General features: G+C 36.3%; 6 protein-coding genes and 1 pseudogene across 6 annotated transcripts; 4 read left to right on the top strand and 3 right to left on the bottom strand.

Annotated features, from left to right (window-relative positions):
- The first annotated feature begins 6,075 nt into the window (after positions 1-6,075).
- LOC148046158 (olfactory receptor 14C36-like) lies at positions 6,076-7,002 on the top strand. Its single transcript, XM_087714557.1, has one exon. It carries the CDS (start codon positions 6,076-6,078, stop codon positions 7,000-7,002), a length of 927 nt encoding a protein of 308 aa, XP_087570683.1.
- A 7,110-nt stretch (positions 7,003-14,112) lies between these two features.
- On the top strand, positions 14,113-15,087 carry LOC148046157 (olfactory receptor 14I1-like). The gene has a single exon (XM_087714556.1). It carries the CDS (start codon positions 14,113-14,115, stop codon positions 15,085-15,087), a length of 975 nt encoding a protein of 324 aa, XP_087570682.1.
- An 11,943-nt stretch (positions 15,088-27,030) lies between these two features.
- On the bottom strand, positions 27,031-28,016 carry LOC148046156 (olfactory receptor 14A16-like; annotated as a pseudogene).
- Positions 28,017-38,416: 10,400 nt separating this feature from the next.
- On the top strand, positions 38,417-39,382 carry LOC148046155 (olfactory receptor 14C36-like). Its single transcript, XM_087714555.1, has one exon. It carries the CDS (start codon positions 38,417-38,419, stop codon positions 39,380-39,382), a length of 966 nt encoding a protein of 321 aa, XP_087570681.1.
- Positions 39,383-47,649: 8,267 nt separating this feature from the next.
- LOC148046154 (olfactory receptor 14A16-like) lies at positions 47,650-48,615 on the top strand. Its single transcript, XM_087714554.1, has one exon. It carries the CDS (start codon positions 47,650-47,652, stop codon positions 48,613-48,615), a length of 966 nt encoding a protein of 321 aa, XP_087570680.1.
- Positions 48,616-56,588: 7,973 nt separating this feature from the next.
- LOC148046153 (olfactory receptor 14I1-like) lies at positions 56,589-57,557 on the bottom strand. Its single transcript, XM_087714553.1, has one exon. It carries the CDS (start codon positions 57,555-57,557, stop codon positions 56,589-56,591), a length of 969 nt encoding a protein of 322 aa, XP_087570679.1.
- Positions 57,558-64,069: 6,512 nt separating this feature from the next.
- On the bottom strand, positions 64,070-65,038 carry LOC148046152 (olfactory receptor 14A16-like). Its single transcript, XM_087714552.1, has one exon. It carries the CDS (start codon positions 65,036-65,038, stop codon positions 64,070-64,072), a length of 969 nt encoding a protein of 322 aa, XP_087570678.1.
- Between the last annotated feature and the right edge of the window lie 7,051 nt (positions 65,039-72,089).

Genomic DNA, 72,089 nt, shown 5'->3' with positions numbered 1-72,089 from the left:
CATATATTACGCTCCTACCCAAAGAGGAGGCTGATCTATCACAAATTAAGAACTATAGATCCATCTCCTTGCTGAATTCAGACTATAAATTATTTGCTTCAATATTAGCAGAAAGACTTTAAAAATATTTAAATGTTTTTATTAATCCTGACCAAAATGGGTTTTTATCAAAAAGACAAATTAAAGATAATATGAGAATAATTTTGAATACATTGGAGTATTATGAGGCGCACCCTAAAAAACAAATGGCTTCGATCTTCTTAGATGCTTAGAAAGCATTTGATAACAGGAATTGGCGATTTATGTTCTTACAATTGGAACAGATGAATTTTGGCAAGAAATTCACACAAGCCATTCAAACCATATAGTATAAACAAACAGCAAAGATAATGATAAATGGAGAATTGATGGATTCCATTGAAATAAAGAAAGGTACAAGACAAGGCTGTCCATTATCACCTTTACTTTTTGTCTTAACATTAGACGTATTAAATAGAAAGATCAGAGAAGAAAAAGAAATAAAAAGAATGAAAATCAAAAGAGAAGAATATAAATTACAAGCATTTGCAGACAATTTGGTTTTTATTCTCAAGGATCCATTTGAAATGGCACCTAAATTGATTGAATAGAGGAGTATGGGAAAGTAGCTGGTTTGAAAATAAATAAAGATAAAATGAAAATTTTGACAAAGAATATAACATCGAGACAAAAGGAAGAATTGGGAGAAGCATTGGAGATCCAAGTTACAAACAAGGTTAAATATTTGGGGATATATTTAACTGCAAGATGTAGTACCCTTAAAAAGAACAATTATCATAAACTTAAGCAACAGATTGCATCTGATTTAACAAAATGGGAAAATCTACAATTATCAATGACAGGGAGAATTTCTACAATTAAAATGAACATTTTACCTAGAATTTTATATCTGTCCAGACAATTTCAATTAGACTAGGGAAAAATTACTTTGATGAATTAAATAAAATAGTATTGAAGTTCATTTGGTGGGGGGAGGGGGAAGCAAGATTAAAATTAATGTTGTTTCAAGATGCAAGAATAAGAGTAGGCATGGGCCTACCCAATTGGGAATTGTATTACCAGCAACTAGTTTGATGTTGGTTAAGGAGTGGATAACACTAAGGAATTCCAGACTATTGACTTTAGAAGGACACAACCTATTGTTGGGATGGTAAAGGAACCAAAACACAGGGTTATTTTAGAAGACATTACTTAAGGGAGACTTTGTTATTGAATAGGGAGAAGATTAAAAATCAATGCTACTTAAAATACCAGTCTGGCTATCAACTACTGAAGCTTTTTCATATCAAACAATATACAAAAAGGAACAGTTAGATATGGTGAAATATTGAATGCAAAGGGTAAACTCAAATCCATGCAAGAGCTGAAACAGGAAGGAATAGAAATGAATTGGTTTTCATATGTGAAAATACAATTTAGATATGACAAAGACTGTAAAATGGAAGATTTTTATGATAAAAAAACTGAATTAGATAAAAAATTGACAGGTACTGATGAAAAAGTAATTAAAAAACTATATGGACATTTACTAGAGGTTAAGATAAAAGAAGGACAAGTTAAAGAACCTATGATACCTTGGGCGGGAAATTTTGGATATGGGATTGAACTAGAGAAATGGGAGAAATTGTGGTCTGAAAATTATAAAATGACAATGTCAACAGCTTATAAGGAAAATTTGTATAAGATGTTTTACAGGTGGCACCTTGCCCCCAATGAGAATAGCAAGAATGTCCAAGAATAAATCGGAAAAGTGTTGGAAATGTCATCAAACACTGGGATCATACTACCACATGTGGTGGACTTGCATAGAAGCTAAAAGGTATTGGATTAAAATCCACATGTGTTTGGAGAAAATGACACAGCAATGCATAGACTTTAAACCAGAGACTTTTTTATTGGTTATTATACCATATACATACAATAAAAACTTGAAATATTTGATTGTAAATACTTTAAAGGCAGCCAGAATTGTATTTGCAAAAAATTGGAAAAATGAGAAAATATCAACACAGGAGGAAGTTATTCGAAAAACAATGTGCTGAAATGAGTAAATTGACCTTTGAAATTAGAGAACAAGAAGATGAACAATTTTATAAGATTTGGGACTTGTTTTATCAATGGATACAATTATAATAATCTTGAATTGTAATAATAGAATGTGATATGAGATACCAGTATTATATAGATTTTATAGATTTATAACAATGTAATGGAACATTGGTGTGTGTATGTATGTATGCATTATATATATATATATATATATATATATATATATATATATATATATATATATATATATATATATATATATATATATATATATATATATATATATATATATATATATATATATATATATATATATATATATATATATATATATATATATATATATACTTAAAGTCACAACCCCTGGTATGCCCAAATGTGGGAGGAAGGTCACACTTCCACTCTCTGTCATTAGGCTCGTCACAAGAGTCCATCCAGACAGAAACCCAATATTTTTACTGTTGCCTTTTGTTGCCTTTTACTGTTGCCACATATATATATATATATATGTGTGTTTTTATTTGTGCTGATAAATAAATAAAGGAAGACTAGTATAGATCTATTTCAAGCTATTTAGCTCTCATCAGCTAGCCATATCCTTACTGGGATTCGAACCTGTGCTCTATTGCCTCCCAGGCAGTGAGTTAACCATTTGAGCTACAGAGAACGACTCCTTTTATCAGCCAGCCAGGGTGGGAGGTATATACTTAAAGTCACAACCCCTGGTATGCCCAAGTGTGGGAGGAAGGTCACACTTCCACTCTCTGTCATTAGGCTCGTCACAAGAGTCCATCCAGACAGAAACCCAATATTTTTACTGTTGCCTTTGTTATATTTGTGTTTTTATTTGTGCTGATAAATAAATAAAGGAAGACTAGTATAGATCTATTTCAAGCTATTTAGCTCTCATCAGCTAGCCATATCCTTACTGGGATTCGAACCTGTGCTCTATTGCCTCCCAGGCAGGGAGTTAACCATTTGAGCTACAGAGAACGAAAAAAAATATAGGGTTTCTGTCTGGATGGACTCTTGTGACGAGCCTAATGACAGAGAGTGGAAGTGTGACCTTCCTCCCACACTTGGGCATACCAGGGGTTGTGACTTTAAGTATATACCTCCCACCCTGGCTGGCTGATAAAAGGAGTCGTTCTCTGTAGCTCAAATGGTTAACTCCCTGCCTGGGAGGCAATAGAGCACAGGTTCGAATCCCAGTAAGGATATGGCTAGCTGATGAGAGCTAAATAGCTTGAAATAGGTCTATACTAGTCTTCCTTTATTTATTTATCAGCACAAATAAAAACACAAATATAACAAAGGCAACAGTAAAAATATTGGGTTTCTGTCTGGATGGACTCTTGTGACGAGCCTAATGACAGAGAGTGGAAGTGTGACCTTCCTCCCACACTTGGGCATACCAGGGGTTGTGACTTTAAATATATATATATATATATATATATATATATATATATATATATATATATATATATATATATATATATATATATATATATATATATATATATATATATATATATATATATATATATATATATATATATATATATATATATATATATACACACATATATATATATATATACATACATACATACATACATACACACACACACACACACACACACACACACACACACACATATATATATATATGGGTCTCTAGTTGTTCGGGTTTTCTCCCGCGTAGAATTGGAGATGTCTTGGCGACGTGGAAACACCAAACTTGGAACTACTCCTGGAAACACCAAACCTGAAGTAGTCTGAAGCCGCCTGAAGATGACGAATGAGACTTCGTCGAAACGTCGCCAAGACATCTCCAATTCTACGCGGGAGAAAACCCGAACAACTAGAGACCTACATACTAACACCCGCGAAAACCTCAGAATATATATATATTCTATGGCTAGCTGATGAGAGCTAAATAGCTTGAAATAGATCTATACTAGTCTCCCTTTATTTATTTATCAGCATAAATAAAAAAAACATATATATATATATATATATATATATATATATATATATATATATATATATATATATATATATATATATATATATATATATATATATATATATATATATATATATATATATATATATATATAAAATTGAATATTTAGAATATTTTGTTTAAAATGAAGAAATGATAATTGTAATTGAATATATGAGATACAATGATAAAGATGTATTTATAGACTTTTTTTTAGATAATTTATGATTTTACATACAATTGAAAGTAATGATACACAATATAAAATGTTGGTGAACCTTTTTTTTATATACTGCAAGAAATACCAGACTAAGATAGATGATACTATAAAGATATATAATTATTAAATAGATTTACAATGATGTAACAGATCTTTAGCATCTATATGAATTTAATTCTTAGAATACATGTCTAAAAGGAAGGAATTATAAGAGTAAACTGAATATATGTTTTGCAATGATAACAATGTATTCATATATATTGGGTTGATAACTACTAATTTTACATGCAATTGAAAGTGGTGATGCACAAATGTTTGTGACCAAATGACATGCTATATACATATGTAATTGATGATATTTTTATGTTATGTATGTTTATTTTTGTTTGTTTAAAAATAAAAAAACTTTATATAAAAAAAGAAATACCAATGCTCTGATGGTCATTTCAAAAATTCCTTTCCTAGAAGCCAAGAGGAACATAAGTGCCAAATTTCAAGTTTGTAGGCTTTTGGAGATTTTGTGATTATTGTTTGATTGTTTTTGCATTTATATATATAGAGGTGTCTGTGTGTGTGTGTGTGTGTGTTTGTGTGTGTGTGTATATATATATATACAAGCTAAAATAACCTAAAACACTTTCAAATGGCAGAATTTTAGATTTCTATTATACAAAAACTAGCAGAGAAAGAGGTAATGTTTAGCTTTTTGATGCAGCTCTCCAGTTATCAGTTTTGCAAATTAGAATATCACTAATTTTGTCCCCTGCAGATTTATTCAGCTAGAATAATATAGACTCCTGGGACAGATCCCAAAGAATACAGTACAACCTGTGCTCTACTGTGGCCATACTGTGCTGTTAGTGGATACCAATGTTTAATAAAAGAAATGTCAAGAGAAATTGCAAAATGGATATATTCTCATTGATAGCCTGACAGCATAAAATTTTACTGAGAGCATCAAAACAAAGACAATAGGAAAAAAAAATCTTTTTGAAGGGTGAGCCATTCATTTTATTTTACCTCATTGATGAGTAATTTCTTTCTTCCTGAAAATATTCAGGAAGATTGCTGTTTAAGTCAAATTGCTAAATTGCTGTTTAAGTCAAATCAGAACTAATCTATATATACTAAAATTCGTTTAAATTTCATTAAAAGCTTACCAAGGTTTAGAAATGAAGGCAGTGTTTAAAATTTCCTTTCTATATTTCATATGGTAGGGCTAAGAAGCACCAATATATTTTGCTTTGTAGAATTGTTAAATGCTAAAGATCATCCTTTAAATAGCAACTTCTACAGCCACCATAAGATAATATATGTGAATGTTGCAAAACTATATTAACTTACCTAGTTATAATACTAGTGGAAGAGACAAGCAAATAATTGTTTGCTTGCCTCTTCCACTAGTTCAGACGTTCTAGGTTTTTGTGTTAATGATATAAAAATAGTCACTTTGTCTGCATTTGCCAAATGTATCTGATATGTCTATATTCAACATGGACAAAAGACTGTGTGTGTGTGTGTGTGTGTGTGTGTGTGTGTGAGAGAGAGAGAGAGAGAGAGAGAGAGAGGGAGGGAGGGAGGGAGGGAGGGAGGGAGGGAGAGAGAGAGGGGGAGAGGGAGAGGGGGAGGGGTACCATAACTACCAAAGACAGTAATCTGACAAAAGAATAGAGGTAATCCATTGAAAGTGAATTGAACAGAAAATATTTAACTTCACTACTTTATTTTTCCCTAGAGATATCATGATTTATGAACAAGAATGGAAAACAACACATCTGTCTTTTTTCTTTTGCAATTTTCAAATATTTGGGAGCTACAGATTATATTCATAACTGTATTACTCATATTATATTTCATGACAGTAATGGGGAACCTTGTCATCATTTCTGCTGTTGCTTTTGATCACCATCTTCATACTCCTATGTACTTTTTTCTAATGAATTTAGCCATGCAAGACATTGGTTCTGTTTCAGTCATCATCCCCAAAGCTGTTTTTAATTCTGTTACAAACACAAGGCATATTTCTTACTCAGGGTGTGTGACTCAAGTCCTCATGTTTGTCTTCTTCCTGGGCTCTGATATTGCCTTGCTCACTGTCATGGCATATGATAGGTATGTTGCCATTTGCAATCCTTTACAATATGAAATGATAATGAATAGAAAGGCCTGCTTCAAAATGATTGGCAGTGTGTGGATTTCCACTTTCCTCAATGCTATGTTGCACACTATTGAAACGTTTACTATTCCTTTCTGCTCTAATATTGTCAATCAATTTTATTGTGAAATTCCTCATTTACTTAAGATTGCCTGCTCTGATTTATATGTAACTGAAATTGGAGTTGTAGTATTTAGTGCTGTTTTATCAGCTGGTTGTTTTGCTTTTGTAGTAGTTACTTATGTAGAAATATTTTCTGCTGTTCTGAGAATTCCTTCTGTTCAAGGAAGGAAAAAGGCCTTCTCCACTTGTGTACCACATCTTAGTGTTTTCTCTATATTTTTGTTTACTGTTTCCTTTGCTTATCTAAGACCAACTTCTAACAGACCATCAAACCTTGATTTCATAATTACATTAATTTATTCCATACTTCCCCCCATATTGAATCCATTAATTTATAGCATGAGAAACAAAGACATCAAAGCTACTCTTTCAAAACTTCTTAGGCTGTGGTCATTTGGTCATTTGTGAACTTGGATGTACTTCTTTATCTGTGTTAATGGGAAAAAAGAAACAGAGGGACAAAAGTAAGCTTTACATCCCATACATATCTTAAATATCTTACATTACCTTGAAAAGGTGATGATGACATCCCTTTATACATTTTCCGTAGTCTACCTGGAGTTAAGTACTAATACATCAGTTTATAAAAGTTTTCTTTCCAACTATAATTTAATGTAAATTATAGTCCTTTTGTCGATACATTCTCACTTTTATCTAGCATTATATTATACACAAATTTGTTTGCTCATTTTATCATACAATGTTTAACATATTCATTTTCCAGATTCATCTTGAGTAGCATTTTATGTATGTTAGAAATCAAATAGTCATCTCCAGAACATAAATTAATGTTCAATTCAGATTTAGTTCCTGTGAAAACAGAACTTTTCTTAGCAAGTTTAAACCTTTCAAAAATTCTACAATAATAAAACCAATCAAAAGCAAATCCTTCACTTACTAGTTGTTCTCTTGTCTTTATCTTAAATCCTCAAATTTCAATAAGTCTCAAAATGTCATTCATTTACTGCACATTCTGTAATCATCTCTGTTCTTTGTAGTATTTCATGAGGTGATAGCCAAAGTGACACTTTATCAACAAATCTTCTTTTTTTTACTTCAACCATACATGTGAAATCAATTGCCTAATATCATGGATTTTAAAGCCAGAATTAACTTTTACTTTATCATACCACAGGTAGGCATGCCACCCAAATCCCAAATCAAAACTTCAGGATCTAACAACCTTGATTTTTTTTAAAGTTCTCCAATCTTTTAACCATACCAGGCAACAAACATCATAATATAATCTAAAATCTTGCAAACCCAGACTTCCTTTATCTTTAATCTAATAACAGCTTATATTTAATTCTTGGGTTTTAATTATGCCAAATAAATATCTTTCTATTTAGTGCTGGAAATGTAATCACAATCTAGGTTCATTTTATCATATGTGGTGGTCCTGTAAATACATAAAAACATACTGGATAAACATAATAATGATAATGCAAAAATAATAATAATTAAGAAACAAACATTAATGAAACCTGAAGATTTTCTTTTAAGTATGATGGACAAGCCAATTGAAAAACAATTTGGGGTTCTATTTCTTCACATGATAATGGCTGTGAGGATTGTATTTACCAAACACTGGAAAGAAAAGGAGATGCTAGCTATTGAAGAATGGATTTTGAAATTGACTGAATTAGTAGAGATGGCAAAATTAACTGCTTTGATTAGATAGATATATATATTGTATGTGTGTAAAATAGGAGAATTTTTTTTTCCTTTTAGCATTCAGCCATGGTGGATCGCATATGTTAAATGTTGAATTTAATTTACTACTTTTTTCCTCCTTTATTGTACACTATTTTTTTCTTTTTATTGTTAGAGTTGAATGTATGTTTTTCCTTGCTTCATTTTGTTTGTTTGTTTTACAGTTGTGTTTTTTATTCTCTATGATAAAACAATAATTTTAAATTAAAAAGGTGATGATAACAAGAATAATGATATAGATTATGAGGTGAAACAGACTTCTTTCCATGAAGATAATTAATTAGTTGTTCTTTGACTGACACTTCAATGTCAGAGATAATTAAAAAAACCACCAATTTTAAAATGAAACTAGAATAAAGGACATTAGAAAAGAAACTATGTAAATATTACATGAATGCAGAAATAATATGTATTTAAAATAATGTAATCTGATCTCTTCATTTTTTTAATATTCATTTTTAATATAAATTTCTAAGGTTAATTGGAAATCCAAAACTAGTTTAGACAAAATACTTTTAAATTATGGTCTGTATATCTAAAGGAAAATATTTTGGAGTATGGAAAATAACAATAAAGAAATGTAAATTATCTTTTGGAATATGAAAAATAACAATAAAGAAATTTAAATTAGCTATGTTTGTTTGTGTGTAGTTGTTGAGGAGTACCTTCAAACTATTTTTCCAGTATCAGTTATTAAGGACCATATAGAGAATTAATAAAATAATTTAATTGAGTCCAGATTTAATTAACAACATGGTTCTATCCTATATTTTTCCTGGCCATATGCACTTTTTGGAACGTCTTTCCTTAATGCAGCTGAAAAGCTATAAGCCTTAAAGGTTTTACTTTTTAGATTGTTTGTATGATGTTCATAGTAGTACATGCAAAGACAATAAAGATGTTCTCTGTCATTGTAAAAGAGCAGATTATATGCAAGAAAACCACAATAATACATCAATATATGTATCATACATTCTAATTTGGGAAAGTGACCAGTTAGCATTTTAAAAGACCATAATGAGCTGTGTGTGTCTTTGTATGTACAAAAATGTAACAATTAAGTACCTAAGCAAAAGCATATATACTGTGCAGGGAATGGTTTTCCTTGTGATGCTATATGGAAGTAAAATCTTGACTTTGAAGAAACTGAATAGAAGTAGTACTTTTGCTTCTTAAATTTGGTGTTGAAAATACTTTGAAAATATTATGGAAAAGCAAGAAAACAAAAACATTATAGAACAAACCATTTAGCCTTTGGACTGTAATCATATTACATCTCTCTCTCTTTCCCTTCTTCCTTCCCTCCCTCCCTCCCTCCCTCACTCACTCACTCACTCTCTCCCTCCCTCCCTACCAACCTACCTACTATGTTTTTTCCAAAAATAAGACCCACTGAGAAAATAAGCCCTAGCATGCTTTTAGTGTGCAAAAATCTTATCCCCAAAATAACCCCTAGTTAAGAGCTGTGCTGCATGTCCAGCAGGCCAGATCATGTGCCTGCCCCCATGTCTCTGCCTCTGTCTGCTGCTGGTGCACCTGCCATGAGGAGGCCTAAATGTCAAGATTTGATTTTGATTTTGATTTTATTGAAATTTGTAGGCCGCCCTTTTCCCTGAGGGGACTCAGGGCGGCTCACATAAAATCAGGGAAGGGGAAATGCAAACAGTAACATAGACACATATAATAAAAACAATAGGCAACATGCATTCATCATTCGGGAGGGGCAACTATCTTTATCCCCAGGCCTGACGGGCTAGCCAGTTCTTCAAGGCTGTGCGGAAAGCCTGGACGGTGGTGAGGGTACGAATCTCAATAGTTTTAAAATATGTTTCTAACTTCATATAAACAGTAATAGATATGTAGAAACATTTTTCCCATAGGCAAAATATCATTATTATTTATTATTTATTTATTTGTTTGTTAAATTTCTAGGCCCCCCAATCCCGGAGGACTCCAGACGGCTTACAAAGAAAGAAAAAAAGAAAAGCAGAATAAAAGAATAATTTTAAAATTCCCAACACACATACATTTCTAATCGGGGCTGGACCTTAACAATAAGGTCAACAGCCCCAGGCCTGCCAGAACAGCCAGGTTTTAACAGCTATTCTGAAGGCCATGAGAGTGGGTAAGTTCCGGACCTCTGGGGATAGCTGGTTCCACAGGGTGAGAGCAGCCACAGAGAAGGCTCTCCTCCGGGGGCCCGCCAGCCGACATTGTCTGGCTGACGGCATCCGAAAGAGGCCCACCCTGTGGGATCTTATTGGTCATTGGGAGGTATGTGGCAGTAGGCGGTCTCGCAGATACGCTGGTCCTGAGCCATGTAGGGCTTTAAAGGTGATAACCAACACCTTGAATTGTGTCCGGAGACCAATTGGCAGCCAGTGCAGCTCTCCGAGGACAGGTGTAATATGGGTGTATCTCGGTACACCCAAAATCGCTCGCGCGGCTGCATTCTGGACTAGCTGTAGTCTCCGAACGCTTTTCAATGTTAGCCCCATGTAGAGTGCATTGCAATAATCCAGCCTTGAGGTGACAAGGGTGACTCTTTGAAGTGCCCCCCGGTCCAAGTAGGGCTGCAATTGGTGTACCAGGCAAACCTGAGCAAAGGCCCCCCTGGTCACAGCCGACAGATGGTGTTCCAGTGTCAGCTGTGAATCCAGAAGGACTCCCAAATTTCGAGCCCTCTCTGAGGGGTGTAAGTCTTCACCCCTCAGGATCAAGGATGGACTGTCAGAACTGTCCTTCGGCGGTAACATCCAAAGCCACTCGGTCTTATCGGGATTGAGCACCAATTTGTTCATCCCCATCCAGATCCTGACTGCTTCCAGGCATCGGCACATCACGTCCGCCGCTACACTGAGCTGGCACGGGGCAGATAGATACAATTGTGTATCATCTGCATATTGATGGTACTTTATCCCGTGCCGTCGTATGATCTCACCCAGCGGTTTCATGTAGATGTTAAATAGGAGGGGGGACAGGACTGAACCCTGCGGCACCCCACACTTGAGGGGCCTAGAGGTCGACCTCTGTTCCCCAACCAACACCGACTGTGACCTACTGGAGAGGTAAGAGGAGAACCACTGTAAAACGATGCCTCCAACTCCCACCACCTCCAGACGTCGCAGAAGGATTCCATGGTCGATGGTATCGAAAGCCGCTGAGAGGTCAAGAAGCACCAGGATAGAGGAATACCCTCTATCCCTGACCTGCCAGAGATCATCGATCAGTGCGACCAAAGTGGTGAATGAATACCACCTATTTGTGTTATAACTCTATAAACATCTAGTGAAGATACAGTGTGAGTCATGAAATCACACTTCAATTTTTGAACAACTATAATGATATTTAATCACCCACCTATACTGGTTCACACAATGTGCATGCTGGATGTGTGCTGCACAAGCATGTATAATTCAATAGAAATTGTTCTGCGCATCCACAGAACTCAGAAACAAATGGCGGTGGCAACTGCAGCAACTAGAAAACCAGTTAGGAGGTGTGGCCCGCCTGGGTCACTGCCAGTTCTGCAACCTAGGCTGGCATGCCACTACCAGTTTGGTTAAACTGGGCCGAGCCACTAGGAAACCACCATTAGTCTGCAACCTTAAGCACTCAAAGAGCCATTTGGACCCATGACCCACAGAAAACATAACACCTGGAACTTCAAAACCAGGGTGAGCATGGTCATCTCAATGTCATTCACTCCCACCCTGTCACATGACCACCCCAGCCATGCCTACCCAGGTTTTGTGGCTTCTGGTGTTTTCCTTTCTAAGGGAAACAGGTCTCTCTCCCTCCCTCCCTCCCTCCCTCCCTCCCTCCCTCTCTCTCTCTCTCTCTTTCTCTCTCTCTCTCTCTCTCACACACACACACACAGAGACATTTATCCCTCTAACCTCTCTCTCTTCCTCTTTCCCCTTCCTCCCTCTCTCATTTCTCCCTCTCTCTCTCAGTTGTTTCCCTATCTCCTCCCTCGCTGTCATTTTCTCCCTCCAACTGTTTTTTTCTTTTTCCTCTCTCATTCTCTCCCTCCATCATTTTTTCATTTCTCTCTTTCCTTTTCTCCCCTTTTCTCCCTCTCATTTATCTCTTTCTCTCCCTCTCATTTGTTTTTCTCTCTTTTTCCTTTCCCCGCCTCTTTCTTTCTCTATCCCCTTCTTCCTCTCATTTGTTTCTCTCTCTTTACCCTCTTTCTCATTCTCTCTCTCCAGCTCTCTTATTTCCCTCTCTTTCTCCTTCTCTCTCTCCCCTTCTCTCTCTCATTTGTTTTCTTTCCTCTCTCTCTCTCCCTCCATCATTTTCTCATTTCTTCCTCTCTTTCTTCTTCCCCTCTCTCTAACTCTCTCACACACAAGCGGCATACACTTCAGGGCTGGGATCATGGTGGTGGTGAGGACAGCGAGTCCTCCTCCCACTGCTGCCACTGCACAGTGTAGTGAGTAGGAGATTGTGCTGTGTAGGAGAGCCCGCACTGCACAGGAGAGCCAGAGCTCTTCCTTTCCTTCCTCTGATGGTAGTGGCTGCTCCTTCCCATTCCCTCCTTCCTGAGACCACATGAAAGGGGACCATGGCTGGTTCTGAGATTCAAAAGAACTTGAAATTGCAAAAATCAGCCAGTTGAAGGCAGTGTTGAAGTGTAGAGAAAACACTAAGGGCACTTCAGTCGCATGGCCCTGTGACTTCTTGGGGTGGAAAACAGGTTGTGTGACCAGGTTGGCAGGGAGCAGCAGGAGAGGGGACAAAGAGAAAAGACTTTCAAATGGAGCATTTTAAAATTTCCATTATGAGAAAGTTTTATTCCAGGGCTATTTTGATGTATCCCCTTCTGTTATGAGGTTTGTTTGATCAGAACATCAGTATTTTTCCCGTATAGAATTCTTCACTTAAAATAATACAGACCCTTGGGAAACATCCCACAGAGCTTATGAAATCTCTGGTCCACTGAGTCTCCATTAGATTTCCAATAAAGTCTAACTCTTATTATATTTGGAGGAAAAGCTAGAGATATTATATGATATGCCATTTATAGTTCTATAGCATGCACCCTTAGCAATGGTTTCATGAATAAAGATGGTAAGTTACCTTTAGTTACTTCTCTGCCGCTCTGGAAATATTAACTTTGGTTTTCTTGCCTATTCTGTTATAATATTAAGTACAGTTAAAATAAATATTGCTTTTTTTTCCTGAGGGAGGGAAAAATATTTTCATCAGCATTTCAATGAGAAATGGATTTTATGTAGCTAAATACTAAAAACAAAATGGTTGGTAAAGTCATTTTAAATCGCAATATCACAGAACAAAAGGGTGCAACTATCTCAATATGGCTGAATTCCACAAAGTTCAAACCTTAGGAAATTCCAACCTAATTATCCTCTAGAAGAATGATTTCTCTAATTTCCATTTTTATGCATTTCATTCTTTGAACCTCTATTTTTTTTTTTTTTAGTTTTATTATAAATCATACTGACATTAACAGAATTTCTGGTAACAGAAATTGAAAAGACCTATTCAAATTATGGAGAGAGAAAGTTTCCCAGCATTGATTCAGGAATAGAATCTGCTGACATCTATATTATAATATTGATACAATACAAGGAATAATGATTTAAAACCCAATTTTGGAAACCAGAATATGGAATGCAAACAAACTTAATAAAAAGGATTTGTCTCTTTCATTTCTCATTCCCCAGAAATGTAATGGACATTTATTGAACATTGAACAGTTCTTATTTATATATTTTTCAAAATGCATATGTAATTGCTCTTCCCTTTTTTCTAGGAAGAACATGCTCACAATTAAAAATGCATAATCACACATCTGAATTTCTTCTTTTGGAATTCTCAAAGATTTGGGAGCTACAGATTATATATGCAGCTTTATTACTGATTCTCTATTTGATGACATTAACAGGGAATCTTCTAATCATCATTGCAGTTGTTTTCGACCATCGCCTGCATATCCCCATGTACTTCTTCCTGATGAATTTAGCCATACAAGACATTGGTTCAGTTTCAGTCATTATTCCCAAAGCCATTTTTAATTCACTTACAAATATAAGGCACATTTGTTACTCAGGATGTGTTACTCAAGTCCTCATGTTTGTTTTTTTTGTTAGTTCTGACATTGCTGTCCTGACTCTCATGGCCTATGATCGATATGTTGCCATCTGCAATCCTTTGCAATATGAAATAATAATGAACAGGACAGCCTGCACTAAAATGATTAGTTGCGCGTGGATCGCCAGCTTTCTCAATTCTGTAATGAACACTGTTGAAACTTTTATTATTCCCTTTTGCTCCAATATTATCCATCAGTTTTATTGTGAAATCCCACATTTACTTAAGATTACATGCTCTGGATCATACATAACTAAACTTGGAGTTGTATTCTTCAGTATAACATTAGGATTTGGTTGTTTTGTATTTATTGTCATTACCTATGTGCAGATTTTCACTGCTGTTTTAAAAATTCCTTCCATTCAGGGAAGAAAAAAGGCCTTCTCTACTTGTGTACCACACCTCACCATCTTTTCCATATTTTTATTTACTTCTATATTTGCTTACGTAAGGCCCATTTCTAACAGAGCATCAGTTTTTGATTTTATAATCACAATATTGTATTCCATTATTCCACCCATGCTCAATCCATTGATCTATAGCATGAGAAACAAAGAACTCAAAGGTGCTCTTTCAAAAATTTTCTGGTCATTTGTTTTTGAAAAGACCTGGAACTGCATAGCTATCTCATCATCTATATTAATAGGAAAGAGAAAATAGAGACATAGGAAATAAGACTATGATTCTCAATATTTATACTTCCTTAAGGTAAAATTTTATGATTAGGCAGATGATGATGTTAAATGGTAGTCATTTCCTGAAGAGATTTCAACTAAACAGGTGGAGGTTATGTTTTAAGTTTCAGAAGTAATTTGAAGAGGTATAAAGTGAAATAAAATGAAATGTGTAAATGTATATAGTACATTGTGCATACAATATACAGTTCATATATGTACGTACATACGTACGTATGTATGTATGCATGTATGTATGTATGACATAGTTTCTGAACAACTTATTCTTTTCCTTGAGTTCTGACTTCTCACTGATTTTGTCATATTTTTGTTTAATGTTTGTTTTCCTTACATGACAATTCCCTCTAATGCTCCATCTAATGTTGACTACATAATTAAAATATATAAGAAATAAGTACATTGAGCTTGCTCTTTCAAATCTTTCATGGCTTTATTTTTGAAAAAGAAAAAAAATGCATTGTGTATCTTCCCCTCCTTTGGTATGTCATGGAGAGAGAAAAACGAGATATAGAGAATAACATTAATTTCCTCACTTGTAGACACATTAGCTTTCTTGTTGTTGTTGTTGTTGTTGTACCATATCCATCATCAGACATAGGAAATCAGGTTGACGGTCCTGTTTTTATTATCTGTTACATGAAAAAGTGCTGTCAGCACTTCTTCATTCAAAAATCAGGAAAGAAAACCGCAGGACTCCATTGATAGAATTCAAGTGTACTTTTACTAATTATAAATGAATAGAAGTGAAGCTAAGCGAAGACTTATTATTTAGGCACAAAAGCGAATAATATATTGTATAATTCATTCCCCTCCCCTTGGCATCCCGTGCTCAGCCCAATCATAATTCTCCCAATTTTCAAGTGTGAGATAACTTCAAAAGGCATCACCACGATGGAATGCTGGTTCCGTTATCCTTGGATGGAAACACTCCTCCTCCACATGCGCAGTAAGGTGGACAGTTCAAACTCTAGAATCTTCCTCCAGCACAACATTCAGTCCCCTCCCAAATACCATGCCCCCCTCCCCGTTTCAATGGCATCCGAAGAAGCAGCAAAGCGGAGGCTGACAAGTGCTACTGAGTTTTGTCCAAACCAGTCCCTTAGATTTTGAAGCCATGATGTTCTTCTTTTGCCTGGACCTTGTTTCCCTTTAATCTTTCCCTGGAGGATTAAGTGAAGTATATTAACTTACTATAAAAAGATTTTGATGACACAGATGTAAAATGTTATTCATTTCCATCAATATAGACTATACACAGCTGAAATATATTTGAAAATGGTATGGTCTTCTATTTATTTCTTTGTGGTAGACTTTCTGGCAAAATATGTATAAGGAAAAACATGTTAGAAAGATAGAATAAAATATTTTTTTAAAAAATGTAATATTATATAAGGATATATATAAAGCTGAGGATAAGTGAATAATCTACTATGAATTAATAACAATATGCAATTAATAATAATCACCAAGATGCTTTTAATGTAATTTCTAAAATTGTAACCAATTGAACTTCATAACTGACTCATCCTCATTTTTGTTACTTCTGATTAAGGATTCTCACAGGGACAAATAATTCTTGAATTTGAATAATGGGAAAAATGTTTCTTTAATAGTCATGAATGGTATTAAAGCAGTTTGCTTTCATAGGTAATTAGATAATACACATTACTGTTAAGGAATGGTTTCAAAATGCATTTTCACCTTCATATAGATACCTATAAATATGTCAAAACATTTTTAGAAGGTGATTTCTTTATTAAAATATATATGTAGCTAAGACCTTTGAAATGTATTTGAATATAAGTAGCTTAGGTTGGTAGTTGGGTTGTTGGTCTGAGCTCCGAGTTTGGCAGTTTGGTTACAAACTTTTCATCACCATTCAAGGAGACATTTTCAGTCTGCTTTGAATTGTGTTCTTCTGTCAGATCTCTGGTCTTTAAATATCATTTTATGTGATGAAAATTAGTGTGGATATTGTTTGTTTGGCTACTTCTAAGTTTTGTTTGATTAGATACATAATGTTTCAGAAATGGCAGCAAGATTACTATGTCAACATAATCTTGGGGTAGCCCAAAAAGCAACCTCAACTTTCAGACAGATCCTGTCAAAATCAAAAGGGCAGATATAAACAAACCAAAGATCAGGAATCATATATCAAATCCAATGCAGCAACTGTTAAAAGAACTATGTTGGCCAAACAGGAAGAAAACTATCAACCAGACAACATGAACACTTCCTGGCTATCAAAAGACATGACCCTTAATGTCTGTCCATTAAGATTTAGAAGGAAATAAGTTTGATCTAACCGGGACCCCGCGTTGAAATCAAGGAGAAAAAGAGAATTCCTCAAGTCTGATTTTTCATTAATCAGTCAATAAAGAGACATATTGACATCGATCCAACCCACCAATCACTACAAATGAAAGAACTGCATCAACCACGACCTTGAAGATAGCATTTATAATGAAAAAACAGTCACCCATTACACAACAACAAACATCACAATCCATCAGCTCACAAGAAATCAGACCATATTTCTTGGCTGGTGGTTGTCACATATCAGTAACAACCACCAGCCATTCAAACAGATCAAAACGATGACTCAGCAGTATTCAAACAAACTACACTAATTTACATCACACAGATGGTACTTTAAACCATGCCTCAGTAACAACAGCTAGCCAATCAAATAGTCCGAAGTCAGATTATGACTCAGAAATAGCCAAAGAAACAGCATCCATACTAATTGGCATCACATAAAAAGGTATTTAAAGATCAGTGCTCTGACAGATGAGTACAATTCAAAGCATTCTGATGATGTCTCCTCAAATGGTGATGAAACTTTTGCAGGCAAATTGCCAAGTCCAGAGCTCTGAACAAAATCTCAGCTAAGATCCTTAAGAGGACATATTTGAATATTTCCATTACTTTAAGTTAGAAAAGAATCAACCACAGCCAGTTTGCTGCATCCCCTCTAGAACTGATTTTATAGTGCATACTGCAGCCCTAGTAATTCTGGGACTCCTATCAAATATACTGTGCATTATTTCCAGCTTGTCTTCCTTACATTAAATCAGCCAAGGCTGAAGAGATGCTGCTACTACCTAGCCAAGTATGTTTGACAATTGTGTAGTAATCAACTGAATGGCTTTGATCTTAATTGGGTTATATTTTCACAAATGAGCTTTCACTTGTAAATATTCAAGTTGTGACTTCTGCTCTGTTGTCATTTAAACTTGGAAAGAAATATTTAATTCCTTAGCTGTAGTTCTGGTTTCATCTTGTTTTAATCTTTTTACATCCAATATTCTTTGCAATATTTCATTTTATCTTACTATTCTACTGATTTGTTGCATTTTATGGTAGCCTATATAGCATCATTTGCCTCTCTCATGTGTCAGTATGATGTTTGAAAATATCATTGTATTATTGTGAATTTTAAATGTGTGTTTCAATATGGCCAAAGGAAATTGACATCACAGTTCTACATTGTCTGAAGAGAAAAATGGGTAGAACTCAAAGGAATGTGAAATCTGAAAAATACAAGAAATTCTAAACACTGTTTGTACATTTGTTAACACAGGAAGCATGAAATTTGGATTTTAAGTCTTTGTTTAATTTCATTGAACAGCATGGCATAATGAATTTGCTTAATCAGCAGAAACTTTCAGTTCCTAGCTGTCCAAAATGTGAAATATGCATTCTGGACCGCATTTTTAAGAATCTTCAAGCAAATGTATCTGAAAAGGGTCTATTAAGATTTCTCCTAATAATAGACTCAGAATAGGGCCCCATTCCACCCTCTAAGAGTATTTGTGCAATATACTCTAAGCATCTCGTAAAATAAATATACAGTATGGGTCATGAAATCATCTTTTCAATTTTTCAATAACTGTATTGATATTTAATCACTGACCTACAAAATAAAATATGAAATATGTTCTAAGATGTTTACGTATTACCCTTAGATGTATTGTAAATGATCTCCAAATGTTTATCTGAAGATTCATTGTTAAATCTATAAGCAGCCTACATAGGTTCTGGATTGAAGCAAATCTTGAGAACTTCCTTTCTACCTTTCATATGATAGGATTAAGTTATAGTAGCATATGGAGTTTATTTCCAGACCTACAGATTTTTAAAGAACACATTTTAGTGATGTTATTTTTTCCTCGGAGAGTAAGCAAAAATGTGCTCCATCAGCAGTTGAAATATACATTTTATGTAGCTAGATGTCAAAAATAAAATGGTTTACAAAATAATTTAAAATCACAATATAATAGAAAACAAGAGGGTATAAGTATTTCAGTATGGCTGAATTCGACAATGTTCAAACCATAGGAACCTTAAACAGAGGAATGATTTTCCCAATTTCCCTTTTTCTGCATTTTGATCTTTGACCTTCCAAAATTCTTTTTGCTTTTTGCTTTTTTTAAAACAAAAATGTATTATAAACTATACTGAAATTTATTGAGAGAAGCAATTCAAATGATGGAAAGAGAAAGTTTGACAGAAATAATTCAGAGATAGAGAATGCTGACAGATATTTTGGGAAGCAGAAAATTGAGTGCTATGAGACTTAATAAAAATATGTCTGTTTCACTTATCTTTCCCTAATGAACAATTATTAATGAACAATTATGGAACACTGAAAGATCCTAATCATAGGTATTCAAAGGAATTGAACAAAAAATATTTAATTGCTGTTTCCTTTTTTCTAGGGATAACATTCTCATGATTAAAAATGCATAATCACACAATTTTTCCCCATAGAATTCTCAAAGCTTTGGCGGCTATAGATTATATATGTACTGTAGCTTCATTATTGATGCTATATTTAATGATATTAACAGGGAAACTTTTAATCATCATTGCAGTAGTTTTCACATCCCTGTGTACTTCTTTCTGATGAATTTAACCATACAAGACATTAGTTCAGTTTCACTCATTATTCCCAAATCCATTTTTAATTACCTTACAAATACAAGGTACATTTGTTATTAACAATGTATTATTCAAGTCTTCTTGATTGTTTTCTTTATGGGCTATCATGTGGCCCTCTTGATTTTCATAGCCTATGATTGGTATGTTGTAATCCTTTACAATATGAAATAATAATAAACAGGATAGCCTGCACCAACATGATTAATTGTGCATGGATTTCTTTCTCAATTCTTTAATGAACACTGTTGAAACTTTCATTATTCCTTTTTGCTTTGATATTATCCATCAGTTTTATTATGAAATTTCATATTTACTTATGATTGCCTGCATTGGATTATACATAACTGAAATTGGAGTTATGTTGTTTGGTTCTAAATTAGCACTTGGTTGTTTTATATTTATTGTCATTACGTATGAAGATCTTCTCTGCTGTTTTAAAAATTCCTTCAGTTCAGAAAAGGAAAAAAAAAACACTCTTTTCCACTTGGCTATCACACCTTACTGTCTTTCCCATATTGTTGCTTACTGTTTTACTTGCTTCCCTAAGGCCCATTTCTTACAGACCATCAGATCTTTTTTAAAATTAAATGTTTTTTATTTTATTTTCTCATTTTCATAACATATAATCACATGTATACTATTACATAACCAACATCATATTGTATTATTAAATGTTTACATTAATTCATCTTACCAACAATTCCCAAAAAACAATTATTGGCTCTTCTGCTCTCCATACACCATATTTGTACTTTATCATCACTTTCTTCTCCCTCTCTCCTCCCCCTCCCTACCCCCTTTCTTCCCTCTGTCATCCTTCCCTTCTCAATTTCCCCTTCCTCTTTCCTTCTCCTCCGTCCCCTTACCACTCCTCATTTCTCTCCTCCTCTTCTTCCCCTCTCTTCTATCCCTCTCTTCTTTCCTTACATTTCTCCTCTACTTCCCACTCTTCATCTCATTTACTTGGTGTATTTCAGCTTCTGATCGAGCTCCATTTTATGTTGATGGTATTTATAATTCCTTTTCAATATACAGTACATATTTAATTTTCCTTTCCTTTTTAGAAAAAAACAAATGATATAACAGAAAAGTATACATATATAGTCATTGTGTTTTTAGCCCTCCCCCCAACCTAATATTGATTGACCTGGTTACAATTCACAGCTATTCTCATCATTATCTTTATATAATTATATATTCTTACATGCCCCCAATTTGTGATTCTGTCTTTTTATCACAATAGTTTCCCATTGTAAGTATATTTCATGTTCCCTCTCCATTTCCCCATACCTTGGATTAGATTACCTTTAATTGTCTCTAGATGACAATCTTTGCTGTTCAATGTTGGTTACACTTCCCTTAATGTATTATATAAAATAACAAGCGGTAAACATCTCACTTTGTTATCATCTTAAAAGTTCTATATATCTCTGTGTTTCATATATTTTGACCCATGCTTCTATTGTCATATTCACTCAACTCGCAACTCAATTTAATTATGATGTTAAAAAGGTGGATCACAAACCTCTGCTTTACAAGCTCCCCATATCAGTTTCATATTTATCTATATTCCATATATTTTAACCTTTATTTATCTATCTTTCCATTATCATATTCAACCAGTTAGCAACTCTATTTTATTATCATATTTAGGAATAAAACCCTTATCTTAAGTTTATATTTTCCCACATAATAGTTCTAGTTATCTTTTTTTTCTAGTAAGTCTTTTGTCACACTTCTCTGTTCTTGTCTTCTCACTTTTCTTTATTTTGACACATTCACTCCCTTCAATTTTCCCCAGGTCACCATCAAAAGAATATTTTATATTTTCTTTGTTGGGGCATAATCTCCGACTTCCATTTTCCTTATGCCATTAGTAACCTCCAAAACCACTTTTATCTGCTTTTTCCCCTTTTGTTGAGACATCTCTTCTTTTTACAGTTTTCCCTATACCACTGCCAAGACCTATGGAGTTTTTTTGTCTGCTTTTTATTTTCCTCCAATTCTACTCCTTTGCTGCCATGCCCCCTTTCTTCTTTGAATTCTTCTTTAGATATCTGCTTTTTTGGGTTCAGAATTCTATTTAGGCTTGATTTTAATGATTTTACTGATTTATGCATATTTTTTATTATTTCCTGTAGTTCTTCAAATTCCCAGTTTTCCATAATGTCCAGTTGTAAAGTTATAGTTAGTTATACAATTATGCAGTTCTTATTTCAGAGTTCTGTTCCACCTTAAGCTTATCTGCTTCAGTGGCTGTGAGGAAATAAGATGGGGGCAATCTTAGTCTTTTGTTCTCACTTAATGTCCAGTTCCAAAATTGCAGTTAGTTATACAAATCTTATTTTGAGATTCTGGTCCACCTTAAATTCAAACAGGAAGAGAAGCTGAGGCCATCTTAATCTTTTGCCAAGCGGAAAAAAAAGGGGGGGAAAGCAAAACAAAACAAAAAAAAACCCTTTGCATTTCCCAGTTTTTGATTCCGCTATTATTCTGTTATTATTCTTTCCCTTACCGGTCCGGTTGCTTTTAGCTGCTCATAATATATCACTTGGAACAAACTTGAGATCAGCCAGATTTGGGTATTTCTCTGCCTCCTACTTTTCCAAGTTCTAATTTAAGGCAGTTGGTTAATTAAAACTTCCTGCACAGTTAAAGTTAGGCTATCAGTTATCAGTAAGAAGAAGTGCTTTTTTTTGAGGAGAGGGAGTTAAGATATATTAGTTGGAAAAAATTCAAACAGAATAAATCTTTCAGAGTGTTTGTTTTTTATTTCAAATCCAAAACCAAGTTTAGCGTTTATATTTGAGTGGGTTTGTCATTTCTCTGCTTTCTCCTTTCTATCCAAAATTGTTTCAAATATATAACATTTGGGGGGAGGTAGTGTTTCAACCCTCCATCCATCTATCTTTCTTTCTTTCTTTCTTTCTTTCTTTCTTTCTTTTTTTCTTTCTTTCTTTCTTTCTTTCTTTTTGAAAAAGTCCCGATCTGACCATCAATATTATTTATGTTCTCAAGATTTCTTTGCCTTTTCCAGGTTTGATTTATGGCTGTGGATTAGATACATTTTCTTACAGGTCTTTTCATCTTTTTCATATCCAACTGTTCCTTTTGCTTTGACAAGAAGTCAGCATCTTGTCAGCCATATTATAGACTGCTGCCCCAACTCCAATTCAAAAGACAAATCTCCAACCTGCGAGGGATCTGTTGCCTCACTCTGGGTCTGATGAGATGCTGCCCTCTTCGCCCCCCTCTGGGGGGGGATCTAATCCAAAAGGATCTCAGAATTGGTTTGCCAGACAGGGTTCATATGAGGCTCTTGAGAGCCCATACTCCCCATGTCTGTCCAGCTGAAGAGCTTCCTGTTGACTAAGACCTTGCAATCAGATCTTGATTGCAATATTATATTCTATTATTCCACCTATGATGAATCCAGTAATCTACAGTGTAAGAAATAAGAATCTCAACGCTGCTCTTTCAAAATTTCTCTGGTCATTTATCTACAGAAATCCTCAATCATCCAGGTCATGGTTTTCCCAGAGATGCTTTTTCAAAAGGCAACTGACTTTCTTGAGGTTTTTTTTCCTTGGAAATATTTCAATTCTCATCCAAGAAAATTAAGATGCTTTTTCATGGAAAAAATAAATAAGAAAGTCCATTTACCTTTTGGAAATGCACCTTTAGGTCTTTTGACATTTTTTGAGAAAACCTGGAACTGTGCATCTACCTGAAAAAAGTAACTTATGAACATTTCTCATCCTTATGACCCCATGCAAAATCATCAAAATTTGGATGTTTGGCAACTGGTTCACATTTATGATGGTTGCAGTGTCCTGGGATCATGTGATCACTTTTCACAATTTTCTGACAAGCAAAGTTAATGGAAAAGTCACCTAACAACCATGTTACTAACTTAACAACTGCAATGATTCACTTAACAACTTTGACAAGAAATATTGTAAAATAGGACAAAATTTACCTAACAACTGTCTCACTTAGTATAGAATTGTTTGGCTCAATTGTAGTTGTAAGTTGAGGACTTTCCTGAATTTATTGATTAACATGATTTTTAAATAGATGACTATGTAATGCAATGTACATTAATTGTGAATATCAAGGCCAATTCTGAGTCCATTCTGATATGAAAAATCCTTTAAGATTATTCAAACACTTTATTGATGTTCCTGCAAAATGAAAAAAAAGGACTTCACAGCATATAGCTGTGGCACAGTGATTAGAAAATAGTAATGCAGGCTAATTCTGCTGACTGCCTAGGGTTTGATCTCACTGGCTCAAGGTTGACTGAGCCTTCCAATCTTCTGAGGTTGGTAAAATGAGGACCCAGATTGTTGTCGACAATATGCTGACTTTGTTTGCACTGTGAAGCAGTCTATAAGGCTAAGTGCTATTGCTATATATAGATTTCTGGGACTGGTGAGGTAACAATCAAAGAACAAATTCAGTGGACTGGTGTTATGCTTTTCACTAAATCTCAAATCCAATTTTCTTGTGTGTTTCCTTCCACAAAATATTGTGAAGTTATGGCTCCATTTTGTTTAGCTAAGATCTCCAAGATCTCTTCATATATCATACAGCAATGACAATTACTCCAAAATAATTTTAAAATATTGCTAGTTTGATCAGAACACAGAATGCAAAATAATAGACTTGGAAGAAATCTTGGAAGTCTTTTAGTCGAACCCCTGCTCAGGTACTCTATGAAACAGGCATCACAAGGCAAAAAACCCCTTCCTTCCTTCCTTCCTTCCTTCCTTCCTTCCTTCCTTCCTTCCTTCCTTCCTTCCTTCCTTCCAACCAACCAACCAACCAACCAACCAACCAACCAACCAACCAACCAACCAACCAACTTAAAAAGCAAATATTTTAATACTTTATGAGAAATGGAAAATCAGTCATTTATCTACAGCTCAAATTCTCAGTAAATTGTGAACCTCAAGTTTCCTGAAATAAATTGTAATAAAACTTGTTGAGATATTGCATGAACACAAGTTTACCTCACCCAAACTATTGCCTTTTCTCTCTTCTCCTTCTAGTATACAAGATGGTAAAAAGGGAGAATAAAAATAGGATGACTCTATAAGTAATATTCCTTGTCTTTTTTATGTAAGCTATGTAATGAAATGTTATGAGGAAATCGTTTGGAAGCAAGATATTAGATAGGTTTCTTCTGGAATTTTCAAAGCATTTGGAACTTCAGATTAAAGTGACTGTTGAGATATTGATGGTAGTCCATAAAATTGTCTACATTTGGAAGCTTAATGAGGTTTGATACCAAAACTATAGTCTGGATTAATAGATGAAAAGATTCCTAGGTTTTTTTTAAATAACATCTTGGAAGAAATAGTCCTCATGTTTGTCCCAAGCTTGCAAGGTTGTCTCCAAATAGTGACCAGAAGTTAAAGCTGACTTTAGGATTTCTTTATTTTACTCTTATCTTACAGTGAAATTGTCCCAATTATATTATGAAGAAAATAATAGAAAGATGTCACACTGAATTAGAACTAGGCAACATTTTGAACATGACAGTAAATAATATTTCAGAATACTCACGAATGTCCATACTGGTTGGCAACTCTTTGAGCCAAATATGCTGAAATTGAAGAATACCTCCTAATCACAATACTACTGCTGCATATCCATTTCCTAAAATTAGGAAAACTAGAATAGTGTACAACAAAAATATAGATATTAAAATGGAAGTTGAGATCAATGAACGCCTACAACAATAAATCAAGACTAAAGTCTAGTGAAGTTTCTTTTGGGGGGGGATTCAAAGATAGGTTTAACAGAATAAAAGAATTGCAATGGACCTTGGAAATAAGACAAATGATTGTCCAGTCTTTTGTTAAAAACTCAGTTTTGAAGCACCCACAAATCATCCCATTGATTAATTATTCTAGCAGTCAGGAAATTCCTCCTTAGTTATAGGTATGTTCTCTCCTTGACTAATTTCCATCCATTACTCCTTGTTCTGCCTTTAGGTGCTTTGGAGAATAGCTTGACACTGCTCTTCTTTGTAGCAACCCCTGAGTTATTGAAACACTGCTATCATGTCATCCCTAATCCTTCTTTTTATTAATCTAGACAATTCAGCAACCTTTGTCCCAAAGGTGCTTTTCAGGAGGCAACTGGGCCTTCTTCTTTCTTTCTTTTGAAGACATTTCGCTTCTCATCCAAGAACCTTCTTCAACTCTGATAGGAGAGTGGGGAATGGAAGGATTTATATTCCTTGCAGACAGCTGGAAATTTGCATCCTTTTAGTGGGTCACTGAAGCATTTGGTTTATCTGTGTTCTCAGGATCACTGGAGTAGTGCTCCTAAGTAATGCTACACTTCACTTTGGTCAGGCTTATTGCTTGTCTGTAAACTCAAACTGCAAAGTCTCTTCAGAGACTATCACTTTAAAATCCAGAGATAAAATGTTTAAAATCTATGCATCCAAAATTAAGAGCACTAATGTTCTGTCATAAGAAACCTGTTTCTCTGCTAAAATCTTCCAATGGATGCAGGAGTATGAAAAAGCAAAATAATAATTATAATAACATTTTTTTAAAAAAATCACGATACTATTATGGAATCATATTTGAACTATATCATTGAACTATATCATTTTAAATTTAGCATAAAACATAATACATGAATAGCCTTTTAAACCCAAAATGAATATTATATAAATAAAATAGTAATATATGCACAATAAAGACAATAATTATATTACATCAAATAATAATGTTTTAATGCCCTATACTATATCATAAAACATTAATTTACATCAAAATATACTTACAATGGGAAAAATATTGAGAATTAAATGGCAGTTATGAGAACTGATCCTTGGAGAATCAAGTAATATTTATTTTTGAGTAAGCAAAAATATTCAATTCACCCACTGGACCTGGAATGTAAATGATCCTAAAAATATATAGACAACTGGAACTGTTTATCAGGGTAGCTGAATCTGAGAATGATTTTTGCTTAAGAAATGTAGAAAAACATGGAGTATTAGCTTCCAGAAGGCCATTTTGAGTTCACTGTTCCTCATGCTGTAGATCAGTGGATTCATGATTGGTGGTACCACACAGTAAAATATTGAGACAAATGGATCTAATGGTGAAGAAGAGATAGAAGTTGGACTGAAGTAAGCAAGGCTAGCACTTTCCATATACAGACAAATGACTATAAGATGGGGCAAACAAGTAGAGAACGCCTTTTGTTTCCCTTGGGTAGAGGCGATTTGCAAAACTGCTCTAAAAATCTTAATGTATGAAAAAACAATTAGAGCAAATAGAATGAACCCTACACAAGAACCAAAGATAAGTGCCAATTCTTCCACAATGTAAGAGTCAGAGCAAGAGATCTTGAGCAACTGAGGAATTTCACAGAAGAACTGATTGATGATTTTGGAACAGAAATCCAATGTGAGTAAATCTCCTGTATAGAGTATTGGGGAAAAAAAGACCACCAAACAAGGCACTAATTACCATTTGCATGCAAGCTTTTTTGTTCATTACTGTTTCATAATGTAATGGCTTGCAAATTGCTATATAACGATCATATGCCATGACAACAAGGAGGAAGAGGTGAGATGTCACAAAGAAATCAAAGAAGAAAACTTGACAGAAACATCCAGCATAGGAAATAGCTTCAGTGTTTATCAAGGAATTCAGCATGGACTTGGGAACTGTGACAGAGATGGAGCCAAGGTCTTGGATGGATAAATTGGCTAAAAAAAAAATACATGGGTGAATGAAGTTGATAGCTATAAAGAACGACATTGATGATAATGAAGTTTTCAATGAGGACCACCAAATGAATTACTAAAAAAATGAACGCATGAAATATTCGAAGTGTCTCATTGTCAGGGAATCCATGCAGAAAGAATTCATCAACTCTTGTCTGATTTTCTATTGTACTCCTCAGGCTTTGCATTCTGTGGAACTAATACTGAATTAGACTCTTTTCCACAAACCACTATTCAAGGTGTACTGGAACAAATGTCTGGATTTTTGAGAGAGAAGGAAACAGAGTTATATCTATGGGATATTTATAATTATGCTCAATGGGACTCATTTTGCAAAAGCATAGTTAGGTACATTAGATTTGTTGTTTATACTGTTTTTTATCCAAAGAAAAAGGACTAGGTATTTTTTTCAGGTGATTTTAATTGTAGCACAAGATATTTTCTATGTTCACTTTGCTTTTAAAGTAAAATCCATAAGGGAAATCGAGATCTATGCATCTCTCTCCTATACATACATACATTGTATTTCCATATTGGCCATGAAGAATTGAAATAAATCCTAGGCAAATAGTTGGACAAAGCAATTGAATTATTTGAACAAGGAAGACCTAGGTAGCACCCATCAAATTTGATGTGTGCTTTTTAGCAGGAAGTGAGTAATAAAATAATGTACTGAAATAGAAAATTTTTAAGAATTGTAGTAAATCCAATTTTATTTAATGGAACAGATTCATAGAGATTTAGCAGTGAAGATTAGAATAAATGAAGGAGCTGGAAGAGACCTTGGAGATCTTCTAGTCCAGCCCCCTGCTCAAGCAGGAGAGCTTTTACTATTTCAGATAATTGCAAGAAAGGTAGGGAGGGAGGAAGGAAGTTTTCTGAGTCACAAAATGTTTGGTTGGTGTTAAATAGCCTTGATGAAACATGGGGCATTATTTATGCAGTTTGAATGCAAACCAGAGTAGGAGCTTCATTTGGAGGCTTTAAATGCTTGTTCAATTGCTGAGGAGCAGAAACACCATTATAGAAAAAGCCACAAGGAGAAATTCCTGAGGGTTTTTATCTCTCTGCTCCCCAAGGAGCAGAGAGATAAGAGCAGTGGAAAATGTTGTATAGTAAAAGTTAGTCCTCGCTGTTACAAATGACAGCTCGGCAGCAGCCAGGCGCATCTTAGCCAATCAGACGCGCCTGTCAGTTGCTGGGCTGTCAGGCGCGTGAGTCTGCGGAGCTATAAAAGGCAGACTCGTTCAAACTGTCAGTTGTTCAGCACCAGAGCAGACGAACACTCCAGTCCAGCTGGAGCTGCTTCTCTGCCTCTCTCTACACAGATCATCCTTCTGTTGCTACATTGTTAAACCAGCACCCTGCCTGGTTGTTTTCTGTTACTGTTACAAGTTGTGTTAAAATAAATTGGTTACAGAGTTACCGGACACGAGCCTCTGTCTCATTCCTGAAGATATAATACTGGCGACGAGGACTGGGGACCTGTAACCAGAAGAAAAGGGAACCAACTGCCACTTCTAGTCACATCGTCTACACTCCAACCAACTGCCATGGCCGGAATGCCAATGTTTGCCCCTTTTGGGGTTGGAGGTGAAACCTGGGAGGCATTTCTTGAACGGTTTGAGTGTTTTTTAATCGCTAACAACCGTCAAGGTCAGTCTCAAGCGAGGAAATGTGGGTTCTTCCTTACGGCTTGTGGCCCAGAAATGTTTGCCACCGCAAGGTCCTTTGCCGCCCTTAGAGCGGTGTACGACCTCACCTGGCAAGAACTAACAGACGGACTGCAGGCATGCTACGCACCTACTCCATCTCAAATAGCCAGGCGCTTCGCTTACCGCAGGCGACTCCAAAAGCCTGCAGAAACGGTAAATCAATTTTTGCAAGCCTTGAGAGTTGCTGCAGGGCAGTGTGAGTTCCCAGATCTGGAGGCAAATCTCGCAGAGCAATTCGTCTGTGGCCTAAAGGATATTTTTCTCAGGCGTAGACTTTTGGGCAAGCCTAAGGTCACATTAGCTTATGCCATAGACGAGGCTCGTGCTGCGGAGTTGGCAGATTCTTCCTCCAACGAAATAGAACGCTACCTCGCGCAGATGACGGTTGCTGGAGGGTTACCTGCCACTCAAGCCTCAACCGTTCCAACTCCTCCTCCGCTCCAGAAGCCAACGTACATTACAAATCTAATTGATGAGCTAGCCCCCCTGCCTGACTATCTACAACAACTTCAGGTAGATAGACTTGGAGCACAACCCCGCCGTCAGCAGCCTCGACAGAGTCAGGCCATCAGCCGTTTCCCTTCAAACTCCTCTGCTTGCATTGGCTGTGGTGGAGCGCACGCCCGGGCTAATTGCCCCTTCAAGGCAGCGCTTTGCCGCCGCTGCGGGAAGAAAGGACATTTAGCCCATGTCTGCAAGGCTTCACTTCCTACTCCTTCTGCAGCAATCAAGCCACCTCCTCCATATGGTCCTCCTCCACCCCCGCCAAAGAGCTTGCAGCAGCGGAAACCTGCTCAGCGTCAAGACGAATGCTTTAACATCAATCAAGCTTCTTCGTCCCTGCATGACACCTCCATCAACTCATCCTCACAAGGTACGGACAAAATCAATATTAAAATACTGATTGAATGGAAGCCGTGTCAGATGGAAGTGGACTCCGGCTCATCAAAATCCCTTCTTTCTTTGGACACTTTTTCTATGTTGTGCCCCCACGTGAAACGTTGTCAATTGTCACCCCTTAACGCAATTTTAACAGACTATCAAGGCTCCCATATCTCTATCCTAGGTTCATATACCTTGAGGGTTTCTTATGGCAAGTTTTGCGCTGTTTTACCTGCTTTAATTGTTCAGAAACCTTTACCAGCAATTCTGGGCTTAGAATGGTTTTCTCCCTTGGGTATCTCCCTTCAGGGGATTCATTCTACTGCGGACACGCCCCCAGACATAGAAGCAGTCTTGTCAGACTATGCTGATATCTTTGATGGCCAGCTAGGCCATTACAAAGGCAGCCCATATCCCTTAGCTTGGACCCCCAGGTTGCACCAATCAGACTGAAGGCCCGCAGGGTGCCCTTTGAATTAAGGCCAAAGGTTGAAGCTGAGCTCGATAAGCTCGTGGCGCAGGGCATACTGGAGCCCATCGACCACTCACCTTGGGAGACCCCCATTGTGATTGCGGTGAAGGCCGACGGCTCCATTAGGATCTGCGCCGACTATAAGTCGACCATCAACCTTGGCCTTCAGGCAAACCCCTATCCAGTCCCTGTTGTACAGCACCTGCCCCATTCCTTGGGGCAGGGCCGTATTTTCGCTAAACTGGATATGGCGCAGGCCTACCAGCAACTCCCTGTGGATGACGATGCGGCGGCTGCCCAAACCATCGTCACCCACCGGGGGGCTTTCCGTTGTCGCCGCCTTCAATTCGGCGTTTCCGTTGCCCCGGGGATTTTCCAGAGCCTCATGGAACGTCTGCTCCATGGGCTCCCTGGAGTGGTACCTTACTTTGATGACGTCCTGATCGCTGCTGACAGCCGCTCAGACCTCATCAAAGTACTGAGGAAAGTCCTTGACCGTTTCAGGGGCGCGGGTCTTAAATTTAAATGCAGCAAATGTTTCTTTGCTGTGCCCCAAGTGGATTTCCTGGGCTTCACAATTGATGCCCAGGGAATTCATCCTACAAAGGCGCAGCTCCAATCGTGCCTGGGGCTTCTAAATTTCTATGCGGCTTTCATCCCACACAAGGCATCACTAGCCGAGCCGCTACATCGGTTGCTCGACCGATCCGTGCCTTGGCAATGGGGCAGCCGCGAAGCGCATGCGTTCGCGGCTGTCAAGTCCCTGCTGACGTCAGAGGCAGTCTTAGTGCAATATAGCGACAAGATGCCCCTGACTCTAGCATGTGATGCCTCCCCCGTCGGTTTGGGGGCTGTTCTGAGTCATGTCCTGCCCAACGGCTCAGAAGCCCCCATAGCTTTTTATTCCAGAACACTGTCCTCGGCTGAGAGGAACTACAGCCAGATTGACAAGGAGGCTCTGGCTGCAGTGTCTGGAATCAAAAAGTTTCATGACTACCTATACGGGTGGCACTTCACCCTATTCACAGACCATAAGCCACTCCTTGGGCTACTGGCTGGTGATAGACCGACCCCTCCTATCCTGTCCCCAAGGATGACCCGCTGGACGGAGTTCTTAGTGGCGTACTCTTACGCCCTGTGCTACCGTCCGGGCAAGCAAATAGGGCATGCAGATGCCCTTAGTCGCTGCCCTCTTCCGGACACGGAAGATCAAGCGGTTCCTTGCCATTCTGTTCTGGCAATTGCTCAGTTAGAATTGCCATTGACTTCTACCGATGTGGCCGCCTACTCTCGGTCTGACCCCACACTGTCACAGCTATTGAACTGGGTTCTGAGAGGCTGGCCTGCGGGTGAGTTACCACCTCAGTTCAAGCACTTCAAGAACAGACAGTGGGATCTTTCTATACATTCAGGCTGCCTACTGTGGGGCGACCGTGTGGTCATCCCAACGGTCCTCCGACAACAGATTCTGCAATGTCTCCATGAAAGTCACCCCGGAGTAAGCAGAATGAAGGCCCTTGCTCGCAGTTTCGTTTGGTGGCCAGGGTTAGATGCAGAGATCGAAGCCTGGGTCGCCAAATGCGAAACCTGCCAGCAGTCCCGACCATCTCCTCCTTCCTCTCCCTCCCGGGAATGGGAGATGCCTCGGGGTCCCTGGTCTAGAATACATATAGATTTCGCTGGCCCCTTTCACGGCCAGACTTTCCTTATGGTTGTGGACGCGTACTCTCGATGGGTGGAAGTATTGCTCATGCACTCCACCACATCTGACAGTACTGTGCGAGCCTTGCGACGATTGTTCGCAACCCACGGGTTGCCGGACACAGTAGTGTCCGACAACAGCCCGCAATTCACTATGGAGGAGAGACGAGATGGGTGCCCGCAATTATAACCGAAATAACAGGGCCCATTTCCTACAGGATTCGAGTTTCAGATGGATCAACCTGGAGAAGACACCTGGATCAATTGAGACAACGACGGTCATCAGAAAATGATTCTCAAGCCGACACGCAAGGTCCTGGCTTAACCGTTTCTCAGCCAGACCTGAATCCGCAACCGCAGTTAAATAACCACAACTCTCCAGCCTTCTCCAATCCAGGCCAGCCTAGCTCAGTATCACAGCCCAGCAGTGCTTCTCAATCCGGAGTCGAAAACCCCAACCTATTACGTTTAGGCCAACATAGACCTAGCCTTCCCCTTCCAGAGGCCGCCTACCGGCCTAGTCACAAGCCGTCAACATCCTCGGCCGCTCCCCCTTCGCCCAACTTACCATTCAGTGGGAGTCATCCATTCAGGGTTCCTCTGCCATCAGACGTCACCTGGAGCTTCACTCCCTGAGGGGAGGGGCTCAGACAGGGACATCAATGCGATGATCCGCCTGCAATGCAATTGCGGCGTTCGGGGCATGTCCGCCGTTCTCCTGTATACTTACAAGACTACGCGTGCGCAAACATCACGCATGCGCACAGCTGGGGGGGAAGAAGTGTTGTATAGTAAAAGTTAGTCCTCGCTGTTACGAATGACATCTCGGCAGCAGCCAGGCGCGTCTTAGCCAATCAGACGTGCCTGTCAATTGCCGGGCTGTAAGGCGCGCGAGTCTGTGGAGCTATAAAAGGCAGACTCGTTCAAACTGTCAGTTGTTCAGCACCAGAGCAGACGAACACTCCAGTCCAGCTGGAGCTGCTTCTCTGCCTCTCTCTACACAGATCATCCTTCTGTTGCTACATTGTTAAACCAGCACCCTGCCTGGTTGTTTTCTGTTACTGTTACAAGTTGTGTTAAAATAAAGTGGGTGAGTTTCAGGAGCATTCAAAGTGTCTAGGGGCCACTTAAAGCGACCCCTTCTCAACCAAATGCTCCCCCGGCCTGCCCGATAGATAGCCTCAATGGGGGACTTCTCCCTTCGAAGGTCTAGGAGCTCCGTCCCTGACAATTCTGTTTTTCTCTCTTCACGAGGCTCAAGCATTTCACTCGAGCAGCCATCTTACATTCCTTGCACATGTGCCACTTTGGTAAGCAAATGCTAACTAGGGCACACAAAACATTTGCTAGATCAATTCTAGAATACAACTCATCTGCCTGGAATCCACACTGTACATTAGACATTAATATGATTGAGAGGGTCCAGAGGTACTTCATGACAAGTGTACTCCATTCCTCTACTCACAATGGAATTCACTATTGTGAGAATAATTGCAGAGACCTGCTCCCACAGGATGTGCCATAGTGCACACGAAACAATGAAAGCGCATGGGATGTGGAAAACAGGATAAATGACTCATAAAAGTAACTGACCATAGGCAGCTCTGGCCCTAAGTGATAACATTGTATGCTAATGAGTGTAATAAGAATGAAAGGGAGTTTCGGACTCTGTTCTGAGCTCTCATCCCGAGACATCTTGCCTGCGTGTCTTATTCCTCATGAGAGACCACCACACGTGGTGACACCGACGTGATCCTGTGCCGATGGATACGTTCCTGCTAACCCTCTGCTTACTGCCTAGAATAGGCTCAGTGCACCCAATGATGTCGCTGGCGACTGACTCTAATTCGTAAGTATGGGGGGTGGAATGTCTGCAGCTCAGAAAGTTCATGTTGAAGAGCTTAGGCAATTAGGCAGGAAAAAATATTTAAGCACCCAAGACCGAAAAACTACCAAGCCTCTCTCTAAATCAGAGACTGTCAAATTGCTTGCTTATGTTTGGGCTAACTGTCCATCTTATCTGGAACATGGCGCCTTAAAAGCCGACACATGGAGGAAAATTGGAGCAGTCCTCCACCAAGTTCCGAGGGATCCCCCAGATGTTCTTTGTCTGTGGAAAATTGCCTATACATTGATTCAGACACACGCTCAATCCCCTCTTCAGTCGTTGTTGGATCCACCTCCTTATCCAACAACGTCTGTTATGTTAACAACTCCTGCTCCAGACGTACGGGTTTGCCAACCCACGGCTCCTGAGGGTCTTTCCCAACCCGCGTGCTGTCAGACTACTGCTGACAGACCCTCTGGCCAAGCCCAACAGCCAGGAATTATTAGAGGAGCTTATCAAAAAGCAATAAAAGAAGGAGATTTAGATGCCTCCGATCTGCAGGACATTGAGCTATTTCCAGTGATATACCGGACTACACCAGCAGGCATTGTTTTTGCCTCTGGTAATGATTGAACAATTAAAAATGTGGTAAAGGATTATGGAATTACCAGCCACTACTCCAGAGCACTTCTTAATTCTTTAGCGGGTGCCTATCAACTGCTACCGCAGGATTGGAAAGACTTGGCTCGGATGTTGCTTAATGGAACCCAGTATGTGGTATTTGAGTCCGAGTACAAAAGGGAAGCCATGAATAGGGCGATAGTGGGATAGTCATGCATATTTTCATCAGAATAAAAAAGCTCTTATGAAACAATTTTCCCTTTCAGCTCAGGAGGCATCAGCCATTATTCAACAACATCCTACCTGTAGCCTTCAAGCACATGCAGTTCCCCAAGGTGTCAACCCTCGGGGGACGCAAAGTTGTCAATTGTGGCAAATGGACATGACTCAATATTTGCCATTTGCCCCTTGGAAATATTTACATGTTTCCATTGACACCCATTCAGGCTTTATTATGGCCACCCCCCAACGGGGTGAAGCCACCAAACATGTTATTAATCAATGTATTCGGGCTTTCTGTATTTTGGGTAACCCAACAGAGTTGAAAACTGATAATGGCCTGGCTTACACTAGGTCCGCCTTTGCGGTGTTTTGCCATCGCTGGTCCATTATCCATAAATTTGGTATTCCTTATAACTCCACTGGTCAAGCCATTGTGGAACGAGCTAATCAAACTTTGAAAACTGCTCCTGCTGCACACTCCAAAAATAAAGGGGAAAATAACCCCGGCTTACCTGGAATACAAAATGTTTTAAATCTTACTCTTTACACTCTCAACTTTCTTAATGTTACCGGCACCCCGGGTCTCACGGCCATCAGCAGGCATTTTTCTGCTTCTCCCACAGACTCTCCATGTCCACAAGTGTACTACTGACATCTGCCGGACCCGTCCTGGAAAGATCCTACCTCCCACATTACTTGGGGCCGTGGTTACACTGCAGTTGAAGACCATGGTGAAATTATCTGGACACCTGCTCGCTGTGTTCGGCCTTACATGGTGCCTGCTGACGCTCCCTCGGTGTAGTACACATGACTTGGGGGCCTGGGGTCCCAATTCTTATTTACAGGACTTGAAGAAGGTTTCCCACCTTTTTAATTTAACTAATTGTTGGATTTGCTTACATATCCCAGCTGACAGCAAAGGTGGCATGGTGTTACACGCTATTCCCTTTAATGAAACAGGATGGAAACAAGCTACCTGGCCTAGAATGCAAAGTTTGCTTGGCATCACATATGCTGTAGCCACCCGTGTGCAGGAGCCTGCTCATTACTGTTTTTCTAGCACAGGCCAATGGATGAATGCAACATATCTTGGCACCTACACTAATTGTGAGACTCTGATCCTGTGGAATGGAATGGCTACTTGTTGTGATGCCATTAATACAACAGCGCCAGATGGAGTCAATAAATACTGGGCTTGCAGTCAAATGCAGTTTGCCAACTCCTCGAAAAAAGGAACTTATGACATACTTAATATGTGGCTCATATGTGGTAGAAGGGCTTACCGACAGACTCCATGAAATTGGCAAGGCGTATGTACGTTGGGATTGTTGGTCATGGGTATATATGCTATGAAAGAATTACCTAGTGGAAGAATTTGAAATAAACGAGACATCTTTTCCGAATCCCCCCTGATGTTGCATAAGTTAAATAATTGGACTATTGTTTAATGAAACTATTACTGCTTTAAAATTAATTAATCAGGAATTGGGGGAAATACGTAGTGTAACATTGCAGAATCGTTTTGCTTTGGATATTATTTTGGCTGCAAAAGGTGGTGTTTGTGCTTTGATTCATTCACATTGTTGCATGTACATTCATGATAATCAACCTAATATTTCTGCCACAGTGGAAAAAATGGAGTCCTTGGTACGTAACAACCCCCTGCATAGTGATGGCTCTGGTACCATCGACTTATGGGGGGCTCTGTGGTCATGGCTACTTGATGGCTCCTGGCTGAGATCACTGATTCCTGTGATAATAACCATTATTGTATTGCTGGTGTTACTTTGTTGTTGTATTCAATGCCTCCCATCCCTGCTACAAACGTGCAAAACCCTCCTTCCCTCTAATAGGGCGGACGCTCTGGCCATGGAAACTGAGGTCCATCTGAACTTAGAGGAGGTCTCCGTTGATAATATAAAAAGGAGGAGATGTGGGAATAATTGCAGAGACCTGCTCCCACAGGATGTGCCATAGTGCACATGAAACAATGAAAGCGTAAGGGATGTGGAAAACAGGATAAATGACTCATAAAAGTAACTGGCCATAGGCAGCTCTGGCCCTTAGTGATAACATTGTATGCTAATGAGTGTAATAAGAATAAAAGGGAGTTTCGGACTCTGTTCTGAGCTCTCATCCCGAGACATCTTGCCTGTGTGTCTTATTCCTCATGAGAATTCCACACACTATGGCACACAAACCTGGAATTTTGGGCTTGGACAATCTAGAACTGTGCAACCTGCGGTATGATCTAAGAACACTACAGAAAATTGTCTGGTACAACATCTTGTCAATGAATTTTTCAGCTTCAACCTCACTAATACATGGGCAAACTCAAGGTAAACTGTTCCAAACTCGATTGCAGAAAATATGACTTCAGCAACAGAGTGGTCAACACATGAAATGCTGTACCTGACTCCATTGTTACACCCTCAAACCCTCACAGCTTCAACTTTAACCTGTTTACTGTGGACCTTACCCCATTCCTAAGAGCTCTTTAAAGAGGGCGTGAATAAGCACACCAGCGTGTCTAACGTCCCTGTCCTTCTATCCCCATCTATTTGTATTCATTTTTTTCATTTATATCCAAATATATATTTATACCTGCTATCTTGTACATGTTTAACAAACTAATAAACTTTGTAGCTTTGCAATTATTACAAAGACTATTTACAAAGACTACAATTATTTGTAGTCTTTCATTTATTTCAACTTTTTCCTTTCTTTCCTCTTCTTCCTTTATTTCTTCCTTCCTTCCCTCTTATAATAAGACAATAAGGAGGGAAGGTGGGAGGGAGGGAAGAAAGGAAGGAAGGATAAATGCAGCAATTTAAAATGCAAGTTTGTGTTCTATAATCAACAGACATATAGCACTGGGTTTAATCTTTAGAAAAAAAAAAGTCTAAACTTCTTCTCACATACCTAATATACCTCAGGGTTCCTGAACCAAATTAAGTTTCTGAAAAATGAGCCCCCTTGAGAATAATTACAAACACTCTATAGACAAAGCTTTGTTTCCTTCTTTCTTACACTGCCAAGATGGGAAAAATGATTTTCAAAATATTCCATTGTGGCTTGAATCATAATGCATGGAGAGGAGTGTGATTGTTGAGTTCTTTCTACAGACTGCACAGCAGGAACAGCACTATGGAAAATCAGTCAAGGATTGATGAATTCCTACTGCATGGATTGCCCAATACTAAGGAGCTACAAATATTTCATGTCATCACTTTTTTACTAATTTATTTAGTGGCTCTCATTGAGAATCTAATTATCATTACTGTCATTCTTTATAGCCATCAACTTCACTCACCCATGTATTTTTTCCTAGCCAATTTATCCTTGCAAGATCTTGGCTCCATCTCTGTCACAGTTCCCAAGTCCATGCTGAATTCTCTGATGAACACTGAAACTATTTCTTACTCTGGATGTTTCTGTCAAGTTTTCTTCTTTGTTTTCTTTGTAGCATCTCATCTCTTCCTCCTAGTTGTCATGGCATATGATCGTTATGTAGCCATCTGCAATCCTTTATACTACGAGATGGTAATGAACAAAAAAGTCTGCATCCAAATGATAACTAGTGCATGGATGGGTGGTCTTTTCTATTCAGCTCTCTATATTGGAAATTTATCTACATTGAAGTTTTGTTCCAGAATTATCAATCAGTTTTTCTGTGAAATTCCTCAGTTGCTCAAGATTTCTTGCTTTGATACTTATGTTGCAGAAAAACAGGCACTTATCTTTGGTTGTTCTATAGGGTTCATTCTTTTTTCTCTGATTGTTTGCTCATATGTTAAGATTTTTAGAGAAGTTTTGCAAATCCCATCTACTCAAGGGAAGCAAAAGGCGTTCTCTACTTGTTTGCCCCATCTTATAGTCATTTGTCTGTTTATTATTAGTGGTACCTTTGCATACCTGAGACCCACATACAGTTTCCCATCAACAACAGATCTCTTGATTTCTTTGTTCTACAGTGTGGTACCACCACTCATTAATCCCCTGATCTACAGCATAAGGAACCATGAGCTCAAAATGGAATTCTGGAAACTAATTTTCCGTACATGTTCAAACCCCTTCTGCAAAAATAATTTTCAGTTTTGGCTAAAATTTTAAACAGTTACGGTTGCATGTACATGTTCTAGGAATATTGTAATTTTAAAAAATGAATTGCATGTCTGATGAGTGAAATATGCATTAATGATTTTTAACAAAAAATGGTCCAGAATTGCCATTTAAATTTCAGCAGATAAATTACCTGATTGTAAGTATGTGTTAATGTACATTAATGTTTTGTGATATAGAACCTAAACATTACTTCATATAATTATTTCCAGTATCAGTGTTGACTATATATTTCTGTTTCATATCTAAATATGATTTCAGAATGATGTCATGTATTTAATCTCTTTTCCTTTAAAATCCTATTAAATAAATATAGATGCTTTCAAAAAGCACATGTTTTTTCCTCAGAGAAATAATATAACATGACTAGTACAATTCACTGAAATGGAAATGTACTTGGAAGTCTAAACATATCTTGTACAAATATTATTTTGAGCTATTTGCAGTGGAGTTGTTTTATCATAGGGTATCATTTAAAAATACCTCAGTTTTTCAAGAATTTTTAAATGCCATTTTATCCTCCAATTAAGAATCTCAGAAATTCTTAAGGATAACAGAGGCTGAGGCTTTCTTGGACTTTGAATCTGAAAGGAAAGGTTTGAGGCACTTAAAATTGTCATTTTTAAAAAAAAATTACTTTGCTTTTAGCCCCAATTTATTTCTGTAGGCATCCATTGAGGGATGGCTTGATTTGATCTTCATATATATTTTAGTGTCTTTTATGTACATAGTCCCACTGCCCTTGGATTGCAAACTTTGGAAATGAATGTGCAAAAACATTCGGATTAAAAACAATGTATTTTACAATTTGGACACATTTTGTTTAAAAATTTGACAGTTGGTGCTATAATGCCCATTCATGAATACTCTGAAAACCATTTGCTATCAAATTTAAAATGTTGCCTAGCCCGACTTCATTTTTACATAACTGGGGAAACTCCATTGTAGTTTATGAGGAAAATAAAGAAAACCTTAAGTCAGTTTCAACACCTGGTCAATCCTTGGACACTTTGGGGCAAACATGGGTGGTTTCTTCCAATATATATTTTTAGCAAGAATATTTTCATCTTCTCAGTCAAAACTATATTGTTGGTATTCCCTGATGGCCTTGAATTCAGTGAGTAACCACTTCCAACTCTGCTGAACTTATAAACAGGATTGTTTTGATTACCATCAATATCAAAACATGCATTTCAATCTGTAGTTTCAAATATTTTGTAAATTCCAGGAGAAACGTATCTAGTATCTTGTTGCCAAACCATTTTCCCTGATCTTTCCAGAATTTTGCAAATAGGTAGAGGAAGATAGACAAAGAATATTAGCTAATTGTGTAATAAGATGGGCAGTCGTCCTATTTCCATTTTTCACTCTTTTATTTCCTTTAATTTTCTATTTTCTTCCTACATTTTGCACTTCTCCTTCTTTTATGTGATAGCTTTTGCCCTTTCAACTTCATTGCTTCCTTCCTTGATTTCCATTGCTAACACAGCATCCCCTCTTACCCTTTATTTTTAGTTATTTACTATCTTGTGCTTGTCAAAAGAATATCTGGTTCTTGACCTTTGAATTTTGACATTGGGCCATGCAACTAATACTCTGAATGCCAGTCACTTGGAGTGACTGTCCTTAAAAGTCCTGCTTCCCAGGGACAGGCCTAATCCTATAGTCTCCGGAATGCAGATTCTTGAATACTAGATGGAAATATGGGAAGGTTGTTTGATATAGTAACATTGACTCTGTGCAGTAACTCAACAATTCTGCTCGCAATTTATTGCGAGAAAAGCAAATCCTTGAAAACTTGAGCTGAAATTCACTGATCAATTATTGATTCTTTGTTTTTTTCTTTAAATATAAAGTATAAATGTGTATACCTGTTTACATGGAAACATAAAAACAAAAGTAAAATTAATATTTTTATTTATTTTATTTATTTTATTTATTTTATTTATTTTATTTATTATTTTATTTATTTTATTTATTTTATTTATTTTATTTATTTTATTTATTTTATTTATTTTATTTATTTTATTTATTTTATTTATTTTATTTATTTTATTTATTTTATTTATTTTATTTATTTATTTTATTTATTTTATTTATTTCTTTATTTATTTTATTTTATTTATTTTATTTATTTTATTTATTTTATTTATTTTATTTATTTTATTTATTTTATTTATTTTATTTATTTTATTTATTTTATTTATTTTATTATTTCTTTTATTTATTTTATTTATTTTATTTATTTTATTTTATTTTATTATTTATTTATTATTTATTTTATTTATTTTTTATTTTATTATTTTTATTTATTTTTCTTTTATTTATTTTATTTATTGTTTTGTCAAATGTGTATAAGATAATAGATATAGGTATATACAAACTTATGAATGCATAAAATGGCTACAAATAAATGGGGTTGTTAGGATAGGGGTGATAGGCACATTACAGACCTTTTAGGAATAGGGTAAGGTCAACAGTAGACAGTCTAAGGTTAAAGTTGTGGGGCTTTGGGGAACAAACCACTGAGTCAGGTAACACATTCCAGGCATTGATCACTCTGTTGCTGAAGTTGTACTTTCTGCAATTGAGTTTGGTACAGTTTACCTTAAGTTTGTATCTGTTGTATGCTCATGTATTGTTGTGGTTGAAGCTGAAGTAGTGATTGACAGATAAAACATTGTAGTACATAATTTTATGTACTATGCTTAGGTCAGACTAAAGGCTGCATAGTTCTAAGTTGTCTAAGCCGAAAATATGTGAGATATCAGTTCAATCACTACACTTAGCAATTAATTTGTAAACATGGAAAGGGGAAATAATTGCTTGATCTAATGACATAATGTGGGGAAAGTTTAATCTACATTAGCACAGATGATAGGCATGTGGAATTTTTGGGCTACAAGTTGTGTGTTTCTGAAAATAGTTTCAAATATACAATAATTATATTAAATTATAGTTTATTTTTTATAATATAATTTTATTTTATTTTATTATAACTGTTATTTTTATCACAGATATAGAATAGCTAAAATATTGTCATAAAACACAGTATATAATGTTCCAGGTAATAAAACTTTTGTAACTGATGAGCTGAGATTTGATCCATGCTTACCATCAATGTCTTTTTTCATATTCACTTAATGTTTGTTTGTAGGTCTATCTCTTCCTAAATCTCTTTAATTGCTTCTTGCTGATCATTCTGTTTCATAGCAGCTGAAATGTCAGTTTATTTATTGGTAGCTACATTACAGTCATATGAAGAAGAAGGTACACCCTCTCTGCATTTTATGGTTTTACATATCAGGACATAATAAATATCATCTGGTTCTTATCAGTTCCTAAAAGTAGGTAAATACAACTTCAGATGAACAAAAATAACATAACATAGGTTATTCATCATTATTTATTTTACAAAAAGGAAGCCAAAATGGAGATGCCATGTGTGAAAAATTAAGTACACACTTATTGCTTCCTTATGTAGAAAGAGGCTAAGCCAGCTGCTGCTAATCAAGTGCCCTTGATTAATTTATCATCAGCAAGTGTGAGTACCTCTATAAAAGCCAAAGTTGTAGGTGTTTGCTGGTTTCCAACATTGAGGTATGTCAAAGAATAGAGACTTTAGCAATAATCTTAGAAAAGCAATTGTTTATTTCCAAACAATTTAAAGTTCATGATTCTTTGTAGATTCAACATTCAATTTTCAATTTTGAAACATTAGGGGTGCTCAAAAGTTGTGACATGCCTGCGGGATTATAAAGATACATTGGTTACTTTAATATAATTTAAATGTGCTTGGTACAAGTAACTACATAAATATTATAACTTTCTAACATTTTGTTTGTTTTATTTGTGAGGAAGAGTATTCACCAACATCCAAGACAGTCACCAATCTTCCTGGTGCAAATGTCCCAGCAAATTCACCCCAAGGTCAGACCGTGCAATGTTCAGAGAAATTGCATAAAATCCAACATCTCAGATTCTACTTGTCTCAGTTACATGTTAAATGTTAAAGTTCTTGACAGTATAATTCCAAAAATACTAAACAGGTATTGTTGGTTGGAAAGGTTGTCAGGAGCAAGCAAAGAACACGGCAACACATTTCATTTGCAAAATTGCATCTGAACAAATCATAAGACTTCTGCAACATGTCCTTTGGACAGACAAAACCAAAATAGAGTTGTTTGGCTATAATGCACAATGCCACATTTGGCAAAAATAAACAGAGCATATCAGCACAAACATCTCATACCAACCATCAAGCATGGTGGTGGAGAGGTGATTATTTGGGCTTGTTTTGTAGCCACAGAACCTGGGCACCTTGTTGTCACTGAATTGTCCATAAACTCCTCTATATACCAAAGTATTATAGAGTCACATGTGAGGTCATCTGCCTGACCACTAAAACTTGGTTGATATTGGATGATGCAACAGGATAATGATCTCAAGCACACCAGCAAATCTACAGTAGAATGGCTAAAAAAAGAAATAATCATGGTGTTGCAATGGTCCAGTCAAAGTCCAGACCCAACTGAAATGATATGGTGGGACCTCAAGAGAACTGTGCATAAATAAATGCCCTTAAACTGCAGTGAACCCAAACAATGTTGTAAAGAAGATTGAGTCAGAATCCCTCCACAATGATGCGAGAGGCTGATAAGTTTTTCTGCTAAAGGTAGTTCTACAAGCTAATGAATCGCAGGGTATACTTATTTTTTCACACACAATTTCTCCATTTTGGCTTTCTTTTTGTAAAATAAATGATGATGTGGTGTAATATGTCCAGTGTTGTTCATCTGAGGTTGTATTTATCTATTTTTTAAGAACTGCTAAGGACCAGATTATTATTACTATGTTCTGATACATGGAACCACAAAACTCAAAGGGGGTGTACTTTGTTTTTCACATCACTGTATATCTGATACCCATTTAGGCATAGTGGTAAGGCATAGAAAGAGGTGATTGTGAATTGTAGTCCTGCATTAGGCACAAAGCCAAATAGGTGATTTTGGACCAGTCATTTTCTCTCAACTCTATGAAGGAGACAGCTTCTGAAAAACTACCAAGAAAACTAAAGGAAATAGTCCAAGCAGTCACCAAATTCCCCTTACAGTGGGATCTGTTTGTCAAAAAGCAGTTGAAACATTGAAGGGATTGTTCACACAGGAGCCAATATTGAGACATCCTGATCCAGCCAGGAAATTTATAGTGCAGGCAGATGCAAGCAATGTAGCAGTGGGAGCTGTCTTACTCCAACTAAATGAAAAATGAGAGCTGCAGCCATGTGCCTATACCTCCCACAAACTAAGTGACACAGAACAACGATGGGCTATATGGGAAAAGGAGGCTTTTGCTGTGCGATGTGCACTGCTTACATGGAGGCACTTACTCGAGGGGCTATGGTCCCCTTCGAGGTATGGACTGACCACAAGAACTGGAAGCTCTACAATCTCCCCAGAAGTTGTCACCCAAGCAGGTATGATTGGTGCTCTACTTCTGTAGGTTTAATTTTCAACTGAAATACATTCCCTGTGGGTGAAATTTTATGGCAGACACTTTGTCATGGAAGCCACAGTTTAATAGTGATCAAGAGCAGACCTTCCAGCCTATGTTTCCCCAGTCGGCGAATATAGCTATAGCAGCCAGCATCCAGGACAAAAATCCTTCAGCTGATATCACTATTAGAGATGCACTTCCACTAGACCCTTGGTTCCAGGTGAATCAGCAGACTCTAACCAAAAGAGATGGGTTGGCCTGGAAAGGGTCCAAAATATATGTCCCAATGGAACAAGGGACAGCAGTTTTACAGTGTTGTCATGATGCACAGGTAGCAGGACATAATGAATTCCTGAAGACACTGCACTTGACAAATTGGCAGTTTGGTGGCCAAAGATGAAGCAGGATATTGCAGAATATGTTTGGGGTTGTAACATTTGTGCAACTATGAAAAGTAGGCCAGGAAAGCCTCCTAGCTTGTTACAAGAAGTAGCAAAGCCCACTCGGCCCTGGGAAGACATAGCAATGGATTTCATTGTGGAGTTGCTGGAGAGCAGGGGGAATACTGTTATCTGGACAGTAGTTGATTTGTTCTCGAAACAGGCTCATTTCATTGCCTGTCCAGGGCTCCCGACAGCTAAAAAATGGCCAAACTATTCCTAGTACATATTTACCATTTCCATGATGTACCTAAATGTATAATTTCAAATTGTGGGGTACAGTTTACTGCTCAATTTTGGGGCAGCTTCCTGAGGAGGGTGGGGTCCTCTCAGGGTTTCACTTCTGCGTTCCATCTATCAATGGCATAGCAGAGAGGGCTAATGGTGCAGTGGAATGGTATCTCCATTGTTATGTGCAATATCAGCAAACTGACTGGGTGAATCTACTGCCATTTGCTGAAGTTGCACATAACAATGCAGTACATAGTAGTACTGGGTATACCCCATACTGTATTGTGATGGGTTTGATTTAATGGCTATACCTGAATGTCTACAAGCCACTGCTGATCACCGAACCATAAAGGAATGGATAAACTACATGCATCCAGTGTGGGGAAATGTCTGAAAAGCATTGCAGGTAGCAGCAGAAATGTACAAGAGACAAGCCGGCAAGAAACGTAGTCCACAACCAACGTTTTGGCTCGGGGATAAAGTATTTTTATCTACCAAGTATATACGCTTTAAATTGCCCTATGTAAGCTGGGTCCCAAATTCATAGATCCATTCCCAATTGCCAGAGTAATTAATCCAGTCACAGAGGAACTAAAGCTGCCTCCCCTGTTGGGGAAAACCCACCTGGTGTTTCACAGCAGTTTACTCAAACCGGTGACCACCACTGGGCAACGTAATCTTCCAACACCACCGTCTCCAGTGCAGGTTGATGGTGAATGCCATTATGAAATCAAACAGATAGTAGATTCCCATCATCGTTATGGCACTTTAAGTATTCAATAGTTTGGAAGGGATACCATTTACAGATGCATCGTGGGTGAGGTCATCTGAGGTGCACACACCACGCTTGATCACCTGGTTCCACCGTTGATACCCTGATAAACCTATAGAGGATACCGCTAATAACACTTTTTGTCTTCCAGAGTCCTCTCCAGTGGTAGGGGGCGGCATGTCAGCCCTCGGGCTGCCATTCAGCGGGGAGCCTATCCATCGCCATGCCTGCTCTGCCATGCTTACACGCCACCAATGCTGCCACATTGATGTTGACTCTCTGATGTTGGCAGAGCCTGTAGCTGCATGGATCTGTAAGGCTTCCCTCACCACTCTGCAGAGTAACTCTTCTACTTGAGTGCAACTGCATCCTCAGAACTAATTCTTCTACTCGGATGCAACTGCCTACTCTGACATAACTCTTCTGCTTGGCTGCAGCTAACCAGGAAGGAGGCTATGATGACACTGAGTGGCTGTGTGGCAGAGGGTGTGGGTCATGGTGATTGGTGATGGTGGTTGGGTGTCATCTGGGTGGAGTTGTGGGTGGAGCTCGGTGGGGTAATGGTATATATATATAAGTGATGGTGTTAACGCTGTTGTTACAGCCTCAAACCCTCACAGCTTCAACCTTAAACTGTTTACTGTGGACCTTACTCCATTCCTAAGAGCTCTTTAAAGGGGGCGTGAATAAGCGCACCAGCATGCCTAATGTCCCTGTCCTTCTGTCCCCATCTATTTGTATTCATTTTTTTAAATTTATATCCAAGTTTATATTTATACCTGCTATCTTGTACATGTTTGACAAACTAATAAACTTTGTAGCTTTGCAATTATTACAAAGACTACTTACAATTATTTGTAGTCTTTCATTTATTTCCTTTTTTCTCTTTCTTTCCTCTTCTTCCTTAATTTCTTCCTTCCTTCCTTTCTTCCTACAATAGGAGGATAAGGAGGGAAGGAAGAAGGGAGGGAGGGAAAGAAGGAAGGAAGGGTAAATGCAGCAATTTAAAATGCAAGTTTGTGTTCTACAATCAACAGATATATAGCACTGGGTTTAATCTTTGAATAAACAAAAAGTCTAAACTTCTTCTCACATACCTAATATACCTCAGGGTTCCTGAACCAAACTAAGTTTCTGAAAAATGAGTCCCCTTGAGAATAATTACAAACACTCTATAGACAAAGCTTTGTTTCCTTCTTACACTGCCAAGATGGAAAAAAATGATTTTAAAAATATTCCATTGTGGCTTGAATCATAGTGCATGGAGAGGAGTGTGATTGTTGAGTTCTTTCTACAGACTGCACAGCAGGAACAGCACTATGGAAAATCAGTCAAGGATTGATGAATTCCTACTGCGTGGATTGTCCAATACTAAGGAGCTACGAATATTTCATGTCATCACTTTTTTACTAATTTATTTAGTGGCTCTCATTGAGAATCTCATTATCATTACTGTCATTCTTTATAGCCATCAACTTCACACACCCATGTATTTTTTTCTAGCCAATTTATCCTTGCAAGATCTTGGCTCCATCTCTGTCACAGTTCCCAAGTCCATGCTGAATTCTCTGATGAACACTGAAACTATTTCTTACTCTGGATGTTTCTGTCAAGTTTTCTTCTTTGTTTTCTTTGTAATGTCTCATCTCTTCCTCCTAGTTGTCATGGCATATGATCGTTATGTAGCCATCTGCAATCCTTTATACTACGAGATGGTAATGAACAAAAAAGTCTGCATCCAAATGATAACTAGTGCATGGATGGGTGGTCTTTTCTATTCAGCCCTCTATATTGGAAATTTATCTACATTGAAGTTTTGTTCCAGAATTATCAATCAGTTTTTCTGTGAAATTCCTCAGTTGCTCAAGATTTCTTGCTTTGACTCTTATGTTGCAGAAGAACAGGCACTTATCTTTGGTTCTTGTGTAGGGTTCATTCTTTTTTCTCTGATTGTTTGCTCATATGTTAAGATTTTTAGAGAGGTTTTGCAAATCCCATCTACTCAAGGGAAGCAAAAGGCGTTCTCTACTTGTTTGCCCCATCTTATAGTCATTTGTCTGTTTATTATTAGTGGTACCTTTGCATACCTGAGACCCACATACAGTTTCCCATCAACAACAGATCTCTTGATTTCTTTGTTCTACAGTGTGGTACCACCACTCATTAATCCCCTGATCTACAGCATAAGGAACCATGAGCTCAAAATGGAATTCTGGAAACTAATTTTCCGTACATGTTCAAACCCCTTCTGCAAAAATAATTTTCAGTTTTGGCTAAAATTTTAAACAGTTACGGTTGCATGTACATGTTCTAGGAATATTGTAATTTTAAAAAATGAATTGCATGTCTGATGAGTGAAATATGCATTAATGATTTTTAACAAAAAATGGTCCAGAATTGCCATTTAAATTTCAGCAGATAAATTACCTGATTGTAAGTATGTGTTAATGTACATTAATGTTTTGTGATATAGAACCTAAACATTACTTCATATAATTATTTCCAGTATCAGTGTTGACTATATATTTCTGTTTCATATCTAAATATGATTTCAGAATGATGTAATGCCTTTAATCTCTTTTCCTTTAAAATTCTATTAAATAAAAATAGATGCTTTCAAAAAGCACATGTTTTTTCCTCAGAGAAATAATATAACATGACTAGTACAATTCACTGAAATGGAAATGTACTTAGAAGTCTAAACATATCTTGTACAAATATTATTTTGAGTTATTTGCAGTGGAGTTCTTTTATCATAGGGTATCATTTAAAAATACCCCAGTTTTTCAAGAATTTTTAAATGCCATTTTATCCTCCAATTAAGAATCTCAGAAATTCTTAAGGATAACAGAGGCTGAGGCTTTCTTGGACTTTGAATCTGAAAGGAAAGGTTTGAGGCACTTAAAATTGTCATTAAAAAAAAAATTACTTTGCTTTTAGCCCCAATTTATTTCTGTAAGCATCCATTGAGGGATGGGTTGATTTATCTTTACATATCTTTTAGTGTCTTTTATGTACATCGTCCCACTGCCCTTGGATTGCAAACTTTGGGAATGAATGTGCAAAAGCATTCAGATTAAAAACAATGTATTTTACAATTTGGACACATTTTGTTTAAAAATTTGACAGTTGGTGCAATAATGCCCATTCATGAATACTTTGAAAACCATTTGCTATCAAATTTAAAATGTTGCCCAGCCCAACTTCATTTTTACATAACTGGGGAAACTCCATTGTAGTTTATGAGGAAAATAAAGAAAACCTTAAGTCAGTTTCAACACCTGGTCAATCCTTGGACACTTTGGGGCAAACATGTTTTTTTTTTTTTTGAGCAAGAATATTTTCATCTTCTCAGTCAAAACTATAGTGTTGGTATTCCATGATAACCTTGAATTCAGTAAATAAGCACTTCAAACTCTGCTGAACTTATAAACAGGCTTGTTTTGATGGCCATCAATATCAAAACATTCATTTCAATCTGTAGTTCCAAATATTTTGTAAATTCCAGGAGAAACGTATCTAGTGTCTTGTTGCCAAACCATTTTCCCTGAACTTTTCAGAATTTTGCAAATAGGTAGAGGAAGATGGACAAAGAATATTAGCTAATTATGTGATAAGACGGGCAGTAATTCTATTTCCATTTTTCACTCTTTTATTTTCTTTAATTTTCCAATTTCTTCATACATTTTGCACTTTTCCTAATTTTATGTGGTAGCTTTTGCCCTTTCAACTTCATTGCTTCCTTCCTTGATTTCCATTGCTAACACAGCATCCCCAAGTTCCTCTCTTGCCCTGTATTTATAGTCATTTACTATCTTGTGCTTGTCAAAAGAATATCTGGTTCTTGGCCTTGAACTTTGACATTGGGCCATACAACTAATACTCAGAATGCCAGTTATTTGGAGTGACTGTCCTTAAAAGTCCCGCTTCCCAGGGACAGACCTAATCCTATAGTCTCTGGAATGCAGATTCTTGAATACTAGATGGAAATGTGGGAAGGTTGTTTGATATAGTAATATTGACTCCGTACAGTATCTCAACAATTCTGCTTACAATTTATTGCAAGAAAAGCAAATACTTGATATTCTCAATTTATTGAAAACTTGAGCTGAAATTCACAGATCAATTATTGTTTTTTTGTTTTTTCTTTAAATATAAAGTAAAAAAGTGTATACCTGTTTACACGGAAACATAAAAACAAAAGTAAAATTAATATTTTTTATTTATTTATTGTATTTATTGTATTTATTGTATTTATTGTATTTATTGTATTTATTGTATTTATTGTATTTATTGTATTTATTGTATTTATTGTATTTATTGTATATTTATTTTATTTATTTTATTTATTTTATTTATTTTATTTATTTTATTTATTTTATTTATTTTATTTATTTTATTTATTTTATTTATTTTATTTATTTATTTTATTATTTATTTTATTTATTATTTTATTTATTTTATTTATTTTATTTATTTTATTTATTTATTTTATTTATTTTATTTATTTTATTTATTTTATTTATTTTATTTATTTTATTTATTTTATTTTATTATTTACTTTATTTACTTTATTTTATTTATTTATTTATTTATTTATTATTTTATTTATATTTATATTTTTTATTTTATTTATTTTATTTATTTATTTTGTCAAATGTGTATAAGATAATAGATATAAGTGTATACAAAATTATGATTACATGAAATGGATACAAATGAATGGGGCTGTTAGGATAGGGATGGTAGGCACTTTGGTGTGCTTATGCATGCCTCTTACAGACCTCTTAGGAACAGGGTAAGATCAACAGTAGATAGTCTAAGGTTAAAGTTGTGGGGGTTTGGGGAAGGAACACTGAGTCAGGTAACACATTCCAGACATTGACCACTCTGTTGCTGAAGTCGTATTTTCTGCAGTCAAGTTTGGTACAGTTAACCTTAAGTTTGTATGTGTTGTATGCTCATGTATTGTTGTGGTTGAAGCTGAAGTAGTGATTGACAGGTAGAACATTGTAGTACATAATTGTATGTACTATGCTTAGGTCAGACTAAAGGCAGCGTAGTATATAAGTCTAAGTCTAACTGCTATTCTAAGTTGTCTAAGCTCAAAATATGTGAGATTTCAGTTCAATCACTACACTTAGCAATTAATTTGTAAACATGGAAAGGGGAAATAATTGCTTGATCTAATGACATAATGTTGGGAAAGTTTAATCTGCATTAGCACAGGATAGACATGTGGAATTTTTTGGCTACAAGTTGTGTGTTTCAGAAAATAGTTTCAGATATACAATAATTATATTAAATTATAATTTATTTTTTATAATATAATTTAATTTTATTATTTTATAATTTTCTGTAACTTCTGATTTGCATTTCTCCTCGTTTTTTTCGTCTCAGGATACTACTTCACAGAAAGGCAAACCTTTAATAGTTACAGAATCTTTGTTTTTTTATTCTAATTCTATTTTCAGATCTTTATATTTTATGATGTTCTTTCTCTTCTCTTTTCTTGCCTTTAGGTACTGCCATACCCACCATCCAAACATTGTTTTCTTGCTGATAATTATAAGCCTGTAGTGTTAAGCAGCAAGTGCTTCTTTGTTTAAATTCCAAAGACTCAGAATATTTTAGCTTCTTCGTTTTCTATTATTTTGTCTATCTTATGGTCCCACTAACTACTGCTTATAGGAATTTGGTATTTCTTGCAGATATTCCAATGCATCATTGTTTCTGTTTTGTCATGTCATTGTTTGTATTAAATGTGGCAATCTTCTTAAAGCTGTGAATTGTTTCATAAGTAACTTTGAACAGATGGCATTGATTTGTCTGTCACTGTCTACTCAATTCTAGCTTTCTATGCACTTATTCTTCAGCCTTGCTCTTGTGTGACCAGAATTATCCTCTCTGACTCTTTCTTCATTTGTTATAATCTTAGTCATTGCCAGATATTTTTGTTCACTGTTTTGTTTTAAAAAAACGAACTATATAATAGTTTACCATGCCATTCCCCATTTCTTTTCTATTCTTCCTTTGATCTTTCTTGAAGGCTAGTTTGGTCTTTCTAGTATTCATTAAGAACTCATAGTGTTCTAACTTCAGTGCATCCTTTTCTGCCAATGTCCTTTTTTCTTTTCAAATATCTAATGTATTTGTAACATTGCACACTTATTTATGTTACTTGGTAAATAGAGTTTGTCAACATTGCAACAATAATGTGGATGAAATGTTTGATTCATTGTCATGATTTTTCTGTGCTTTCTATCCAGGACCTTTAGTTTTGCTTGATTCCACTGCATTATTCCAGTTCTGTATCTAGTGATTATTATTTTAACTGTTATTTTTATCACAGATATAGAATAGCTAAAATATTGTCATAAAACACAATATATAATGTTCCAAGCAATAAAACCTTTGTAACTGATAAGCTGAGATTTGATCCATGCTTACCATCAATGTCTTTTTCCATATTCACTTAATGTTTGTTTGTAGGTCTATCTCTTCCTAAATCTCTTTAATTGCTTCTTGCTGATCATTCTGTCTCATAGCAGCTGAAATGTAAATTTATTTATTGGTAGCTACATTACAGTCATATGAAAAAGAAGGTGCACCCTCTCTGCATTCTATGGTTTTACATATCAGGACATAATAAATATCATCTGGTTCTTATCAGTTCCTAAAAGTAGGTAAATACAACTTCAGATGAACAAAAATAACATAACATAGGTTATTCATCATTATTTATTTTACAAAAAGGAAGCCAAAATGGAGATGCCATGTGTGAAAAATTAAGTACACACTTATTGCTTCCTTATGTAGAAAGAGGCTAAGCCAGCTGCTGCTAATCAAGTGCCCTTGATTAATTTATCATCAGCAAGTGTGAGTACCTCTATAAAAGCCAAAGTTGTAGGTGTTTGTTGATTTCCAACATTGAGATATGTCAAAGAGTAGAGACATTAGCAGTAATCTTAGAAAAGCAATTGTTTATTTCCAAACAATTTAAAGTTCATGATTCTTTGTAAATTCAATACTCAATTTTCAATTTCGAAACATTAGGGGTGCTCAAAAGTTGTGACTTGCCTGGGGGATTGTAAATATATTTTGGTCACTTTAATATAATTTAAATGTGCTTGGTACAAGTAACTACATAAATATTATAAGTTTCTAACATTTTGTTTGTTTTATTTGTGAGGAATAGTATTCACCAACATCCAAGACAGTCACCAATATTCCTGGTGCAAATGTCCCAGCATATTCAACCCAAGGTCAGACTGTGCAATGTTCAGAGAAATTGCATAAAATCCAACATCTCAGATTCTACTTGTCTCAGTTAAATGTTAAATGTTAAAGTTCATGACAGTACAATTCCAAAAATACTAAACAGGTATGGTTGGTTGAAAAGGTTGCCAGGAGCAAGCCTTTTTTTCTCTAAAAAGAACATGGCAGCACAGTTCATTTGCAAAATTGCATCTGAACAAATCATAAGACTTCTGCAATATGTCCTTTGGACAGACAAAACCAAAATAGAATTGTTTGGCTATAATGCACAATGCCACATTTGACAAAAAAAATGAACACAGCATATCAGCACAAACATCTCATACCAACCATCAAGCTTGGTTGTGGAGAGGTGATTATTTGGGCTTGTTTTGTAGTCACAGAACCTGGGTACCTTGTTGTCACTGAATTGACCATAAACTCCTCTTTATACCAAAGTATTATAGAATCACATGTGAGGTCATCTGCCTGACCATTAAAACTTGATTGATATTGGGTGATGCAACAGGATAATGATCTCAAGCACACCAGCAAATCTACAGTAGAATGGCTAAAAAAAAAAGAAGAAGAAATAATCATGGTGTTGCAATGGCCCGGTCAAAGTCCAGACCCAACTGATATGATATGGTGGGACCTCAAGAGAACTGTGTATAAATAAATGTCCTTAAACCCTAGTGAACCAAATCAATGTTGTAAAGAAGATTGAGTCAAAATCCCTCCACAATGATGTGAGAGGCTGATAAGTTTTTCTGCTAAAAGTAGTTCTACAAGCTAATGAATCACAGGGTATACTTATTTTTTCACACACAATTTCTCCATTTTGACTTTCTTTTTGTAAAATAAATGATGATGTGGTGTTGTTCATCTGAGGTTGTATTTATCTATTTTTTAAGAACTGCTAAGGACCAGATTATTATTACTATGTTCTGATACATGAAACCACAGAACTCAAAGGGGGTGTGTAGTTTGTTTTTCACATCACTGTATATCTAATACTCAGTTAGGCATAGTGGTAAGGCATAAATAGAGGGTGACTGTGAATTGTAGTCCTGCATTAGGCACAAAGCCAAATAGGTGATTTTTAGACCAGTCATTTTCTCTCACCTCTATGAAGAAGACAACTTCTGAAAAACTACTAAGAAAACTAAAGGAACTAGTCCAAACAGTCACCAAATTCAAACACACACATAAAGAGAGAGAGAGAGAGAGAGAGTGAGTGAGAGAGAGAGTATGTGTCATATCTAGACTGTGTATTTGAAAAGGTATTTAAAAATGTGCCCGAGGGTGCACATAGGATCATTCAGTACCCCTTTAAACTAAATCTGTTGTTAAGATCATGCTATAGTTATAAAAGCATCTAAGTCAATTCCAATCCCCCCAATATATGTATATATTTTGCAAGATTTGTAAATGATTCTGGGCAATGGACAACAAAGGTACAGGTATATAAAGAACTAAATTAGCATGTTGGTGAATGTGCTGTATCAATGAATTTTATTCCTCCCATTTCAGACCAGTCTTTCACCTCAAACCATCTAATCAGAGAAATTACAATTGTGATATAAATTAAAATTCAATAGTTGATTATTTCATTTATTAAATAATTAATTTAAGTATAAATGTAGAATATTATCTTAAGAAACAATAAAAAACTATTAGATGACTCTAATATTTAAAGGGATGCATGTATATGCACAACTTGAGGAGGAGGAGGAGGAGGAAGAGGAGAAAGAAGAAAAAGAAGATATTATATCAAACATTATAATATATAATAAAATTGAGTAATATTTTACTTTAAATATTTAGTTTTCAAAAACCACATGATAAATATGTGAGATTAACTTATTCTTATAACATAATATAATAACATTCACTGCTATTTTGTCAAATATTTGTTCTTGATGTATATTGTTAATTTTGCCATTACTGCATATTTTCCAAGTTTTGTTTCCCAATCTGACATTGTGAGAAAACATTGGGGCAATTTTGTTTTTTTGCACTGGGAGCATATATAATAATAATTTGACATGTATTGAAACTTAGATTTCAATACAAGCATTGTTTTGAATTTATTTGTTGGTTGGTTGGTTGGTTGGTTGATTTATTATTTATTTAAAAATAATGCTGTCTACTTCTTACCAGTAGAACTGACACTTCATTGAGAATAATGTACTTACAAATTGGTTAAACTTATTTTACCCTATAATTTTGTTTCCTGCATACCTAAAATCTGAAATTAAAGTAGGTCCTAGATGCATTAAACAGAGGTTCAGAGAGCACTGTTGAAAAACTATATACTTCAAACAGTTCAAGTCTACATTTCTAAAACCTAGGGCATAAATAAATAATTTATAATATCCTGCAAATTTTATTCTCACTCTTTTTTTACCCTTTCCCCTCAATGGGCTATTTCAGGTTTTACCAAAAGAAACTTGCTTCCCAGGCAAAATCCTCTAAAATGTCTCTACAATAAATGAAATATCATGGCAATTCATTGCCACCTAATTAACATTGATGACTCATTGTAGAAAAAAATAAACCAATATACCACACCATTTATATACATATATAATATGTAAAATGGTAAGACTTTCCCCATATCATTAAAAATAAACAGAAAAAATAATATATGAATATTTTAAAGCATAAATAATAGCATCTTAATAATATCATTATTGATAACCCTTCCCTATATTTAACACAGATAATTCAATATATATATTTATATTAAATAGTAAGGCTTAATTATTTTCCATGCTGCCACATTAATCAATCCATTTTACATTGGGTATTTAATGGAAGAGATTTATGTTACAATTATCAATGGATTTACTGAGGAATTATACCTGGTAAAAATAATTTCTATCTTGACAAAACATGCATAGGAATGAGAAGCATATGTTTACTATGCACATTGACATGGAATGTATGAGTTTTTGATGACAACATATCTACATATAATTTACCAGAATAGTTGAAACTAAGAATGATTTTTGCACAAGGAATTAGGACAAATATTGAGAATTTGTTTCCAGAATGCCATTTTGAGTTCCTTATTCCTCATGCTATAAACTAGTGGGTTTAACAGTGGTGGTACCACACAGTAAATTGCAGATAAAAATGGATATAAGGCTGAAGGAGTGGTAGATATTGGACTGAAATAGGCAAGCATACCACCTACCATAAACAAACATATGACTGTGAGATGGGGTAAGCAAGTAGAGAACGCCTTTTGTTTTCCTTGAGAGGATGGAATTCTAAAAATTGCTCTGAAGATCTGCACATAAGAAAAGACAATGAGAGCAAATTGAATGAGTCCTAAACAAGAACCAAAGATGAGAGTCCAGAATTCGATGAAGTATGAATCTGAGCAGGAGATTTGGAGTAATTGAGGAATGTCACAGAAGAATTGATTGATAATTCTGGAACAGAATTCCACTGTAAATAAATTTCCAGTATAGAGTATAGAGTAGAAAAGGCCAACCATCCATGCATTGGTTGCCATTTGGACGCAGACTTTTTTGTTCATTGCCATCTCATAATGTAGTGGGTTGCAGATGGCTACATAACGATCATATGACATGACACCGAGGAGGAAAAGATGAGACATTACAAAGAAAACAAAGAAGAAAACTTGACAGAGACACCCAGAGTAAGAAATAGTTTCAGTGTTCATTAAAGAATTCAATAGAGATTTAGGAATTGTGACAGAAATTGAGCCAAGATCTTGGAAAGATAGGTTGGCTAGAAAAAAATACATGGGTGAGCGAAGTTGATGGCTGTAAAGAATGACAGTAATAATAGTGAGATTCTCAGTGAGTGCCACCAAATAAATTACTAGAAAAGTGATGATATGAACCGTTCTTAGCTCATCTGTGTTAGGGAATCCACGCAGAAGGAATTCACCAACTCTTGAATGATTTTCCATAGTGCTGTTTTCACTTTGCATTCCGTGAAAAGAACTCAAAGATCAGACTCCTTTTCAATGCACCAGGATTCAAGATGGACTGGATCACTATGAATACCATTTTCTCAGACCTGATACCACTAGAGAGATGAGAGCAAGTTTCATCCATGGAATGTCGGTAGCTATCCCCAGGGAGTTCATTTCTCAGTTGATTAGTACTGATAGAAATAATGTGTTTGAAAATAGAGTTCAAACTATATTAGCTTTACTCTAAACAACAGTTATTATAATAATTTCAAATTGTATTAATTGGATCACAAGAGATTTTGTTTTGTTCAACCCACTTCAAATGTGTTTTACTGAAAGACATTTTATCTATGCAATTTTTGTGATAAAAAAGTGCATGAGAAGGAACTTGTAGTTTTGTTTAAGTTGACTTTAACTCAAATAGCAGGGTCCATAATGACTTTCAGAGTGCCATCATTATAGCAAAGGTGATTTCTATCACTTTATATTGGTTCAAAGATAAAATGGTTGTGAAAACTAGATTTGGGGGAAAGGGGCAGGGAGAAAGGGGCCCATGAAGTGTTGCAGTAGGGATAGGGAAGTAACTTCAACAAGGGAAATTACCTTTTTTTAAACCAAGGATTTCAAATAAACTTTTAGATATCACCAATGAAATGTTGGCAGATCTTTAAAAAGTGAACTACTTGTTAATTTAGTTTTTTTTATATCAACGTACTATAGATTTACCTATTCTATACAACTTCTATAGCAACATTTCCAAAACATGCTGATTGGGAAATTATGGGAGTTGAAATCCATCTCTCCTAATATTCCCAAGTTTGAGAAACAATTTTCTATATTATATAATAAATGCATAAAGAAATTATCCATATGCACACAAAAACCCCAAACAAACAAATGAATGATATGCATTTTGAGAAGAGGGCAATGGAAAATTATTCTTATTTAGAAGGAAACTACAGAGAAGTTTCATACTGACATCACAAATCAAACCAAGAGCCTCCACAGGGGATAAAAAAATGAAAATGTTTTGATATGTACACCACAATGCTTCTCCTAGAAAATGGAGAGAACTTTAATCTCAACATCCATCTGGACTTTTGTCACCCCCATTCTTCAGAATGCTTCTGATTCTGACTCAGTTTGCCCTGAAAGCTGAATGGATTAAAGACATGATTATTTTAAAAAAATTTCAGTTGATACACTTTAATTTGAATGCAAATTGTTTATGAAGTAGTATCAGATGTGAAAGAGTTTTTAAAGCATTATGGTACTTTCATTCTGATACGACATGATGCAGGATGTTGAAAATTTTTGTAGTATATTAGATGGGTACAAATTCTTTATTGCATTCAATACCTTCTAAGAGTCTGGGTTGGTCTTTCATAGCTTCCTGTCTGAAGTACTGCATAATGAAGCATACGTTCCTGTTGTATACATACTCATAAAGTTATTAATCTATAAGACTCTCCACTCCTGATTTTCTAAAAGACTCTCCACTCCTGATCTAAAGACTAAAGACTCTCCACTCCTGATTATTTTATATTTCCTCATAACTAAATTTCCACTAACATTTGATTTTACCAAAATTTAGATTGCCTTACAAATGTTGGACATTTTGTTTTTCAGGATACCGTTATATCATCCCATGAAGCCATAACTCTGCATGAGAAGAACAATGAGAACCCAATAAAGAATGAGATGCTTTTACTAGTCTACCAATACTTGTGTTAATAAACCATCTGCCTCTTCAATATGGGTTGGTATTGTGGCCTGAGCAACCATTTCTTTTGCCATCAGCTTATTCAAACCAACATCAGTGGTTTTCTGAAAAGATAAGAGGAGGGTGCAAAGACTTTAAGTTGCAAAGGCATTTTCTTGTAGATGTTCAGGACAGATCCAGGTAACTTGTAAATAGTTTTCCATACAAAAAGTGGCTGGTAGATTCCTGATGGGCCATCCCCACATCAAATAAGAACATTTACTCTGAAGTCTCCACATTGTTACCAGTAGGTTTTCAAACTCAATAGAAATATCCATATTTAAAAAAAAACCTTTATTGTGCAGCACTAGGATACCTCTAGCAATGCATACAATAGCAAAAATCTAATTTGGCCATCTGATTTTATCATGTAGAGATGGCCCTTTATGATTTGCTCTTTATGACTTTCTCCTGTTATGACTTCCTCTCTCAGGAGAAAGTCCAGAAAACAGGCTTTTTAAGTCATTATTTTTAAGGAATATTATTTCCTATGACAGTATTTTACAGATATATTGCATCACTAGATCATAGGGATTTTGAAGACTGATTAACCACTAACACAGTTGTAATAAGGGAACAAAACCTTCAAAATACATAATGAAAGTACAAGGAATGATTATGTTTATGTCTGAATAGAATAGAGCAGAGCAGAGCAGGCCCCATACCTAAGGTGAGCAGACATCCCACTTTTGGCGGGACGGTCCCGCTTTCTAATAATTTGTCCCGTGTCCCGTGGCATTTTTAAAAAGTCCCGATTTTTGACAAGTAAATTTTGGCAAGCAAATACGTCATTTGCTGGACATGGACTGCAGTCTCTGCTCTGAGAATGGCCATGGAATAGTGAATGAAAACCCCTCCAGCTAATCACAAACAGAGACGAACACTGTTTGCCCTATCAGCCAACGCTTGCCAGCTTTCCATTGGACTTGGAGGCATCACCGCATAGCCTGGCGTCCATCGCACATTGATGATGTAGACGGCTTTGCTTGGGGGAGTTGTTTGTGACATGGCAGAAGGCAGAAGCGATTGCAGGACATGGACTGCAGTCAGCAGAGCAGCCGCACAATCACAATTGAAACCCTCTCCAGCTAAACAGGAGTCTTGAGGTGCAGCAGGACAGCAAAGTGACTAGCTTGAGGGCTTGTGCTGGCTTGGGCTTCCTGGAGCAACTATTTAGAGGGAACATTGCCCACAGCTGCCTTCGCACAAGTTTAAGAGGGTTTGTCTCGTTGGGTAGGGGGGGAGGGAGTGATTGGCCAAAACTCGCTGAAAGAAAGTTCCATGTCTTTTTGACCCATGTGATTAATTCAGCCTCTAAGATAAACGTATTGTGTGAAAGCAGCTGGCTTCCCTTCCTCTCCATCATCCGTGCCTCGATTAACACATAAAAGCCCACAAGAAATATCCATAATAAAATATCCATAGATATTTTCACAGCCCCCTTTCTGGCTTATGGTCCTCAATGGAAGGCAGGTTGGTTGCAATTGTTTTTTCTGCAGTCGTAACAATCTGTTAATGTCTCTGCCTGTCTTGTTTGGTTTATCTGCCAAATCATAGAGATGCAAATGACAGACTCAATAATTCTTTTGTAGAACTGTATCAGCAGTTCCTGAATGAATTCATATTCCTTATGTATAGTGGGAAAATGGTTTTTAAAGCATTTTTCTACTTTCATTCTATTATGGCATAATGCAGGATGTTGAAAGTTTTTGTAGAATACCAGATGAGTACAAATCCTTGACTACATTCAATAGGTTATAGGAGCCTAAGCTTGCCCTTCAAACTTAAATTCTTATTGAATGTGTACACATATAAAGTTATTAGCAAATTAATGCCATCCATTTAACAGACAATCCCCCACTGATGATTTAATATATCCTTATTGATAAATCTCTACCAGTATTTTACCAGAATTATGATTGACTTACAAATCTTGGACATTATATTTTTCAAGATACTATTTACACCATCCTATGAAACCATAACTCTGCCTGAAGAGAACAATAATGAAACCCCAATAAATTGAAATGCTTTTGCCATTCTTCCAATAATTGGTAATGAAGCATCTGCCTCTTCAATATGAAGAAGTATTCTGCCCTGAGTGACCATTTAATTTGCCACCAGCTTATTCAACTAACAGCTTTGGTTTTCTGAAAAGATAAGAAGAGGGTATAAAGGCTTGTTAACATTATATTATAGACATTCAGGCCAGGCTCAGATGATTTATATTAAAAATGTGATCTCATCAATATTTTGCCATACAAAAAGTGGCAATATTATTCCTGATGGGTCATCCCTACATGAAAAAAGAACATTAATTCTAAAGTCTCCATATTGTTACCAATAGGTTTTTGAACTCAATAAAATATCCACAATTGTTTAAATCCTTTATTGTCTAGTACGAAGATATCTCTAACAATTCATACAATATCTAAACTTTAATCTGCCCATTTGGTCTTGTCATGTAGAAATGGCCTATTATGATTTCCATCTTTAGACTTTTTCCTGTTATGACTTCTTCTCTCAGGAGGAAGGCCAGAAATCGGGTTTTTAATTCATGATCTTTTACAAAACATTTTCCCTATGTATTTTACAGAGACATTTGATCAATAGATTACAGGGATTTTGAAGACCAGTTGACTATTTGTAAAAGTTAATGTTTCTGAGTCTTTGTAGAAAGCAATGGCATATGGAAGGAAGAGAGGGAGAATAACCAATTAAGAGAAGTAAGTGATGAACCAAAGATTAAGGAAGAAAAACAGATGTGCAAAGAAACATTCTCTCATACAAACACCCTCAGAAGGCAGACTGACCATTCTCATTTAGAGAATGACAGTGGAACAGAATATCTTTATTTTCTTTCATGAATAAGGGCACCTGCATAAAGGACAGTTCCTAAAAATGATTCCTACTACCTGGGGATTTGAGCTGATTTCATCTGACAACAGAAGGGAGAAAATATTGGAGCAGCACATTCAAAAATAATTTGACATTTTTAAAAAAATTCTCCTGGAATGATCCTAGTGTAAAGAACTAAGGTTTCAATTCAAGCTTTGTTTTTATTAATTTATTTATTCGACACTTCGTACTTACAAATTTGTTGGACTTATTTCATCTTATAATTTTGGTTTACTGTTTGTCTAAAATGTCAAATTGAAGTAGGTTCTAGATTCATAAAAATAGTGGTACAGAGAGCACTGCTTAAAAACCATATACTTCAAACAGTTTAACTCTACCTTTCTAAAATCTAATAAATAATTTATAATATTCTGCAGATTTTATTCCCATGCATTTCCCCTCTTTTTTCCTGATGTACTATTCCAGGTTTTGCTAAGAGAAACTTGTCTGCCAGCCAAAGTCCCCTAAAATATCTCCACAATAAATGAAACATCATAGCAATTCATTGCCATCTAGATAACATGGATGAATGATTGCAGAAAAGAAATAGCACCATATCATTCTGAATTTCTAGGCATTTCTAGCAAAATGGTAAGACTTTTCCCCATGCCATTAAAAACATAAACTGAAAAAATAATACATGTATGTATGTATGTATGTATGTATGTATGTATGTATGTATGTAGCTGATGAGAGCTAAATAGCTTGAAATAGATCTATACTAGTCTCCCTTTATTTATTTATCAGCACAAATACAACAAATGTAACAAAAAGACAATACTAAAAAAAAATATTGGGTTTCTGTCTGGATGGTCTCTTGTGACGAGCCGAAGGACAGAGAATGGAAGGAGTGACCTTCCTCCCATATTTGGGCATACCAGGGGTTGTAAATCTAAATAGATACCTTTCACCCTGGCTTGGCTGATAAGGAGTCGAGCTCTGTGGCTCAGTGGTTAACACATCTGCCTAAGATGCAATACAGCACAGGTTCGATTCCCAATAAGGGTATGGCTAGCTGATGAGAGCTAAATAGCTTGAAATAGATCTATACTAGTCTCCCTTAATTTATTTATCAGCACAAATACAAATATATATATAGAAGATGGAAGCAGTTACCTTCCTCCCATAATTGGGGCTTACCAGGGGTTGTAAAAATCTAATAGATACCTTTCACCCTGGCTTCGCTGATAACGGATACGAGCCTGTGGCCTAATGGCTAAGATCTCTGCCTAGTATGCCATATAGCCCAGGTTCAAATCCCAGTAAGGGTATGGCTAGCTGATGAGAGCTAAATAGCTTGAAATAGATCTATACTAGTCTCCCTTTATTTATTTATCAGCACAAATAAAACACACACACACACACACACACACACACACACACACACACACACACACACACACACACACACACACACATATATATATATATATATATATATATATATATATATATATATATATATATATATATATACACATACATACATACATACATACATACATACATACATACATACATACATACATACATACATACATATATATATATATATATATATATATATATATATATATATATATATATATGATAACCCATCTCTATATTCAACAAAATCAAATAGTAATGATTCATTAATTTCCATCCTGCATTATTAATCAATCTATATTACAGTGAATATTTAATGGAAGAGATTTATGTTACAATTATAGGCAGATTTACTGAGGTAAAAACACCTGGTAAAAACATATGTTAAAAATGATTTCCATCTTGATAAAATAGGGATGAGAAGCATATGCTTAATTTACACATTGACATGACATTTTGATGACAATATATCTAGGAAAGGTTACCAGAATAGTTTAAACTAAAAATGATTTTTGCACAAGGAATTGGGATACATATTGAGAATTTGTTTCCAGAATGCCATTTTGAGTTCCTTATTCCTCATGCTATAAACTAGTGGGTTTAACAGTGGCGGTACAACACAGTAAAATACAGATATAAATGGATATAAGGCTGAAGGAGTGGTAGATATTGGACTGAAATAAGCAAGCATACCACCTACCGTAAACAAACACATGACTATGAGATGGGGTAAGCAAGTAGAGAAGGCCTTTTGTTTGCCTTGAGAGGATGGGATTCTAAAAACTGCTCTGAAGATCTGAACATAAGAAAAAGCAATGAGAGCAAATTGAATGAATCCTAAACAAGAACCAAAGATGAGAGTCCAGAATTCGATGAAGTATGAATCCGAGCAGGAGATTTGGAGTAATTGAGGAATGTCACAGAAGAATTGATTGATAATTCTGGAACAGAATTCCACTGTAAATAAATTTCCAGTATAGAGTATAGAGTAGAAAAGGCCAACCATCCATGCATTGGTTGCCATTTGGACGCAGACTTTTTTGTTCATTACCATCTCATAATGTAGTGGGTTGCAGATGGCTACATAACGATCATATGACATGACACCAAGGAGGAAAAGATGAGACATTACAAAGAAAACAAAGAAGAAAACTTGACAGAGACACCCAGAGTAAGAAATAGTTTCAGTGTTCATTAAAGAATTCAATAGAGATTTAGGAATTGTGACAGAAATTGAGCCAAGATCTTGGAAAGATAGATTGGCTAGAAAAAAATACATGGGTGAGCGAAGTTGATGGCTGTAAAGAATGACAGTAATAATAGTGAGATTCTCAGCGAGTGCCACCAAATAAATTACTAGAAAAGTGATCATATGAACCATTCTTAGCTGATCAGTGTCAGGGAATCCACGCAGAAGGAATTCACCAACTCTTGAATGATTTTCCATAGTGCTGTTTTCGCTTTGCATTCTGTGAAAAGAACTCAAAGATCAGACTCCTTTTCAATGCACCAGGATTCAAGATGGACTGGATCACTATGAATACCATTTTCTCAGAGCTGATAGCACTAAAGAGATGAGAGCAAGTTTCAACCATGAAATGTCTGTAATTATCCCCAAGGAACTCATTTCTCAGTTGATTATTACTGATAGAAATAATGTGTTTAAAAATAGAGTTCAAACTATATTAGCTTTACTCTAAACAACAGTTATTATAATAATTTCAAATTGTATTAATTGGATACAATAGATTTTGTTTTGTTCAACTCACTTCAAATGTGTTTTACTGAAACACATTTTATCTATCCAAGGTGGCGCAGTGGTTAAATGCAGCACTGCAGGCTACTGCTAGATCAGCAGGTCAGCGGTTCAAATCTCACCGGCTCAGGGTTGACTCAGCCTTCCATCCTTCCGAGGTGGGTAAAATGAGGACCCAGATTGTTGGGGGCAATATGCTGACTCTCTGTAAACCGCTTAGAGAGGCCTGAAAGGCCTATGAAGCGGTATATAAGTCTTCTGCTATTGCTATGCAATTTTTGTGATAAAAAAGTGCATGAGAAGGAACTTGTAGTTTTGTTTAAGTTGACTTTAACTCAAATAGCAGGGTCTATAATGACTTTCAGAGTGCCATCATTATAGCAAAGGTGATTTCTATCACTTTATATTGATTCAAAGATAAAATGGTTGTGAAAACTAGATTTGGGGGAAAGGGGCAGGGAGAAAGGGGCCCATGAAGTGTTGCAGTAGGGATAGGGAAGTAACTTCAACAAAGAAATTACCTTTTTTTAAACCAAGGATTTCAAATAAACTTTTAGATATCACCAATGAAATGTTGGCAGATCTTTAAAAAGTGAACTAGTTGTTAATTTAGTTTTTTTATATCAACGTACTATAGATTTACCTATTCTATACAACTTCTATAGCAACATTTCCAAAACATGCTGATTGGGAAATTATGTATTCTATACCTATTGAAATCCATCTCTCCTAATATTCTCAAGTTTGAGAAACAATTGTCTATATTATATAATAAATGCATAAAGAAATTATCCATATGCACACAAAAACCCCAAACAAACAAATGAATGATATGCATTTTGAGAAGAGGGCAATGGAAAATTATTATTATTTAGAAGGAAACTACAGAGAAGTTTCATACTGACATCACAAATCAAACCAAGAGCATCCACAGGGGATAAAAAAATGAAAATGTTTTGATATGTACACCACAATGCTTCTCCTAGAAAATGGAGAGAACTTTAATCTCAACATCCATCTGGACTTTTGTCACCCCCATTCTTCACAATGCTTCTGATTCTGACTCAGTTTGCCTCTGAAAGCTGAATGAATTAAAGACATGATTATTTTTAAAATTTTCAGTTGATACACTTTAATTTGAATGCAAATTGTTTGTGAAGTAGTATCAGATGTGAAAGAGTTTTTAAAGCATTATGGTACTTTCATTCTGAGACGACATGATGCGGGATGTTGAAAATTTTTGTAGTACATTAGATGGGTACAAATTCTTTATTGCATTCAACACCTTATCAGAGTCTGGGTTGGTCTCTATTGTCTGAAGTACTGCATAATGAATCATGCGTTCCTGTTGTATACATACTCATAAAGTTATTAGCAAATAATTTATCCCATTGATCTAAAAGACTCTCCACTCCTTATTATTTTATATATCCTCATAACTAAATTTCCACTAACATTTGATTTTACCAAAATTTAGATTGTCTTACAAATGTTGGACATTTTATTTTTCAGGATACCGTTATATCATCCCATGAAGCCATAACTCTGCATGAGAAGAACAATGAGAACCCAATAAAGAATGAGATGCTTTTACTAGTCTACCAATACTTGTGTTAATAAACCACCTGCCTCTTCAATATGGGTTGGTATTGTGGCCTGAGCAACCATTTCTTTTGCCATCAGCTTATTCAAACCAACAACAGTGGTTTTCTGAAAAGATAAGAGGAGGGTGCGAAGACTTTAAGTTGCAAAGGCATTTTCTTGCAGATGTTCAGGACAGATCCAGGTAACTTGTAAATAGTTTTCCATACAAAAAGTGGCTGGTAGATTCCTGATGGGCCATCCCCACTTCAAATAAAAAGAACATTTACTCTGAAGTCTCCACATTGTTACCAGTAGGTTTTCGAATTCAATAGAAATATCCATATATTTTTTTATAAAAAAAAAACCTTTATTGTGCAGCACTAGCATACCTCTAGCAATGCATACAATAGCAAAAATCTAATTTGGCCATCTGATCTTATCATGTAGAGATGGCCCTTTATGATTTGCTCTTTATGACTTTCTCCTGTTATGACTTCCTCTCTCAGGAGAAAGTCCAGAAAACAGGCTTTTTAAGTCATTATTTTTAAGGAATATTATTTCCTATGACAGTATTTTACAGATATATTGCATCACTAGATCATAGGGGTTTTGAAGACTGATTAACCCCTAACACAGTTGTAATAAGGGAACAAAACCTTCAAAATACATAATGAATGTACAAGGAATGATTATGTTTATGTCTGAATAGAATAGAGCAGAACAGAGCAGGCCCCATACCTAAAGTGACCAGATGTCGCATTTTCAGCGGGGCAGTCCCGCTTTCTAATAATTTGCCCCGCGTCCCGCAGCATTTTTAAAAAGTCCCAATTTTTGGCAAGTAAATTTTGTCAAGTAAATACAACATTTGCTGGACACGGACTACAGTCTCTGTGCTCTGCAGAATGGCCATGGAATAGTGAACGAAACCCCCTCCAGCTAATCGCAAACGGAGACGAACACTGTTTGCCCTATCAGCCAACGCTTGCCAGCTTTCCATTGGACTTGGAGGCATCACCGCATAGCCTGGCGTCCATCGCACATTGATGATGTAGATGGCTTTGCTTGGGGGAGTTGTTTGTGACATGGCAGAAGGCAGAAGCGATTGCTGGACATGGACTGCAGTCAGCAGAGCGGCCGCACAATCACAATTGAAACCCCCTCCAGCTAAACAGGAGTCCTGAGGTGCAGCAGGACAGCAAAGTGACTAGGTTGAGGGCTTGTGCTGGCTTGGGCTTCCTGGAGCAACTATTTAGAGGGAACATTGCCCATAGCTGCCTTCGCACAAGTTTAAGAGGGCTAAATTTGTTTCGTTGGGTAGGGGGGGAGGGAGGGATTGGCCGAAACTCACTGAAAGAAAGTTCCATGTCTTTCTGACCCATGTGATTAATTCAGCCTCTGAGATAAACGTATTGTGTGAAAGCAGCTGGCTTCTTTTCCTCTCCATCATCTGTGCTTCGATTAACACATAAAAGCCCACAAGGGTTGGGGGTGGGAGCTGGACGCCAGCCAAGTGACATCACATGATATTTGATAACTCATTGGGATTTTCAAAGTCATTGAATATAGTTTGGGTTTTAAGCTAATTAAACTTCCTGTCTGTCAGTTTATCTGTGCAATTTTGTTGGATATTTTGGGTCACTAGTTACTATCACTAGTTATATGCAGAATTGTTTCCCAGAGTTTAGTAGTAGTAGGTTACTGAAACCACTTGTATAGAGAGGAACAAATTGCCACAATTTTTTAAACAATCAGCAAGCATTGTTGAACAGACAGGCAATAAATCCTTGAGTTTACAAATTAATGATGGAAGAAACCTGTTAGATGTGAATGAGACTTTATGCATTGGGATTTTAATCATTTTACTCATTTAAAATAGCAAATTGCATATAACACATTAAAATGAAATATATCAAGTGAAATTCATTAAAATGAAGTATATCAAACATTTACTATTTTAATATTAGCAGTATTAAGTATTATGTATTCATTTTAAACCTCTTTTTTATTTAATCCAAAATGAATTTGAAAAGATAATTGTACTGAGTTTGCTTTTGAACAAATATTTCTAAATTTATTTGTTTACAATTTTATTTGTTTTAAAATTGTATTAGTTTGATGTGATATAACACTTATTTTGTTGTTGTCTTGAGTGACATCTGTGAAAAAAATTCAGGTGCTCAGGCATGAAAATGTGTCACTCAAATACTATACCTTACCACCCACACTGAAAAAAATTAGAGAAAACATTGATTGGGACTGAAGGGACTTTTTAATCTTGGAGAGGGAGGTGAGCTGGAAGGTGGGATCTCAGGGGCTATTACTTCCTAGTGCAGGCCAGGGACACCGAGTGGGTTGCTTGCATTGGGATTGAAGGGACTTTTTAATATTGGAGAGGGAGGTGAGCTGGAAGAGGATCTGGTGGAGGACTTACAAGCTAAGGTCGTGGCTGTGGGAAATGAGTACATCGCGATGAAGTCTACCCTAAGCTTGTGAAAGTTGCAGCTGCTTTGTTAGAAGAAGAAGAAGGAGGAGGAGGAGGAGGAGGAGGAGGAGGAGGAGGAGGGGGGGGGGCTTGGCTCTTGCCCTCATCTTCCTTCCTTCTCCTGTGATGATGTCCGGGCTTATGCCAGCAAACCATTTTTTCCTTCCTCTCCCCAACTATTAAATGTGTTTGTATATTGTTTTTAATTTGGGGTGGGGGAGCTCCGAGGCAATTAAAATTGGGTATAATTGGAATGAAACTCTGAATTGTTGAAATAAAATCCTCTGATGAACTCTAGCAAATTATGAAGACGGAGACTTGCAGGGTGCGAAAATTCCAGGTCGGCAAGGCGGCAGCATACAGCAAACTCTTTTAAAGATTGCTGGTGCTTACTGGTCATTTTTAACTCAAATATAGTAAGGTGGTCTTAACATATCGCATAAACAGCAGGTTCGCGGCAGTATTATATGCCTGTGAATTGGAATACATGACATTAAGTTTAGAATTGTTTTATTTAGTTATGCAACTAAGTATATTTCCCACTGGTAATTTATAATGTCTTCTAGAGTCATCCCATAATAAATTTGAAAGATCAGTAATGAGTATGGGTTTATATTTCTTCAAAATTGGGTGGATGGCCCTGAAGGCTTATAATTCATTAGTGAGGAAATGAACTTAATCTTTGAGCTTTAATCCTCCCTTCATTCAAAAGCTCAAAGCAATGAACTTTGAACTCCCTTCTAATTTTCCCTGCAGCAACCACCCTGCAGGGTAGGTTAGAATGAAGGAAAGTTAATGGGGGTGCTAACGGAGGCTAGAGATTCTCAAATATTTTAAGGGATACAAGTAGTGTTACCTGAGGCTCTAAATGTAAACTTTTACTAAACCAGAGAATTATGAACAATAATTCTCAATGATTCTGAATTATGAACAATAATTCTCAACAATACTGAAAAATGATATCAGAGAATGTTTTCAGATTCCTGTTTGGTTTTCATTAGGGACATAGTCTTTCAACAATGCCATAATTTTATCCTTTATTTTAGGTTATTCTTAGCTCAGGTTTTAAGTGTTTTTAGCTTATTAATAATGGTATGCTAAAATGCTGTGAGTTTTTATAATGTCTGAGTGAATCGAGGTAGAGGGAAGAGGCAGAGGGGCTGGAAGAATGTGTGCTGTGCATAGGCTGTGAGTTTTTTAAACTTTGAGTGAATTCTAGAAGAGGAAAGAGGCAGAGGGGCTGGAAATCTGTGTGTAAGGTGGTCAGTAATTTGAAGACTGGCAAGTACAGCCACATTTCTCTGTAAGTAGCTGTTTTATTGTTTTTTGTACTTATTTTATCCTTATTTATATAGTAAGTGCACAAAATAATAAATTTCCTTTTTTATAAATTCTTTTTGTAAGTCATTCTTTGGGGCAAATAATTCAGTGACATCGATTTGGCCACTCCGATCTGGTCACATAACTGCCAAGCCACTCCTACTCAGTGACATGACTGCTAAGCTACTCCCACCTGGTCACATGACCGCCAAGTCACTCCCACAAAGCAGGCCACACCTACAGAAGAGGTTTTTAAAAATTTGAAACCCACCACTGGTAGCATGCATTTTGGAATGAAATTATTTTAATGACATAATATACAGTACTATCCAAAATTGTTAGGCATTGTGCAAAAATGGTGTAAATAATACTTTCAGAAATGGAAAGGCTAATAGTTTGTTTTTAATAGTTTATTAAGAAATCCAAATTAAATCAATATTGGATGTGACCACCCTTTGCCTTCAAAACATCATTGATTCTTACACTTGCACAGTCAGGGATGTTATAGGATTAGAATCAGATGTATGCTTAACCAATTATACCAAGCAGACACTAATGATCATCAATTTCATATTTAAATTGAAGCACAGACATTAACTGAAATGGAACAGCTGTGTAGAAAGCTTAAAACTTGGAGAGGAACAACCAAACTCTGCTTCTAAGGCAAGGTTGTGAAAGACAGTTTCATGTCATAGGCCATACACTATGGCAAAACGCAAAATTTCAAAGCAGACATACTGTTCAAGCTCCTTTGGAGAATCACAAACAAATGGGAAATACTGAGGATGGTAGATGCATACTCCAATGTAGAAACCAGGCTAGGAGATTCAACTAAGCATGAAAATATAAGAACTGGGATGCAAAAAAAATGGCAGCAGGTGCTTTGGACTGATGAGTCAAAATTTGAAAGATTTCACTGTAGCATTTTGGTAACTGGAGAACAGCAAAATAATTCGGGTTTGCAGACAATAGTGAAGCATTGATGGAGGTTCTTTCCATTTTTGAGGATGCATTTCTGAAAATGGAGTTGGAGTTGGTCAGAATCAGCATTGATCTCCTCAGAACTGAGAAATATACACATATATTTATCCATCATGCCATACTATCAGGGAGGCATCAAATTAGCCATAAATTTATTCTGCAGTAAGACAATGGCCCCAAATATATAGTCAATATTATTAAGCAAATTGTCCACATATACACAGAGAAAACAAACAAGTAAACAAATAAGGCAATAGAAAAACATTTTTATTATTATTTAGAAGAAAACTACAGAGATGTGTCATATTGACATCAAAAGATCTAACTGGGAGCATTCACAGAGAATAAAAAGTGACAATAATTGTTTGATATGCATATAACCCTGTTTCTCCCCAA

This window comes from Thamnophis sirtalis, unplaced genomic scaffold, assembly GCF_051295495.1.
Source record: "Thamnophis sirtalis isolate CommonGarterSnake01/CBP01778 unplaced genomic scaffold, rThaSir2_p1.2 scaffold_4, whole genome shotgun sequence".
NCBI classification, from domain to species: domain Eukaryota; kingdom Metazoa; phylum Chordata; class Lepidosauria; order Squamata; family Natricidae; genus Thamnophis; species Thamnophis sirtalis.
The sequence above is the reverse complement of the archived record's forward strand: the minus strand, read 5'-3'. Positions and strand labels throughout refer to the sequence as shown.

Excerpts from the sequence above, each read along its gene's own strand:
- LOC148046158 (XM_087714557.1), top strand. The coding sequence starts at position 6,076 with ATGGAAAACAACACATCTGTCTTTTTTCTTTTGCAATTTTCAAATATT.
- LOC148046157 (XM_087714556.1), top strand. The coding sequence starts at position 14,113 with ATGCATAATCACACATCTGAATTTCTTCTTTTGGAATTCTCAAAGATT.
- LOC148046155 (XM_087714555.1), top strand. The coding sequence starts at position 38,417 with ATGGAAAATCAGTCAAGGATTGATGAATTCCTACTGCATGGATTGCCC.
- LOC148046154 (XM_087714554.1), top strand. The coding sequence starts at position 47,650 with ATGGAAAATCAGTCAAGGATTGATGAATTCCTACTGCGTGGATTGTCC.
- LOC148046153 (XM_087714553.1), bottom strand. The coding sequence starts at position 57,557 with ATGCAAAGTGAAAACAGCACTATGGAAAATCATTCAAGAGTTGGTGAA.
- LOC148046152 (XM_087714552.1), bottom strand. The coding sequence starts at position 65,038 with ATGCAAAGCGAAAACAGCACTATGGAAAATCATTCAAGAGTTGGTGAA.